The 53,314-nt window shown below is 41.7% G+C and overlaps 2 protein-coding genes across 7 annotated transcripts; both read left to right on the forward strand.

Annotated features, from left to right (window-relative positions):
* Positions 1–2,342: 2,342 nt before the first annotated feature.
* On the forward strand, positions 2,343–31,035 carry ptpn9a (protein tyrosine phosphatase non-receptor type 9a). Its single transcript, XM_031752829.2, has 13 exons — positions 2,343–2,943; positions 14,404–14,547; positions 20,125–20,214; positions 21,440–21,564; positions 21,956–22,061; positions 22,766–22,876; positions 23,572–23,888; positions 24,374–24,461; positions 24,741–24,810; positions 26,811–26,889; positions 26,984–27,134; positions 27,371–27,578; positions 28,617–31,035. Exons 1-13 carry the CDS (start codon positions 2,911–2,913, stop codon positions 28,805–28,807), a joined length of 1,713 nt encoding a protein of 570 aa, XP_031608689.1. The 5' UTR covers positions 2,343–2,910; the 3' UTR covers positions 28,808–31,035.
* Positions 31,036–32,949: 1,914 nt separating this feature from the next.
* sin3aa (SIN3 transcription regulator family member Aa) lies at positions 32,950–51,899 on the forward strand. 6 transcript variants are annotated; one of them, XM_031752809.2, is made up of 21 exons: positions 32,950–33,004; positions 38,777–38,993; positions 39,288–39,470; positions 39,874–39,980; positions 41,028–41,331; positions 41,446–41,694; positions 42,064–42,216; positions 42,403–42,558; positions 42,683–42,772; positions 43,655–43,773; positions 43,884–44,094; positions 44,659–44,775; positions 44,953–45,191; positions 45,500–45,683; positions 45,821–46,397; positions 47,057–47,226; positions 47,301–47,474; positions 48,675–48,767; positions 49,286–49,380; positions 49,558–49,750; positions 49,987–50,217. In XM_031752809.2, the coding sequence occupies exons 2-21, from the start codon at positions 38,808–38,810 to the stop codon at positions 50,215–50,217; spliced, it is 3,831 nt and encodes a 1,276-aa protein (XP_031608669.1). In that variant the 5' UTR covers positions 32,950–33,004; positions 38,777–38,807. The 6 variants fall into 6 exon arrangements, with proteins under 6 accessions (XP_031608669.1, XP_031608668.1, XP_039471099.1 ...); XM_031752808.2 differs by lacking the exon at positions 32,950–33,004 and adding an exon at positions 35,127–36,136; XM_039615165.1 differs by lacking the exon at positions 32,950–33,004 and adding an exon at positions 37,852–37,868.
* Positions 51,900–53,314: the final 1,415 nt, after the last annotated feature.

Below are 53,314 nucleotides of genomic sequence, written 5' to 3' on the forward strand. Positions count from 1 at the left end.
GAGGGTCAATATTTGGTATGGCCACCTTTATCCTCAACACAGCTTAAACTCTCTGAGGCAGCTTTCTTGTCATTTCTTTAAGTATCTTCAGGAATAGTTCTCCAGGCTCCTTGAAGGACATTCAAAGCTCTTCTTTGGATATTGGCCGTCTGTTGTTCTGCTTTCTGTTAAGATGATCACACACTGCTTCAATAATGTCGTGGTCGAGGCTCTGGGTAGGCCAATCCATGACTGATGGCGTTCCATTCTTTTGTGCGTTTGTTTTTTAATATCCAGATATGTTTTTATAGTGTGTTTGGGATCGTTTCCATGTTGAAAAATGAAGCTGATGCCAATCATATGGTTTCCAGATGGTAGTGCAATCTGACAGTACTATTCTGAGTTTATAATTCCATCAATTTTGACAAGATGTCCAACACCACTGGCTAAAATGCAGCCCCAAACTAAGACAGCGCCTCCACCGTGTTTCACAAATGTCTATAGAAAGTCACTGTTGTATCTCTACATGACCTGTTCTGTGCTTATTGATGACCATTTTTACCAAAATTTTCAAATCTGGAATCATCTCTTCATAAGACATGTTGCCACTGATTTTCAGTATTTACCTCAGAGTTTTCTTCACATTTTCTCTCCTTAAGAATGGCTTCTTGGCAGCCACCGCTCCACTGAGACCATTTCTGACAAGGTTTCGATGAACAGTGGATGGATCAACTACAGAGCCAAATGCATCTTTCAGATCCTGTCTCAGGTCTTTGCTGCTGTGGATAGGTTTTTTTGTTTGTTTGGGGTTTTGTTTAGTTTTTTTTGGGGGGGGGGGTGAACTATTTCTTCTTATGTCCTCTGTTTGTCCAATTTTCTTAGTATTTTTTTAGGAGACACTGCACACCGTGCAATGATATGCCAAGTGTTGGGCTCTTTGGGAATAACTTTATTTATGCAGAAAATCATTTTAATGCCTGTCAAACTGTGTTATTGTTGGCATTTTTCATAGATTTGACTAAGGAAATGTAAACAACTGGTATGGTTTTGCAACAGGGTGCTCGTAAAAAAGTGGCTTGAGAAAGAAATTAAAATTGGTTCTTTGCTAAGTTGTCTGTTACATGTATAAACAGCATGACTGGACTGAAAATGAATGAGAAACCAGCCAATGTCCAAAGAAAAACTTGGCAGTCTGGATAACTATTGCTCAATACTACTTAAAAAAATAACAACAACAACAACAAAAAGAAAATGTGCACCCTTGCATGAGCAGTGAGCAGTGCCTCTAGACTTTCAAATGATTGTTTTTTCTTACCTTAGAAGATGGGCTAACAAATCTCTAGCTTGTACGCTAAAATATGCTAAGCTAACACTTTAATTGCACTAGCCCTTACATAAAATAGCCATCAGTTTTAGTTAACTCCTCACACTCAACAAGGTGTGTTGCTAAGATTCTATTTTTAGTTAACATATTTAAAAATAGCCCAACATCCTCACCTGAAAATATAACTAGCATGAAAAGATATATTTTCAGTCAGCTAGTGCCTAGCTGCTAGACGTTTACACCTTTTGCTTCTTTGCTTACATTACCTTAGAAATATTAGAAAGTAAGTAAATACAGGGCCAGACTCGCTGATACCAAAACCGATACAGACACATTTAACCTATAAAGGCAGCTTATTTACGGGTTGTGATTACTTTCCACGATATTTAGTTAATACAACAAAACACACATTCAAGCTGTTCGTGTATGTTCATAACTGTGACAGAGACAGGTCTCTAATGCACTTTGGGTCAACTTATGTGGTTTAAATGTACCATAGTGCATGTTTGAGGTTTATTTTTTTCCATTTCCAAAAGAATAATTTACCAGTGGGCTGCATACCGAACTTAGAGGATAGAAAAAGTAACGCCAGCATTGCTATTGATACTATAAATATTCGGATTCATCCGCTCAACTCTAGAAAACATTAAATGTTCATTCAAAGTTGTTAGAATTAGTAGTAGTATTATAAAAATAGAAAGTTCCAGTTGCTTTAGGATAAATGCTGAAAAACTATAGATTTCACTTGAAATATAGCCTCCCTAGTCAAAACTACTCACTTAATTAGCTAAATTGAGATTAACTGAGGTCAAATTTTGTACTTACAGGAAACATAATATAATAATACATATCACTGAACGCACTCTTCACGTGTTCTTTTTCAAATAAAGCATCCATTTAGGTTTAACCATGTTAAGAGTGGCGTTTTTCCCTTGTTAGTTTTCTATTTTTATGAATGAAGGCGGAGGTCAGTGTGCTTTCGTCATGTTCTCGACCAGGGGGGGGCGCAGCGATACGCAGAGAGAAAAGCCTGCGGTCTCTCGCGGTGCTCAGGGTCGTGCGCGTGTCACCGTCTCACAGCATAAAGGCGAGGTTCACAGCCCCAAAACTTGCGATACATGGCATGGAGGAGGCAGCGGGCAGCCGCAGTCCGACGTATGCTAAGTTAGGCGGAGGAGCTGCACAACACGGTCTGAACCCGAGCTGAATGAAGCGAGTCCTCCTCTAAGCTGTTCCGAGCGCCGTGCTTTTTTTTTTTTTTCCTCCTTCCCTTTTCCATTTCTAATTTCCTTCTCGGTGAAATCTGACACATCAGCGGCTCGCTCGAGTTTGTAGACTGGTAGATTTATGCTAATTGGCCCGCGTGCTTCGCGATCGCAGGCGGTATCAGGAGCGAACACACTCGGCTAAAAACTGTGGCGTTTTTAGATGCCTTCAAGTTTGTGAGCGAGAGGGACAACCCCTCTCCTCCACCTCCTCCTCCAAACCCCGTTTTTTTCACACGAGGGACAGACACACCGACATCACCGCCATCCTCTGCTGTATGAAACGGAGCAGTGTCGGGAAGGAAACAAAAAAAAGAAGTGGTCAAAGATTTGACGGGAATCATGGCAGCTACTTTATCAGCGGAGGAAGAGCAGGTAGGCCCAGAGAGTCCGTGTCTTTTCCACTTCTTCGTTTCTGGGTTATGTTGGCTAAAAATAAATAAATAAAAATCTTTCAGTCTCGAGACTCTACCTGGAGGCTTTTTTTTTTTTGCCCTGTGTACTGAGAGTGCGCAAATGGTGGCTGTGCTCCGAAACGGTCCTGAATGCAGAGCGGAAATATTGTATCGATTTCTGGCGCATTACTGCTCTCGTTGCATCACTGTCAGCGGCTGAGCTGATGGGCTGCAGCACAGGCCGAGCTTGTCTTTATCGCCCCCCCAGAAAATGGAAGGGAAGGGGGGGCATGTTTGTTTCGTGTGTCGTAGTTAAACACGGTGATATTGACGGGAAACTGCTTGGCCGCGAGAGTCGGAAACGCTGGCCGGTCTTTGACAAAATGTACACAGTAGAAACTTGGCTCAGCGTAAAGAGTCCTGCATGCTCATGCCGTGCCATCCGAGCACATTTTAACGCACATATCGCCGCACTTCCTAAGTTAAGGATGGAGGAATTTCTCTCAAATATTTGAGTACTTTGTTGTTTGCTTTAAGTAAAAATAGGCGTGCAAACTCTGTCTCCACACTCTTAAACACCAGCTTTAAGTCATCATATCGTTTTCGATATTATTGGCCTGTTTTTCTACTTCGAGGCTTGGAAGTAGTGAGAAGTGAGAGAATTCTGAGAAAACTATTCCAAGAACAGGAATTGGCCTATTGGCTCATTCTAGGCTTCAAGAACTCTGAGCCCGAAGAACGGAGCGTTTATTCTAGGAATGATGAGACTCTTGATTATTGGAGCAGAAGGATTTGCTTGATAAATCCCTTAGATGATGGACAAATAAGCAGCCAGCCTTTGTTTTTGTTTGTTTATTGAGGTAATGTCTGAACAGGTCCTCAAGTGTGAAGATTTACTTGTTTGCTCTTTTTTGACTTGTGATTTTTGAGTTGAATATTCCTGTGATTTCAAGTATTTAATCATATGAGGATGGAAATCCTTTACAGACCTAGCTATAAAACAAAGTGTAGTAGTAGAATTATGCATGGATGGTAGAGGTGGGCAGATCGAAATATCGATGCCGATGCTGGTATCGGTATCTTACATTGGGGAGTTCAGACCCTTTTTAGGGGTGCTCAGGCATCCCTAAAGAAAACTGCCCAGTGTTGTTGGTGCCATGATGATTCAGTCTCTCACAGAGGCGTTGCTGCTTCAGCAGTGTGGTTTGTCATTAATACTCTAGATAAGACTTGACTAAGAATATGCAGAGGTAATTTCATGACACTAATCAGTGATGCAGATTGAAAAACTAAATGGTGTCAAAAACTTTAGCTAATGTAGCCTAAATCACCAGAGATTATTCACTAATTTTAGCTTTTCGAGCCACTAGTCTGCTGGCAACTAGTGATATACCAGCAAAAGAGCTGATGTACTTTATTTGTGCACTTTTTAGTTTGTTAAAGATTTCTATTCCGGTTCTGCGCTTCATTGTTTGTCTACAGTACAGCTCCAGATCCAGGTGAGAGCAAGTCGAAAGGAAGTTTACGTCCAGTAGCAGCCTGTAGTTAGTCTGAATATTGTTATAAATGAGGATCAGTTTATGCCTTTTATTGGTTTGTAAGTTCTGCTTCACTGTTACAATTTAACTTTTGGATAACAGCACAAAGTTGAAGAGAACAGAAGCGAGCACAATGAAGACAGCATAGAGGAAAACAAATGGGCAAGAGTGGACTTGTAGTCAAGGTCAACAAAATTATAAAGGGAGTGTTGCTTCTGTTTTGCCCATATTCTTTGATAATGATTTTTTTTCTGACTCAGTGTCTAGGTGGGTTCTCTCCAAGTACTCTGGCTTCCTCCCACAGTGTAAACACATGCAGTCAGTGGGGTTATGTTAAGTGGTGATTCTAAACTGCTCATAGGTCTGAATGGTTGTCTGTCTTTTAGTCATGTGACAGTCTGGCAACTCGTCCAGGGTGTAGCCCACCATTCGCCCTATGGCAGCTGGGATAGACTCCAGCCTCCCCACAACCCTAATAAGTATAAGTGAAAGAGAATGGATGGATGGATAATTTTACATGCATTTAATGGAAGCTTTGTGTGCATACTTAAAAATGTCAGTAGACGCTCTAAAGAACATATTTATTGATATGTATAGCAGCATTTGACAGGATTCATTTAGCTCTAAACATGGCTTGAACAGGATCAGAAGTGGGGTTTTCCCAGTTTTATTTATACAGCACGAAATCACAGCAGTCACCTCAGGGTGCTTTATATTGTAAGGTAGACCTTACAACTGTCATGACTCCCTATGAGCAAGCACTTTGGTGACAGTGGGAAGGAAGAAAGCTCCAGCAGAACCAGGCTCAGAGAAGGGAGGCTATCTGCCGTGACCGGCTGGGGTGAGGGGAGGAAGATGGGACAAAACACATGCTGTGGAAGAGAGCCAGAGATTAATAACAAGTAATGATTCAATGGAGAGAGGTCTGTTAACACATAGTGTGGGAGAAAAGTGACTGAAGAAGAAATACTCAATGCATCATGGGAATCCCCCAGCAGCCTACACCTATTGCAGCATAACAAAGGGAGGATTCAGGGTCACCTGATCCAGCCCTAACTATATGCTCTAGCATACAGAAAGGATTTTCCACTTTCTGTATTGAAAAATGCTACTTTAAGTGCCTGATGATTTGGTTGACTTCCTCTATGTGGTTAAGACACTGAACCAGTGTCGTGCATGTTTCTTCTTTCTCCTCACAAACTGTTATTTAACTTTTTTTTTTTTTGAAAAGTTTGCTTAACATGAGTGAGCCTCTGCCTCAGATTTGATAACTAAAGTGCCCGCCCTAAAACTGGTGTATTATATTAAAATCTGTGATTATCCATTCTGAATTATTCTTATTATCAGTTGTTTTATTTTTTGGAAATGGATGTCTGACCCTTTTGGTGTTGACTGTTACATCTATTTTATTTATACCGGGTCGCACAATTAAACAGAATTTGACCCAAAGTCCTTTAGAGACGGGCACATTTACAGTCCAGGACTCCAAAGACCCAGTTTCAAAATGCATGGAAAGGTGTGTTGTGTTGGCTAATTATCATGGAAAGTGATCACAGTAAATCAATGAATTTGAACACATTTTAATGACCACTGAGTTTTTCAAATTAAATGTGACTCATCTCATAAATCATGACGCATTGCTCTCCCCTATACAGTTTGCCTAAATATGCAGTATAGAGCAGCACTAATGCATAGGCATTTTCAGCCCTACTTAATATACAAAGCAACTGTACAATATGCCCTACATGACAGTTGTGCAGTTCAGTATGTGTTTGTGATGTGCTATTCAGTATTGGCTGTTTCCAGGAAAAAATAGCATGTGTAAAAATGTAAATAGAAATGTAATTGAAAATAGCACCGAGATGAATGATCAGATAAACTGAGACTGGGGCCACGAAAGACTGTAAAGTCTGTGTACTGCGGGGGGAGGAAGGGAGGAATCTGGCGGAACATCTCAGAAATAATTAGGTTAGTTTGTAATATGATTGGGTATAAAAAGAACATCCCTGTGAGGCTTTTCAGTCAGAAGTAAAGATGGGAAGAGGCTCAGTGCTCTGCAAAAGACCGCATGGGCAACAGTTTGAGAAACATCCTAGTTAAAGTTTAGGCTTTTCATTATCTGTGGTACATGGTATCATTAACAGATTCAGAGAATCCAGAGAAATCCCTGCACACGAGGCCAAAACCCAATATTTATTGGCCCTGATTTTTCTTTTTTGGGCCCTGGGGCAGCTCTGCATTTAAAAACAAATGCTCTTCTGAGTTAAAAAAAAAAAAAAAAAATTTCTGCGTGGGCTATGGGAGAGTTACAAAAACCAGTACCAAAAACTGCATTCACAAATGTGAGTTAAAACACAATGTGAGAGATCCAGAAATGCTATCAGCTTCTCAGGATCCCGGCTCATAAAAGATGGACTGAGGTCAAAGTGAAAAACTGTCGTGGATGAATGAAAATTTGGAATTTTGATTTGGAAGTCATGGATGCTGCAATGCTGCTATCTGGATAATTTGTCAACATACAGCCTGCAATGACCGCTGACATGGGTAACTTGGATATCTGTGAAGGCGACATGAATGTAATAAACAGGTTTTTAAACATTTACTGCCACACAGGTTTTCCCTTCTTTCTGGGACTGCTTTGTCTACTCAAGAACTGTAATGCCATTCACATTCTGCACATATTGCAGCTGTACGGTTGAGTAGTAAGACTGGTTGCTAAAGTGGCCTGCCTGCAGTCCAGATATTTCATGCATCATGAAATGCAAAGACCAAAAACTGTCTTTGTAAGCACAGAGTTTAAATGATTTGCAAACGAATGCATTCCACATTTCTTTACATTTAAAGATTAGTAGTTGTTTTTTGGGGGGGGTTTAAATATAAAGTTAGCATAGCCATCTGTTCTCAGAAATCAGTGTTTGATCCTCTATGGTTGTCGTACAGTTTCTGGTATTTTTCCACCTCATTGATGTCACTGATGATTAGGGCTGTTCGATATAACGATATATATCGGATGACGATATAAAAACGTCTATCGTTTCCTATTATGCTATCGTTTGTTTCGTGGTGTCGCAAAATAAACTGTTTACGGCAATATTTTTTTTCATCGTTTTGATGGTCACTGTAGTGGCTATTTTAATTTCTTAATTTCTCTCTCTCTTATATTTAATATAACCACACTACGGACGGACGAGCGCATGACAACGTTGTGGTTAGCAACAACGACGGTAACACCATCGCGTGTCCGCTTGTTTATGTTCCACATAAACCTTTCACAATAAAGCTCAAGATCCTGTTGAGACTTTTCAAAATAAACTCAATCACGTGAAAGAGCAGATTATTTACGGATGAGAAGCAAAAGAGCCGCCAGGTGCTAAAAAAATAATCCTTAGACTCAAACGTTAGAACAGGCTTTTCTTCGCAGCACGCCGTGTAATAAATACAAAGAAAACGGCGGCCGTTACCACTTATGTCTAAAAATGTATAGTGTCATGCATCTGTTAAAATACTCGACTCCAGCTACATGACGCGCAGCTGGAAACACTTCCCGCAAGTCGAGCTGCCCGAGATTCACATAATTTACAGAAAATGTTACATTTTTGTGATTTATATCGTTATCGGGACGATAGAATTCTTGAGATTTTGGTCATATCGCACAGCCCTACTGATGATACTCGAGATAGTAGAGGACATTTCTCAATATAATTCAGTTAAAAAAAAAAAAAAAAAAAAAAAAGCACCACAGACTGCTGCCTCTAAAAATAAATTCAAGTTGAATCAACACCAGTCTAACTCATTCATGAAGATGGGGGTTTATGTACGGCTGTTGTATTAGATTATGTAAGATTTCATCAGCTTCTGGTTTAAACATTACCAGTTGAAGTTATCTCGCTGTTAAGCGTACCCAGTTATTTCAAAATCCGGCGTCAGCAGAGCAGTGCAGTTACTGTGGTGGAATAACAATGAGTTTGCAGAAGCTCGATTTCTCATATATACTACTACTCGGTGCCAGTCATGCTCGTGCTTTCTCTTTCCACCAACTCCTCATCATCTGGCCAGCAGAAAGCTCCTTATCTGCCTACTCCATTTCCTGTGTGAGCCAGGGCCCCTGCTAGGGTACCGGACGCCCTCATTACATCTACAGCCTGGTGGGGGTGTGGGGTGTGTGTATTGTGTGGTTTGGTTGCTCTCTTGGGAGTATACACTGGTGTAGTGGTACTTCATTCTAAAGGCAGCTGTTAAAAGTATTTCCACTAGACTCGGGGGGACTTTGAGTTACAGAGTGTGTGTGTGTGTGTGTGTGTGTGTGTGTGTTGAGTAGAGTCTACTCCCCGGAAGCAGCAGAGTGAGGGAAAGTGGGAATAGGGAGATAGTGACGTTATTGACTTCCTGTTTTGGTATTGACTCGTGCCAAATGGGACTCAGTGAAGTGAATCGAAGCCGCTTGGCAACAGCAGTCCTACATTTGTAAATAGATTAGCATGGCATCTGTAATCAAATAGACGCTGGAAAAACCATGTGAAGGGCAGCCATGAATCCCGTGGGGGAGGGGGGGATATGAAGAAATGCATCATCCTTGTTCCTAGGATCAAAGTGTAACCATGACACTGCACACACCCCTGCAGCACTGTTTTCGGTAATCCTTCCATAAAATATAAGCTGACACACTGATACAGTCACCATGGATCCTTCTCGGATTATGAATACAGTGGACTGATTGTTGTCAGTACTGAGACATTCAGGACCAGTTCTTATAACCAAGCATTGTGGTACATGTGAAAATTCTAGTTTGCACATTAATCAGGTGCTTCATTATGTACCATTTAACTGCTGGTTAATGAGAGTTTCTAATCAGCCATATGGCAGCAACTCGGTGCATTTTAGGCATGAAGAACTGATCAGTAAGAACCTGTTGCAGTTGAAAGTGAGCATCAGTATGCGGAAGAGAAGTGGGGGGAGATGCCGAGAATGGTCTGAAAATACTAAGCTGATGGGAAGGCAACAGTGACTCAATAACCACTTGTTACAACAAGAGGTGTGCAGAAGAGCATGTCTGAAGCCACAACATATTGAACGTTGGAGCAGATGGCTACAGTGGCAGGGGACCACGTGGGCGTCACAACTGTCAGTTAAGAAAGGGGAAACTGAGGCTAATTGGACAACAGAAGAAATTTGAGGTGAGGGTGAGTTGGCTTGTCTGATAACCACTTGTTACATCCACGGTGTGCAGAAGAGCATCTCTGAACCCACAACATGTTTAAACATTGGTGAACAAGTATCATCTACTTCAAAGTTTAACGATAAAAAATTGGAAAAATTTTGCATAAAGAATATGAAAACATGGAGCCATCTCCCTTGTATTAGGCTGGTTGTATAATAGTGTGAGGGATATTTTCCTGACACACTTTAGACCTCTTAATGGCAACTGAGCATCCGTTATACACCTTAAGTTACCTAGATTTTGTTGCTGACCATGTCCTTCCCCCATCTCTTGATGGCTGCTTTCAGCAGGATAACAGAGCATGTGACAAAACTTGGATCTTGAATGTGACACTGTACTCCGGTGACCTCCACAATCACCAGATCTCAATCCAATTGAGCACCTTCACATAATGGTTGCGCAGTCGAGAAATCTGCACCAACTTTCTGATGCCATTATATCAATATGGAGCAAATATTATTGTTTACTGTAAGCTTATTTTAAGTAAACATGCACAGAAAGAATTGACTTGTTTTACTTATAACATGATGCGTTGGGCCTCAGACCCTCATCAGACAAAGTTTATGCAAACAGTGCTTTGTTTTTCTGTCCAGTTAAAAGTTTTTGATCCTAGTTTACTAAATACTGTTTTTCTACTGATGACTGGACAGAACAAGACCTTTGCACATGGATCTTAACTCAGACACAAGGAAGATGTGATGGAGATGTTTTATTCACAAAAATGAATAGAAAGTAATCACAATAACTGATTGGCAACATTGTTGCTCAAAATAGTCACCCGGGAGTTACCTTGACATAAAAAGTATAGCAATATTGGATGGTAATTGCAGCTTACCATGACGTTGTTCCTTGGAGACAAATTGCAAGATTATTTAGTCATTATTGATGAACTACTTTTCCAACATGCATGCTAGTAGCACGGTGGGGAGTTGTGGCAGGAGCCCTTAGTCTTAGAACAACATGGGTTGAAGCAGCATAGAATAAAGGTTGTCAATGAATGTAGGGGAATGTACCGTAATAATAATCGAGTGGCATGACATTTGGATCACACAGAAAATAGGAGTGTAGAGGAGGATGTATGTTAATCAACTTCAATTGTCAAAGTGGAAATGCTGACTAAATGAATGCAATGCTGCAGCATTATAAAGGTGTGATAGTGATATCATGGTTCATTACTGTCTTGAATCTGTTAACTCCTGACTGCTGCTGATTATAGCCCATTTCTCCCTATAGCAGCCATCTTCCTGTAGTGATTTCCTGTAGCAGTGACCCCTTTAGGGTGGGGTGTTGTAACATGTTTGTACAAGTGGATCTTTGCTTTTAGCGCTAATAATCAATCACAACTTCATCTGTTAACTCCCAACACAGCAGGTCGCAACCACAGCAAATCTGATCAATTAGTTATTGTCTGTCATCGTCCGCCACAACCAGCGAACAACACTCACAACAAAAACAGGATTATGTAACATCAGGCCAGAAAATGTTTCTCTCTGCAGTCAGGATGACTTGTGACCAGATACAAACTCATTCTGTGCTCACAGAAACCCCTCTGGCTATGGGAGGACACATAAGCTGGAATCAAGTGGTGTGTGGGTTTTTTTTTTTTTTTTTTTTTTTTTTTTTTTTTGTAATAATTGAACTTCAAGGAAAAAAGAAAATCTCCAGTTATTTCAGAAGTGGGGCAAGTCAGACAAATATTTATGCATCCTCCAGGAATTGAATAAGTCACTCCTCCGCAGTGAGTCTTCCACAGCAATCCGGTGCGCTATCATGAAAACAAACTGGTTCATCCTCAAATTCCACTCTTGGCGGATATGGCCCCTAGTACAGAAAAGCCAAACAAGACTGGCTTCTACGGGAACACAGGGTCACCACCTGGAGTTGGCAGGCTGTCCTTAAAAGGCTAAGAGCAGCTGTCAGACCGCTGAAGTTTTTGGAAACCTGAGTGTACCTGAAGGTAATCTGACAGGAAGTTGTCTTTGGCCAACAAAAGAGCGCAAACGCTTAGCATTGCAGCAACAACAAAGAGCACAAGGGCCATATTAAATACCTGTTGTACTTTTAGATTTGTAGACTAGAATTTTGTAATATTAGGAAATGGCTGTACTCGGAGCCAAAGGAAAGAAAACATCCAACGTTGAATGTCATGAAATGTGCTGGAGAGGTGGAGACCAGAGGAAGAAGCCAATAAATGTTATAAATCTGGATCATTTTCTTTAAACTTGCAACAAATGCGTTTGCTTTGACTGAGCACTACGCCCGTCAAGCCCACTTGCGCATCACGAGTATGCTAGATTGTATTTTTTCTTGTTCTCGCTGAGTAGATTTAAGGCAGTTTTCCCTGCAAATATTTCCAGTATATTTTAATGAAGGAGGTATATCTAACAAAACAAACTAGTCCAAAGTCCACTGCTTGTGTATCGCACAGATCTGTGAAGGGCGCTGGGTAAACTGGGCCCAGCTCCGTGGTCCAAAACAGGACCTTTTTGGTTTCGCTTGTTTTTCTGGTTGTTGGACCAATAATGGACAGATTTTTGTTGTTGTTTTGTTTGTTTGTTTTCCATCTCTCTAAACGCTAGACCCGGTTGTTTGGAATCTGGCACTGGATTCACAAGAGAAATCTGCAGACACGGTCGTCACTTTTCCATGGCAGGAATTCCAGGCAGGCATGTGGCGGGGCAAACATTTAAGGAATGGACCCTTAATGGCCCCTTTTTGTTTGCATCTCTGTGCGGGATACATTAATGAGTTTGCAGTAATTTTTCGTCAGCAGCTTTTCCTCAGCTGCTCAGAAGAAAATCCCGTGAAGTACATACATTCAAGTATTGCAGCAGGTTTATCTTAATGGCTCATTCAAGGATTTTTATTTTCCTTGCTGTTCTCTGTTGGCCATTCCCACATTTTATGATACATTGTATCTTCTCTACTTCTCTACAGTGAAAACCTCATACCCTCCCCCGCTTCCCTTCCACATTTTCTTTTTTCTTTTTTTTTTCTTTTTTTCTCCCATGAGAATCGGATGTCAACAGGCCTCAGCCCTGTCAGGTGCAATCATCCCTCATCCCTTGCATGCTAAGGGCTCTTGAACAGAGCAGAAGCTGCAGGCCCTCCTGCTTTTGAAAGCACCGGCTCTGGCGAGGGGAGACAGTGGCATCCTGTCTTCAGGCTCGGCGCTCATCAGGGATCGTTCTGTATTCCTGAAGAGCCGCGGATTCCCTGAACTTGACTTCCTGTCTCCCGAGCGTGCCCCACTGCTGCCGTGCCTGAGCAGAGAAGCGGAACCCTGTGTTTTCTGAAAGCGTGAGCTTTCATTGCCTCCTCCTGTCGCCTTTTTGAAGGATTCACTTGGTGCTGACTCGCTAACGCAGAGAGTGGGAGGTGGGGGGGTGCTGAGGGAGTGTATATAATAAGAGGGGAGAGGCAGGAAGCCCCTGAATGACTGCAGGCTAAATGCAGAAGTTACTTCCAAGATGAGTTGAAGGCCTCGAAGTTAAACACATTTTTCTAAATTACAAGTGCAGCATGAAGCCAGCAAGACATTAAAGGTATCACAATGCTGAAAGCACACAATTTAAAAGGGAGAGAACTTTGTTACTTAAGGAAGTTATAAAAACATATTTATAGGTATCACATGTGACTATCCCACAGAGGAGTGCCGTGAGTTTGCAGTTCCCTTCAGCTGTGCAGAGCTTTATGGAGTTGGAGCATGCAGCGTTCGCATTTTGGCTCATTTTCATCACTCATGGTGTCATTTTTGGCTGCAGCAGTTTTCAGCTGGTTGTACCTGCTCAGCACCATGTGGCACATAGACAAAGTTAACAAAAGGCTAATGAAAATATGGAGCGTTTGGGAGCTAAAGAGCCAGATGTTTCCCTTACTGTTAGCGGAGACCACAAAAGGAGCAAATATTGGGCATTAATGCCAGATAACCCCCAGTAATCATAACATCAGTTGTTGTTTTCACGCTTCTTGCCATTCTGTTTCGGTCCATTAGAGGTTCTTTCCTGTACTTGCAGCCAGATTTCCTAAGAAACCAATTATCATCTTCACCTCAGATGCAGAGTTTGATGGCCAATTAATCATCTTCTCTTGAAAGAATAATGCTGACACGCAGTTCCATTTCTTTGAAGAAGGCAAACGCACCTTTCAGTTCGAGCAAGCTCAGGACACACGGCTTTTTGGGGGGTTTTTGTTTTGTTTTGTTTTTTTTAAAGCTGGTGCTCCACAGCCAGACAAGTAACTTCACTGCCAAGTACTATTAAAAGTCTGTGCAGCCTTGTCATTAAAGAAGCTTCATGTCATAAACACCAGTTTGCAGGATTCGGTTATCTTCCCCCGCTCATGCTTCAGGCTGCGAGTTTTATTTCGAGCAACAAATGTCTCCCCGTAATGTACATGTGTCCATTTGCATGTGTCACTCCACCTTTGTGTTCATTTTGGTGTAAATGTTTACTGCATCTTCTTTCTGCTTGTCGCTACATTCTTTACTTCATTCTCAAGGATATACAGCAGCATGTCCCCCACTGCAGCAGGCCATAACATTGCATCAAATAATCTCTGGGGCCGTAGATAGCATTTCCTTTGAGGATGTATCAAGTTCAAACCCCCAGTTTCACTTCCTTCCTGCTTGACCCTCAGATTTTGGGACAGCAGAGTTTTCTGACAACATCTGTGTGTGTTTCAGGCTACCAGGCAGTTTCTGGAGGAAATCAACAAGTGGACCAGTCAGCATGGAGTGTCTCCGCTGTCCAGGGAATTGGCCGTCAAGTTCCTCATGGCTCGCAAGTTTGACGTCCTCCGAGCCATCGAGCTGTTCCACAGTTACAGGGTAAGGGCGTCGGGAGACGATGATGCTGCTGCAGCACTCTGGAACAAATGTTCAAGGTCAACAGCTCAGCGACCTAAAACCGCAGTTTTCCATCCTAGCGGGGCTTTTTTTTTTTTTTTTTTTCCCACGCTAACATGAAATGATTTATGTGAGCTTTTAATCAAGCTTCCACAACACCAGGGAAAATCTGCCATGTGCTAATATTACAATGATCATGCAAATGTGGAAGTATGCATATGATCTTTACATTTCTATTCTGCTTTCTAATTTTCCCAGAATACAAATGGAAATTGTGTGGGGTTTTTTTTTTTTTTTTCCCAACATTACAGAATTGGAATACAGTTTCATCGCCACAGAGCTATTGTTTAAAGTCTGTAACAGAAAGTGTCCCAGTGGAACACTTTTTTTTTTTTTTTTAAACTTAAATAATAAATAAAATAATAATGCTGACATAAGAATACAATGAAAAACTCACATCAGTCATTATCAGCCCTTTCCTCTGTCCTCACTCTGCTGCTGTGGATTCACCACCTTCAGTTAAAGAGGGGAGTCTACTGTAATTTCAGCCTACAGCTAAGTTTACAAGTCCCCATTAAATCTGAGGATACACTGAATATGAAGCTGGAAGTTTTTTTTTTTTTTTTTTTTTTTTTTTTTTTTTTTTTTGTTTGGTTTTTTTAGTACATAGTGTTTAAACAGGTCCTACATGCAATTCAGAACAGTTCAGTATCAACAGTGCTACGGTTGTGTAAAACATACCTGCCATGTATGTTTAAGCTTGTTAAACGGGTGCATTGATACAAGGCTGTTCTTGGCTTTGTCCTGGCAGGGTTTTGATTTCATTTACATAACCAAGCCCGGACGTCAAGTCTAGAACAATGTTATCTTTCATTTCACCTGGGTTTGCTGTGTCTCACACACATGGGAGTGGCTAGAGCTCAAAACACCTAAACTCAGTAGATAACATTCAGTATAAGTGGGGTTTTTTTTTTCCCTTTTTCTCTCCCTCCCAGCAATATTAAAAACAAAAAAAAAAAAACTTCCCCAGATCTCACCTGAAATTTTATAAATACATTTGAGATTCAGGTTTAGAACAAAATAGTTTTGAATTTAAGAGAAACTGAAAACACTGGGCAAACTAAACACAATTTAAGTGGTTGGCAAGTTAATTCTCACTTTGACTACTCAAAAATCTCAAAGTGAGGGTATATTTAAAAAAAATAAAGAAAAAATCCTGAAACTAATTTATCCCACATTTGAAAAGGGGGGGGGGGGGGAACACACATCCTTATGGTATAATGGTGAGATCAGCCAAAAGCAGAGATTAGATTAGTGTTGTCACTGTGGGCTGTGCAGATGGGTGCTGTTTTTATAAGGCTGCTCCTCTGCTTTGCTTAAGGTCATGAGCAGGTGAAAGAACACCTTAGTGACAGTGATGTCATATGTGACGCTGCGCCTCCGTCAGCCAGGGTCAACTGCAACCAAACAAGCCCCCTGCGTTAGGTTTAGCTCCTTTAAAGGAGGGAAAAAAATTGAAGCCCTGACTCATCTCAAGCTTATTGCAGTTGTTTTGGTGAAAAGATGGTTTCCAGTTATTAGCTGCTCTAAATTTAGATTTCTAACTGAGAGCAGCAGACTGTTATGAATCTGTAACACGTTGCTTCTGACGTATAACTACAGTTTACTGACTTGTTCCAAATAACATGTGCACTTAGTGCTATATTCTGGGTTTCTGTGTAGTTTTTATCAAATCTGCCGCAGTTAACAAGCGTCCTTCTCAGTCTATCAGCTGATCTGTCTGTGAACTCAAATGAAAACCCAAGATGAAATAAACAGGTTGACAAGTGTGGGGTGTCTTCACCGTGCCCAGAAATGGCAGCACAAGGCCCCTTTTCATTGAGCATATTTCCTAAGAGGCTGTTGCCAAGCAAGAGATCGCCTGAGCAGATGCATCAGAAACCTCGGGGCCTGACACATACACCAACTCACGCATTTATTTTATTTTTTAATTTTTTTTTAAATTTTACATCGGGGGATATTTCGAGAAGCGGTATTCAGGCTTTTCAAGCTTTCCAGAAAGCTTGTTGCGAATCAAAATAGGGGCTGGTTTGGTCAGCTGAGGTTATGAAGTCTGTCTAAAGGAGGAACATGAAGTTTCACATGTTGGGCGTACATGCTAAACCATGTTAACACAAAAATAGTGCTGGATGTAACTACTTTGTGTTAGAGGTCAAGTGAAATAGATGGCACGTGACTTTTTTAAAGTTTACTTTGTGGGGGTGGGGTGGGGGTGATCTTGTCTCTTGTATTTTGGAGCCTTTTTGAAGCATAAAAGGCAAATGACAGCTATTCATGTCAAATAGACATGGCTGATCTTCTCCTTTTTTGCTTCCTGTTTGCTTGTTGTGCTCTTAGCCACCTCCCTGGGGAGAAATGCAGTGAAAAAAGTTTAAAACATACTGTATATCTGTAGCATGCTGGCTGTATAATCTTCTGGTGCGGGTATATCGAGAGATCACCAGAGAGTGAGGCAAAATGAGAAAAGGATTAGGTGAGTGAGAATGTGAGGGCAAAGATGTCCGTTGACTACGTGTCACAGAAAGGACAGCTGGTGAAATTGCTATCAAGCCAGAAACTGATAAAGGTGAAACCTTCAGGGCTTCAGGTCCTACTGCAGGTCTTATCATTTACTTAATGATCTGAAAATGGCATCTGGAGAATGGCATAACCAGGACCTCCCCCTCTTAGCCAGTAATAACTACCAGTGGTTTTGTTTTGGGGTTGTTGTTTTTTTTTTTTACCCTCTAAATGTCAATACTACTCCAAATATGAACATGCAGAATGGCATTTATCAAATCGACAAACAAAAAGTTGCCAGGCAAGTTTCACACAAATTCTAACTTCTCCATGATTGTTGGCACCGTCCTTTTCTTGTAAAGTCATTTCAGTCATCAAGGTAGCTTTCACCAGTGAGTAGCTGGCTCGCTCATGACCGCCTTCGGTGTGACTTTAAGAAGGATTAGTCTCCCCTGCCACGCTGCAGCTCATTTAACACAGCTTAATGCTGCGTCAGCACCAGGACGAGGCTGGGGACAAGTCATTCGTTAGGAGAATGGGGGAAGGGAGGGGGCTTGGAGGGAAAGTTTCCAGTGCGCTGTTTGTTTGGAGGGTTAGAGAAATGAGAGGTCGGCTTTAAGTGTTGCCATAAAATGAAGAATCTAACCTGGTTTAGTGCCGCGAATGTGGCACATGATAAACCTCAAGGATCGATTTGCCACTTGTTCATTTCCCATTTTGCATTGAGATGCTACTGTGAGATTTTAAAACGTACAAAAACATGTTTTTCCCTGTGATGATGTTAAATAATAAACAAGAAATGCATTGCAGCATGCAGGTTATGAGCAGGGGGTTAAATATGGGGACACGACATACTTTTTGCTGTCAGGGCTGCTATCTATAAACTTTAATAGTTGTGGGTCATAGAAAATGTAGCATCTTGCAAGTATCCGCTTAAAAAAAAAAAAAAAAAAAAAAATTTCGCCTCGCAGATCACCCTGTGTTTACGGTCTGAGGCCACAGATTGTTATATGACCGAGTGCAAAATTGGTACGATATTCTCTTAAAGAAACATGCGTATCGATTTTTACTAAAAGCTATTTAACCACAAGTAGACCAACTTCAGATAAGCTAGCCAAGTGTTACATTAAGGAGGCTGGTGAGCATCAGTTTTGTCAAGACATGTGACGGGATTCATTCAGAATATCAGAGCATCTCAGATTACTCCACTTCCTTGATAAAACATGAAAAAATCGTGAAACCACAGAGAAGGCTCTCGTCCACACAGTCCTCATTGAAAAACCCTAACATTACGACTAACAGCTAGCCGAACAGCCAATTACTGCTAAAGAGACACAGTGAAAATAGACAGTATATACTTGGTTTTTTAACATAAAACTCATTGTCTTAGCCAGGAACAGAACAAAAGTGATCCCCCTTAGGCTGATTTTTAGTTTTAGTGTCATCATTTTCTTAATTCCGCCACTAGTTGGCTAACATTAGTTTATGTTAGCTAAGTCTATTAGACCCAACCAACCACATGACGTCACATTCCGTACTGACAGAAGATGGCGCTAAACATGTTTTTGAGACTTTACGCACTTATTTCTTAAATCCAGCTTTACAGTGTTGCTTCTATGTCAGTTTTTGAGAGCAAGGCTCGATGGTGCATATTAGCCATGTGTAGTGTTTCATGTCCCTTTTTAAATTATTGGAGCAGCTGTTACTTTATTTTGTAAGGACAAAGTCAGAAAGAAACATTGGCAGCTATAGTTATTGTATGTGGACGTGCGAGTATACTAGTATACTATACTGCCAGTTTTAAACGGGACTTCGCTTCACTTTAACTATTATAATTAATTTTATCAAGCTGTCCTAAAAAGCCTTCATTTGATCCAAAGTGCTGTAGTGGGAGTACTGACAGGGAGCAGAGACAGCATAATTCTCCCATATTGGCTTTTCTTCAATGGCGCATTGAAATTAAAAAAACAAAACAAACCTTCTCACATGCAAGGTTTTGAATAATCAGGCTCCATCTTATCTTAAAGACATAGCACCATATCACCCCAATAGAGCACTTCATTCTCACACTGCAGGCTTACTTGTGGTCCCTGGAATATTTAAAAGTAGACAGGGATGCAGAGCCTTCAGATTTCAGACCCATTTGGGGAAGAGACTCTCTCTACTTTTAAGATTGGGCTTTAAAACTTTCCCTTTTGATAAATTATATAGTTGGAGCTGGATAAGTCATGGCAGATGGCCGCCCCTCCCTGAGTCTGGCTCTGTTGGAGGTTTCTTCTGTTAAAAGGGAGTTTTTCCTTCCCACTGTTGCCAAGTGCTTGCTCATAGAGGTTTGTCTGATTGTTGGGATTTTCTCTGTATAATTAGTGTTTACCTTAAAGTATAAAGCCCATGAAGCAACTGTTTTTGTTGGTGCTATATAAATAATTATAAATAAATCTTCAATCATCTTTAGAGTGGCAAGTAAGCACTTCAGGAAAGCTGTACGGTTTAACCAAGAATGCTTTTTGTGGAAAGGGAGTGTTCTAATATGTAACTCTACAGTTTCCTTCTGACGTATTTCATGGAGTAATGGCAGTCTAGTGAAGTCTGAATCTGTACATCCGTTACCATTAAGACCCGAGTGCTTACAGTCTTAAAAGGAATAAAAGGGTTGCAGAGAAATCGGTGTGCTGCAGCAGTTCCCGTCAACTTGTAGAAAAGCTTCATTTAAAACTAAAGGAGGCTTTTTAATTTGGCCAGTTTCAAGAGCGGGAACTCAAAGTATCTCTAGTTTAACATTGTTCACAATAAGTCTGTAAGATCAACTAGAATTGAAATGACACGCCCAAGCTGAAGTTTAAGACTTTCCACAGAAAGTGGAAGGGGGAGAGGAATCCTCCCGGCAGGAAAGCCAGGCAGGTGATTCACTATTGTTCAGAAAGGAATTCACCTCAAAGTGACGGCCTGTTGGAGCTGCCCCACAGCTTGCCTTCACCTGCTGTGATCTGTTTTCTTCAGGAAACGCGTCTTAAAGAAGGAATTGTCAGACTTCAGCCTCAGGAGGAGCCTCTGCGGTCCGAGCTGCTCAGTGGAAAGTTCACTGTGTTGGTAAGTGCCTTCCTGAAATATCCTCCACATTTTTAGATTAATTCAAGGTGTAACGTGCCCACGTGGAAATGTTGTTTATTAATATTGTGCATGTATATGTTTAGTCAATTTCTATAACGTACCTCATCCCAGTGATTCCAGTGACGTTTAGTGTGTATGTGTGTGTCTTTTCATCAGGTTTCTAATGCTGCTGCGTTAACAACAATAACAATGACTTTACTTCATTCCTTAGATTGAACGTTCAAAAGCTAAGCCCTCATCCTGATGCGCTTTTTGGGGTGCGGGCTGTTTGTTGATGTTCCAAGTGCGTTTCCTGTGCGAGATAAATTTGGCCTTTCGTCAGCCATATTGTGACCGTTAAAGATGCCGACTTCCACCGCACACACATGCAATCACACGCGCGCGCGCACACATTCCCATTTCCCCGCATTTCCCTTTTTTCCTTCCCCGCTGACGTGCCACAGTGGCATTGATGCTGCACATCCTCTCGCCTGACGTCGGAGTTCTCCAGCCTCGGCAGCGGGCTTCACATCCTGTCTGGTGTATTTTTAGCCCTCGTGCCAGAGAATACAGGCTTATTTACTTACAAAGGAGCTTTTTCCGGAGGATCTCTGGTCACCAGCTCCACTCGAGTGAAGAGCCTCGGTTTTTCGGACACCCCCATTCACAGCACAGTTCAGCTTTGGCTCAGAAAATGCATTCTGTCTCTACCCCAGGACGAAAATGAAGAGATCCAAGACCTGCGGCATCAGTAATGACAACAATTGTTCATTCTGTTGAACTGTTGACAGCCCTTTCTCTGAGCTGGCAACCTGCCAGCAGCCAGCATGTGAACCTAAGTGCCCCCCCGTGGTCATTTTTCTTTTTCCATTCTTCATTTTTGCACTTCTGTTTGGGTGTTGTTGTCACACTTAGCTCTAGTAAACTCCTTCAGAAACCACACAGTTTCTAAGAATGGCATCATAATTCATGCATTTGAGAAACTTGAATGCTAGATATAAAGATGGCTAGAAAAAGGCTGGTATTTCTATGTGTGCATGTCCATCTTGCTTATTTTCCGCCGCCTTGCTTATAACTCCACAATAAACAATACAGAATGAACCCAGTACTAATAAACAATCCTCAATTCAGTACGGGGGGCAGCAGTTGCCTGGAAAATTGCGACAAACGGCTTTTGCTCTGCTGAATGATAACCTGCCAGTATTGTGTGCTTGTGTATTTTCAGAGTGTACGAGACCCTTCAGGGGCCTCCATCGCCTTGTACACAGCCAAACTGCATCACCCCAACAAGACGGGCAACCATGTTGTGCTTCAGGCCCTCTTCTACCTCCTGGATCGGGCTGTGGAAAGGTGAGGAACGTGGTTTTCAGTGAATGAAGCTGCAACAAAGCGGTCACATTTTGTTTTGAATTTTTGGTGAGAGTGTGTCTGGTAAAGTACTGGGCATTTGTTTTTCCTTGAAATACTGCATAGTCTGGCATTGTAGCCTTTAAACATCTTACCAAACACATCACTCGCTTTATTTCAGTGAAAGTTTCTTTTCTTTGAAGGAATCCTATGAATCAAATTTTGTACATGAAAAGACAGTCTTACTGGAACTTAAGTTTAAGTCTTTAAAATTCCCCAAAATGACATTTATCCATGTGGGGAATAAATTCCTCTTGACAGCACAGGGTAGTAGTTAAATGACCTAATTAAGATATCAAAAACCCGATTTTTCCTTTTTGTTTTTGTGTCACAGCTTCGAGACTCAGAGGAATGGCTTAGTGTTCATCTATGACATGGCAGGCTCCAACTACACAAACTTTGAGCTGGACCTCAGCAAGAAGATTCTCAACTTGCTCAAGGTTTGGGATTTCAGTGCAGTATAGTGAATAGGTGCTGTAAACATTAAGTTTCTCCAAAAATGAGATGCACATGCTCGGATTATTCACAGGACCAGGTGTAAACACTACTGTCATTGATCTAAAGGAGCTGAAAGTCTTCATTCCTTTCCAGGGCTAGAGTAACGGCTAACTGCACATTTATTTCCATCTTAGAAAGTAGTAATCTGATTTATTTATAAATGTTTTGTCTTCCAGGATTTAAGTAAATGTCCAAAAAAGCAAATGAGTGGCTCACTGTGTGAGTTGATAGCCTTTAAAGTATTACTTAATCCATATGCAGTGGCAGTGGTACTTATTTTTGCAGTTGCCTGCATTTAAGTGAGTTATACTGCTACATGTTTAAAGTGTGTCCACTGGAGTCAATAACGCAGACTATTATGTGGTCACCTCAGCAGCAGCGGGATGTATTCTGTGCCCACATATTGATCTCTCTGGAGCAGCTGTCGTCCTCAGTCACATACTGTACACATACTGTGTACTTAATACCTCGATGCACAAGTACCATAAGATAAACTTGGCACCATCTCCTGTGTTTACACTCTAAACACAAGAGATGTTGCCCCTTAATTTACAATATTTTAATAAATATAATAAGCATAAAGTTTAAAATGTGAGTTCTAAACAAAGAATTTGGTTTACTGTAATTTACTGTCTTTGTCCACCAGGGGGCGTTCCCTGCCAGGCTGAAGAAGGTGCTGATCGTAGGGGCCCCGGTGTGGTTTCGAGTGCCCTACAATCTGCTCAGCCTGCTTCTCAAGGAGAAACTGAGGGAGAGGGTAAATGTTTTGATTACTTCTCAAAGTAGCTCTTCAGCTTCATTTTTTTTTTTTAAATAATTTATTAAGAAAGGGAAGGGCAAAAACTTCTTTTTTTTTTTTTCTTTTTTTTTTCTCCTCAAATGGCAGGCAGTGAGTGATTCAGTGTACCAACTGAGCATGTGATTATGAGATTCTTTAACTGCTTCTCCTGCTGGCTCATACATGCCTGAGATGTTGAATCACTGGAGTCAGGATACCTCCTACATTATTACCAGTCATTATTTTATTAGCATTGATTTCTTAAGAGCCACTGTGCACAGGATTGATTTATTTATTCATTTATTTATTTATTTATTTTTATGCCAAGAGTAGGAGAAAAACTGATATTTAAGATAAAGCAGGCTTAAAACAAATGGTATCCTGTTGCATTTCGTTTTTTTATTGGTTCCATATCATGAAGTCAGTTTTACATAGGCAGGTTCCTGAGTGAGATGACACAAGTATTTGCATGCCAGCTGTAGAAAGACTGCAGCATTTTCGCATTTATGTAAACTGCACAAAACCCTACATGAGATCCAGTTATTGTAGACTGCTTTCAAGATACTGTAGTGCTAACAGGACAAACTCACGGGCAGAGGGACTTTGACCTTTTATGCCGTTTTCTTTGGGGGTAAAAACAAATCCATCTCAGTCCACGTTTTTTCTAACTCCAGGTTCAGATGGTAAAAATGGCCGAGCTGCGCCAGCACCTCCCCAGAGACTGTCTCCCTCAGCACCTTGGTGGCCTGCTGCCTCTGGACGCGTACAGCTGGAACCAGCAGCTACTGGCGGGCCAGAATGGCAGAATAGACCCTGTGGATGAATTGGTGGGCATCCCCTTTGAAGATGCCTCCATTCACGTCCCCGGACCAGAGTCCATGCGCCCGCAGGAGCTGCTGACGCACCTCGGCAGGCTACAGCGCTCGGGCATCCATCAGGAGTATGAGGAGCTACGCAAAGAAGCACCACCCGGAACCTTCCACTGTGCACAGTGAGTTTAGAGCAGCAGGTGCACATTCAGTGCTCACTTTAAAATCTGATTTTGTCTGGCTGAGCAGAGCTGCCAGAAAGATTAGTTTATTAATACCTGTAATCTTTTTATGCTGTAGGTGCAGCGTGCATTCTGGGAGGGACAAAAATTAGTAGCATTGTAATGTAATCTATTCCACAGCATTTCCTTTAACCCTGACGTCAATAGATGACCTTTCTAATAATTTCAGAATGTTTTGTTTTGTTCCTTATTGGCATTTATAAAGTGGAATGTATAGCTGTGCTTGGTGACTGCATCTTTTTCCTCATTTTGCATACTTGCCTCTAGTTTTCAAGTCTTCCATAAATTATAGACCTCACTTCAACGTCACATGTAACTAAGTAGCACATGACCAGAAAACCAAAACTTTAGTTCAGTGTGTGTCGACTGTTATTGTAATTGTAAGCCGCAAAAGGCGGCAGCAGTAACTTTTGTTTTGTCTACAGAGCAGCCTACAATCAGGAGAAGAATCGCTACGGCGACGTGTTGTGCCTTGATCAGACGAGAGTCCGTTTGAAACCCAGAAAGAATGAGGTAAATGCTGGTTTAAAAATTGTGCATTTCATTGGATCAGTTCCATTCATGGTCACTCTTCCATTCATGGTCACTCTTAGCTGTCAAGATTAAAACTTCTAACTGGCTACTGCACTCCCAGTACTCAGCTGGACACCTACCACCTAGCTTATGAAGCAAACTTGCAACCAAACTGTTGGATTTTCCCCTCTAAAGTCTCTAATGCTCCAACAATTGAACTGACATGATGTGTTTGGCATTCTGTTGACCTTTTGTGACCGAGTTTTGTTTCTCTCACAGAGATCAGACTACATCAATGCAAGTTTCATGGATGGCTACAAACAGAAGAATGCCTACATTGGTACTCAAGGTACGACAAGTTCATTTATTTAAAGGGACTGTTTTGCAGTGTTATGCCAGTGGCATAACATTGCAGTCCTTGTAATGAGCTAAACTGATATCATCAGTAATGTTAAGTGGAACCTACAGCCAAATAAGTGTGTGACTACAAGCGAACCTTTTTAAATGAGGGCATTTGGTCATCAGCCTAAATGGGCACTGTTACTACCACTGCTGTGTCATAAATAGCAATAAATGTAACTGAAGCATATAAGTGGACAATGGCAGTAAGCTGAGGTGGACAGTTTGTTGCCCAATAAAATACATATTATAATAACAGAAGTTAATACTTTCAAAAGTGTATTTCTAATTACTCTACAGTAAGAAAGTTACTGCAGATTTCTGATTAAATGTAGGTCTACCTAGAATGTGTCACTGTTGAATTTATGCAGAACTAATTTGGGTGTTTAGTGTTCATGTCATTTGATTTACATTGCAGCCATGCTAACACTGTAGATGATGTAAAGTTTAACTCAACATTGAACTATTCTGGAGTAAGGTTTTATATAAACACTTAAAAATACAAGGAGAAAAATGTTACTAGGAGGAGGTATGTGCACTGCTCAAAGCATTATGTCAGTGTCACTACTGGTAACATGAGGTGATACCTGAACCCTACAGAGGTTGCACAGGTAGTTGAGCTCCTCCAGGATTCCACATCAGTGTGTGTCATTGCCAGAAGCACAGTCTCGAGAGCATGGAGATGACTCCAGGAGACGGCTAGATATTCTAGGAGAGCTGGACAGGGCTGAAGAAGGCCTTAACCCATCAGCAGAACTGGTATCTGCCCCTCCGTGCTATAAAATGACCTCACACAGGCCACTGGTGTGAACATCTGACCAAACAATCAGAAACAGACATGAGGGCGATATAAGAGCCTGACAGGTGCCTAGCACCGTGGAACCCGATTGGCATTTACCACAGAATACCAGAATTGGCAGGTCCATCACACCCCGTGCTTTTTACAGATCGAGGCATGTTCACCCTGAACACATGTGACAAACATGAAAGGGTGTGGAGAAGACTGGGAGAATGTTGTGCTGCCTGTAATATCATCCACCGTGACTGGTTTGGTGGTGGGTCCCTGATGTCATCAGGCATGCATAGAATCACATGGAGGCCATACAAACTACTGAGTACTCTTTTGAGGTGCTGCAGTGAAACTTTTTCACTTTTTTTCCTTTGTTTTTTTTTTTTTTTTTTGTGTGTTTTTTTTTTTTTTTTTTGTTTTTTTCTTGTTTCCAGGGTTTCTTAGAATTCAGCCCTCTGTAGATTGATTATCATTTCCAGTCAATGATGTGGCATCCTTTCCTTCCTAACACAGTACAGAGTTTTTGTTTTTTCCACATTAAGATCTCATCTGTTTTCAGTGTGTTCCTTTAATTTCTTTTTAACACTGTAGTTCGGGTAGAATTGTATTGGAACAGCCGGGAGTGAGAATGATCACTCATGCACTGATACGACCACAGTTTCTGATGGTTTTGCAACATGTACCAAAACGCACTCACCACCCAACCTTGCACAAAACTTTACTTGCAGTGCAACATTTCTTCTCTCACTACAGGAATCCCTAGGCTTCTAGGAACATTTGTAAGATCAGTGGGAAGAACGGTAACACTAATGACCTGAAGACATCTGTGGTATTTTACTCAAGCTTGTGTCCATAAATAAATAAACAGATTAACCTTGGGCTGTTTATTTTCAGAAATGATCATGTCATCCTGATTTCTGATGACACGTCACTGCTGTAATTCAGTGATTCAGAAACAACTGCTAAGAACAAAATTATTTGGCAGTCGTACATAATGAGCTGAATGTTCATCTTTATTGTGGGTTAATGCATCTCATTAAGGAGCTACTCCATGCAGTTAAATGAGTATGACTCATTACGCCGGGATCAGATTTTAATTTTATTTAATTTTATTCACTGTAATTTTGATTTGCTTCGACTTTGGTGTTTGTATTGTGCAGGACCACTAGACAGGACCTACGGTGATTTCTGGAGGATGGTTTGGGAACAAAATGTCCTTGTTATTGTCATGACAACCAGGTAATGGAGTTGATGATCTACAAGTATCCGTTTTGATTTTTAGAAGTTGAATTGGTGTTAATTTTGTCAAATACGTTCTGACCCTCTGCCGCAGGACCGACGAAGGCAGTCGGAGAAAGTGTGGGCAGTACTGGCCTCTGGAGGAAGGTGGACAGGAGGTCTATGGCCACATAGCAGTAGTGAACCAGAGGGTGGACCGCCACACCCACTACAACCACACCACTCTTGAACTGCACAACACTGAGGTGAGAAAAAACATTTTGCTTAATGTTGCGGCCAAAAAATCTGGCATTGCCTGAAAAGGACCAGTAACTGAGTGGGATTGATATCCTCATATTCTTTGCATTCCCCAAAATGTTCAAAGTACTCCACTCCCTGGTTCAGTTGGACAGTTTTCAACAAGCAGAATGCATTTTCTGTCGTACATATTTTTTTTATCATAAAGCGTATAACCTGTAAAATTGTATTTGTGTGTATTCAGACATGTGAACAGAGACAAGTGAGTCATTTCCAGTACCTCAGCTGGCCCGACTATGGCGTCCCCACCTCAGCAGTGACTCTGATTGACTTCCTGGGAGCTGTGAAGAGACAACAGAGAAAAATGGTCAAGGCTCTGGGATCTCAGTGGACAGGCCATCCGCTGGGACCGCCAATGGTGGTCCACTGTAGTGCAGGGATTGGGAGAACAGGTGAGATGCAGGGATAAAAACCTTCTTCTAGGGCTTCGGGCCATTTTATACCCACCGTGCAGTGCCTCACAAACTGCACCCAACAGCAAAGTTGATGTCAAACTGACATGTTTGTTGTCGCTGCAGCTGGGTTGAACACAAGTGTTGTTCCTGTCAGTTTTTACCACTATTTTAATGATCTAGTCATACAAAAGCTCAGGTTCACAGATTATACAGAGCTAGATGGAGCAACAATCTCGCATTGTTTGAAAAGATGCAACTCTGGAGGGGGGGACCGTTTTGACAACTTCTCTTTCAGCACTCATGTGGTGGTGTGGCTTTAGTGGTGAGAATTCTGTAGCAGGCAGGTACCTGCGTCTTTATGGCTTGCATGAATAGCGCATGTAAAGTGACCAACACGATGGGTATACTTGTGCTTTAAGGCCTCAGTCACACAGTCTTACCAACCCACCGGCAACCACAGGTTACATAAACAAATTCTATATTCAAAGAGTGGTTGCTGGCTGTTAGTATGTGAACTAGCCACACAGTGAGTGCTGCACCAAAAATTCTGCTTACTTTGGTAACTAGCAGATTGTTGCGGTTGGTCCTAGATTGCATGGAAGATGCCTACCATTCTGCAAACACTCTTACAGAGAGGGTTTGTCTCCAAAATAAAAGTCCTGCCTTTTGAAAGGTGTTGACTCCAGTGCTAAGCCATAACTTTGATAACATAACTCTGATGGGAAACCTTCTGTTTCTAGTTTGCGTTGCATGGCTTCAAAATTTCTTGCCACTGAGCAAGCAGTTGCTAAGTATTTTCAGAGAAGTTTGCATGATGATGCAGACTATGGATCACTGCAGCAATCTGCTAGCAACCAAAAGAATCACAAGGTGGTTTTTTGTACAGCAACATCCTGCAAAGAATAACCTGAATATTCTTTTTTCCTGAATGAGTATGTTTATCAGACTGTATGAGGATAAGGCTTTTAACCAACACGACAGCGTTTCATTGTCTGTAATCTTAAAGAGTTGCCACTAACCCGCTGTTGTCGGCAGGTACCTTCTGTGCCCTGGACATCTGTCTGTCCCAGCTACAGGACGTAGGCTCACTTAACGTGTGCCAGACAGTGCGCCGCATGAGAACACAGAGGGCCTTCAGCATTCAAACCCCGGACCAGTACTACTTCTGCTACAATGCCATTTTGGAGCACGCCCAAAGACAGGGCCTCATCCCAGCCAATCAGTGAGCTTCAGCCATGACCTTCCAAACCAGTCCATGAGCCCTGTGATTCCTGCAGTCAAGTCTGTTAGCCCCAAGCCATGTTTTGTGACCAGTTAGCCCAGGAAAAGTAACTTCCTCACAGATGCTGTCTTTACAAAAGATAAAAATAAAAACTAGGCCATAGTTTATTGGCAGACCAAGACTGTGATGATAAAAGGCTTGATTGTTGACATAATGTCCTTAATGATGACATTTCTGGCAATGTGACGTTTTTGTTTATTTGCTGAACATGTCTCCAAAAATGCACGTCATTGTGGAGACACTGCTCAGCGCAGCACAGTGTTGCATGCGTGAGGTCGGGTCCAAGATCATCTTTTTTCTTTTCCTTTTTTTTCCTTCTTTTCCAAAAGTAGTTTATCCCATTGAACCTTTTAACATGGACACAGTCCAAAAAACTGCGCTTTCATTTTCCCTAACTGCTGCTGTAGTGTTTCATAAGTGTTTCTTTGCCATAATAAATGCCACCTCGGATGAGACGGAACTGTGGCTGCTATCTTGTTTCATGTGTTCTTGGACAAATTGTTCTCAGTGCGGTTGGGAAATGAGATCTTGACGTTGTTGTCATTTTTGGGGTAAAATTGCTTGAACCATTACCATGGCGGTTCACTTTGGACGCGTGTCTATGTTGAGTAACAGTGTGTCGTGATAAATGTTTGAGCTTTGGGAGAGTCAGTTTGGGATATTTTTCCACCACTGTCCTTTCTCAGGTGTAGACCTCAGAAGGGGGGGGGGGTGCTTATACCACTGGAACTGCGGTTTAGGCATGCAGAGCGTGCTTTAGGTAAATGCAGCGGGAAAACTGATTGTGCTTTTTCACTGACTTTCTAATTAGGAGCCAGCAGGCTGAAGACCGATTTGGCTGCGGACGTTGTAGGTGAAAACGGCAATGGATGGTACGAGCTACTTTTGCATAGTCTCAGGAGTGTCATACCAAACACCAAGTGAACCCACAGTCAGGATAGAAGCAGTTTCATTCCATCAATGTATTCTCCTCCAGCCCAAATAAGTAAAGCACATCCAAAATGAATCCTCTCAAATCCCAAATGGCATTATACATTTCAGTCCATGATTGTGCCCTTTTTTTTTTTTTTTTTTTTTTTTTTTCCCTTGATATTTAGCAGAAGGACCCTTTATGCTAAATATGGAGTCATGGCAGCTTCGCTTCTAGTGAGGTGTGCCATTGAGCTTTCGTTATTGTGGGAATGTATTCCTAAGCCCCCCACATGCATCCTCACACACTTGCTTAGAGCAGCCAATGCTGCAGTTACTATGCCATTTAAGCATGCATCTGTACATCACTTAAGACCTCATGAGTAGTGCAATACTTTTTTTTTTTTCTTTAAAAAAACAAAACAAAAAACAAAACAAAAACATGTCTTAGCACTTTGAAATAACTATTCCCAACATGCTCTGAGATTGGTCGTTATGGCAATGGGACTGGAGGAGGAAAAACTTAATTCTTTAGCTCTACACATGATGCTGGGATAACTTGATTGTTATTGTAACTTTAGTGATGCTTAAATATAAACCATTTACTGTAAAATGAATACAATTCTGCATAGTGCTTTACTGGGACAAACCGAGCTGATTTTTACTGGGAAAACCAGACGGCTACGGTAGAATAGTTGAACCAAGCACAAATCTGTGCCTACATCTTATGAAGTCCTTCTGGGCCATGTGAGCATCAGAAACTTAAGTATAATTTTCATTATTATTGCTTTCAGTTCTCCAGACTGTGGATGTAATCTGTGCTTTCATTTGGTCCCAGTATCTTGCCATTATTACGATTATTATTATGATTATAATTATTATTATTATTATTATTACCATTGAGTACATGTACAAAAACTGTTATATTTTGACATGTTGGGGGCAGGGTGGGGGAGGGGGGGAGTGTTCTTTGCTACAGAATTCATATTGAATTTGCTTGTAGTGAAGTTTCTGTTTTTTCTGTCTGCCATCCTTGTGTGTACTTTTTTTTTTTTTTTTTTTTTTTTTTTTTTTTGGTAGACTTTTCCTTTCAATGATGGACACAAATGTGCGCTATTTTATTTTTCTATTATTCAACAGCTGTTTTCATACGATTAGCTAGGATTATACAATTATCTACATTAATTTTATATTTGTTCTGTTATAACCTGTTTATCATTCGTATGACTAGTGATTAAAGTTATACTGTATTAAATAAAAAAACCTATGCCAACCTGTGTCTCTGTACAGGCGGTGTGTTTCTTGGCTTTCAAAGCTGCACTTTTACTGTTCTTCACTGAATATGGTATCATCGTGTCGACAAGCACAGCTTCACTCTTGTACTTAATGCAATGACATAAATGAAAACATGACAATTATTAAAGTAAAGCTAGGAATAAAAGATGTCTCTTACATCGTGCGCATGAATCAGTTTTTCTGCTTTAAGTAATGATTTGAAAGCTGCACAACAGAGCAGATTTAATGGTATGTGGCTGTTGTCAAACCCATAAGGCCTTGGTTCCTGTTCACTGCTCTTAGCTTCTTGAGGAAAAAAGCTCTTGCTGTACATTAACTGGAGCAAAGCCTGCAGGCTAGTTTAAGCAGAAAACTCAACCTGCATTGCATTGTGCACACCAGCATGCCTCACTCTCCTCAGTTCACGCCAAAAACCCTTCCAGTCTCTTGGTCTGCTCATGTTGTTTCAACCTCTTCACCATGCCTGCATCCACCTGTAGGCTCTGGGGACATTTTTTTTTTTTTTTTTCTTTTTTCATCACTACCCAACTTCTCTGGTTTCATATTTGTAGAGAGTGATGAGCCTCTAACCACCAGCTGCATTTTGCTGTAATAAATCAATCGTATAACCCTCTGATACCAAATGTATCATTTGACACAAGCGTTTTTGAGACCTCTACATTGTAAGCAACAAATCGCACAAGCTATAGCAAACTAATATTTAAGTTCAGTTGTAATTTATCAGAAGGTTCAATAAGCAGTCTTCATTTTTCTTTTTTTTAAAAAGCAAGTATCTGAATACATTATTGAAGTAGCTCAAAGTTACACTTTGCTAGTATGTATATGGAGATTCTGAACAAGTGTATCTAATAAATTGGCTTAAAGTCTATATGGAAAAATCATGTGAATTAAGCAGTCGCCAAATCTTTACCCAACTGAACAGGTTTTGGTTTTTTTGTTGTTTTTTTTACCCAAAAATAGCAACGATCCCTCAGAGTGACCCAGATTGTCTCCCTGTGCCTTTATTGGTAATAACTAATAGCAAACATAGCTTTAAAAAAGGAGCTTCTTGCCACAAATGCAATCGTAGACACGGTATCTCTTCATTTATATAGCATTAATACAGGGCTTACAAAGTGCAGAAATAATTAATGCAGGATTAGTTAGTTTTGAGTGTCACGTGACAAACAGTTCTCAAACCCAGGGTTATCAAACGTGAGGCCCAGGGGCCAGAATCGGCCCACTGAACAACTTTGGAAAATGTGAAGGAGGACATAAATTTGAGAGTTTTAACTGTATTTTCACAAGTGTTACAGCTTTTCTGTTGATAAAGGGCTCCCCCATAGCCAGTCACACAACACCAAAGTAAGTAGTAGGCTAACAGATTACTAGACTATTAAATATGAGGAGGGTTGCTGTTTTTCACTATATAGGCATTGTGATTGTAGACAGTATTAAAAACAAAACAAAAATAATTTTGTCCTTTATAATTACAGAACAGTCTGCGCAATGAGCATAATTACATAACTTTTCCTGTCATTTCACACATTTATTTCTTACAGTTTAAGCAGCATTTCTTTACCATACAGAAACCCAGAGGAGCATTGTTGACACTGCACTTCTTTCTCCTTCCTTCAAATATCTCCGGGATTAAGTCCAGTTCTTCACACTGACACAAAGGCGACTTTCACTGGTGGAGCTTCGTGTGGCCCGCGGTGTAAAATGAGTTCGACACCCCCAACGCCGCCCTCGGTAATCCTCCATCAGTATCGGAACTGCAGGTTTTGCGTGTGCTGGAGAGGAGGCTGTTTCCCTGCGATGCTGCCTCGGTTTTTAGCGGGTCATATTCAAACGCAGAGTGACGTATCTTCCAGTTTGCGCCAATGCCAGTGGAGAGGGGGCGTCTCCAACTATTTTGTTACAAACACGAATCCGGAGTAAGGAGTCTTTTTACTGGGTATGTAACGGCTGCTTAAACTAAATAATATCGAGTGTGTCGCTACGTTATGATGCGTGTGATTGTTGCGAAGGATCTGAGGGCGGTCTGGTGTCAGTGGTGGCTTTTTTTTAACATTCTTATTATTTTGTGCGCGTAAATGAATTGCGAGGCTCTTGTTTCGCGAGTAAACGGCAGCAGAATAGCCAGCTTCATAAGGTGTTGGCTGCTTAAATGTGCGGGATGGCATTATGTCGACCGGTAAACAGCCTCCCGGGGCTGTGTGGACACCATCTGAGGCATCCCCGCTGTCTGCGAGTCGAAGCATTTTTGTCTGCAGCGTTGTGTGAGCGTGTAATGGATCGGTAGGGGGGAGGAGGGGAGGGGGTGTAGTTGTTGTGGTGAGACAGGTTAGACATTTTTACTCCCGACTAGTGAAGTAAACAAAGAATGGGTTCTGCAAAACGTGCGGTGGTCCTGTCTGCGGGACCCGAGTGAGGGAGAGGGGGGGAAAGCGGAGAATGGCGTGGCTCCGGTATTGCCACACAGCTCCGCCGTAGTTCCCGTTTCGTTTGACTTTGGCATTGTTTAGTAAGGACGACCGGATCGGCTCTTTCTGTCCGTAAAAGCCGCCGTGCTGGCCGCCGAGGCCCCACTGAATCTCCCAGTCCGCCGGTACTCGGTAAAACAAACCGCGAGTGAGCGGTGAGTGTTTTAGTGCCGCGAACCCTTTTGTTTGTGGAGTCCGCAGCCAGCGTCGACCGAGTGCACGGTGCAGAGGGGCTGGCTGGTCCTGCTAGCTGTGCGCCTCGGTGCTGGGGGCTGTCTCCGCGTTTCATCCAGACGGAAATTTAAAGGGGAGCACTTTAATGTTACGCTTTTTGCTCGTGTGTGTTCGGTTTGGATGGGTGTAATTATAAAGGGGGGAGGAAACCAACTCGGGATAGTGAAGCTGTGCGTGTGTATGTGTGTGCTGCAGCTGAATCCTCTGCCTGAACTGGAGGGAGGAATCCCGGGCTGCTGTTGCAGCTCCGCCTGTCGTGGGCGAGGGTTTATTTCGGAAGTTCCACCTTTTTAGGGGATTTGTAATGCGGGATCCGTGCAACGATTGGCTGCAGTGCCTCCCCCCCATTTCCCCGTCCCCTTACTGTGGGAGGGACACAAGCCTTAATGGCATAGCCCGCCCACAAAAGTCACGTGCTGCAAAACTCCAGGAAGTAGTTAATTGTTTTTCGAGATCTATTGGTTGGGTAGATGGATAGATTACTTTATGAATGTTAATAGGGAAATGCAGTATTGCAAACAGCAGGGCAGACAAAAAAAATTAATACATACATGCAAAAACTAATTTAAAATAGAAACCAGAAAGACTGAAAATTCCAAATATTTATTTATGTTTATATTATGGTGGCTCCAACCATCACAGCATTTTTAAAAGCATAGTTGCTGGACAATGACAGCCACTGCAGCAGAAAAGTCCTAACATTTTATTTTTTGTAAAACAACTCCTTGAAACATTTTTTTGGGGAAGTTGCAAAATATTAAACTGTAAATCTACTCTTACACAGTACCGCCAAAGGAACCCTGCATCTAAACATTATATTTTACATTAAAATGCTGCAGACTATTTTGCATGTAGAAAAGCTGCAATGTGGTATGATGTGACGCTGATGCCTTGTGTGTGCTGTGAACTAAACCTCAATTAAACTTCATCTTGGAAGAGCCATACCATAGAGCCCCCAGTCATTCCGTGAATATATCCATTTAGTCAAAAAAAAAAACAAAGAAATATCAATAATCACACTTGTGCTTTATTTATTAAGTAGTTATTATTAATTGAACCTCCATCAATTGTACAGTAAACAACATCAAATATATGTGAACGTGTTGCTGTTATGAGGTTAAAAGAACAAGACTTACAATTTAAGCCAGTGGTGTCAATCACATTTTACACTGAAGACTACATACTATACACTTTGATCATAAGTGGGTGGGATGAGTGAATTTTTTTTTTTTTTTTTTTTTTACAAAAAAAAATACAGAAAGACAGGACAGTCTGGGCAATGAACTGCCAGAACGGCAGTTCATTGCCCAGACTGTCCTGTAATTATAAAATATGTTTTCATGAATTCACAGAAAATGTATTTGTACCCCCATGGACTCAATGTAACAGAATCCAAACAAACAAACAAAACAAAACACAGAACTGTTATAGTACATAGTGGAGAAACGGAAACCTTTCTGTAATATAACTGTTTATCTATTAGTTAATTACTTTAGCTACATAGTAATGGAACTGGGGGTGAGAGGTATAGTTGGAAAACCTGTAGAACTTGTGAAAATACAGTTAAAAGTTCAAAATCTATGCATTCCTTCTCAAAGCTGGCCAGTGGGCGGGATGGGAGTCTTGGCTGGTCCAATTCTGGCCTCTGGGTCTTATGTTTGACATCACCAGTGGAGCTACATTGCTATTTAAAACCCAGTAACTGCCGTTTGTGTGTCTCACTGGTAATATTAATGTTCCAATTCATCTTTAAAGAAAGAGAAAAAACTCTCAAAGGCTCTTCAAACTTTTCCCTGGTCAGTAGCATGCTTATTCCTCTTGATAAAACCCATGTGGCGCCTTATCTAACACCTCCGTGACCGTGTTATACTTTGATAATGAACGGGCTGTGCTTTCTAGGTTCGTCTCTAAACGTGGTGCTATTATGCTTTCCCCATTTATACTGCAGCTGAGCCTCTCCGCTCTGTGCTGGCATTATCGCGCTTCAAGTCAAAAGGGCGTGCTTGGTAACTGCTCGAGAAATCTTTGATTGACAGTTCAATTTCACAACCCAACTCGTCGCCCCGCCCTTGTCCGGGTTCTTCGAAAAGGCTGACCAATAGCTCCTAAAAGGAGGACCGCTTTTCACTCCAGGGGTGAAAACCCCGCCCACCCCAAGCTAACCGAACGGAGATTGTTTTCGTTTGTAGGGGAGATTCTCACTTTGTAGCTTGAATTGTTTATTTCAAGTAATACGCCATCGATTAGTTGCTTTTCGCAAATACATTGAGTTTCTGTGTTCTCCAGTCAGTGGTGTAGCCTTTCACCAAAAGCCAACGGATTACCGTACCATCATCACCGAACTTCTGCTTGCTATTTGGGAGAGAGGGGTGAGTTCATTCAGCAAGCTAGTGTTGGCAAGCTAACTCCCTCCGGTCAGAAGACGTTTTAACTAAATCACGTAGATGATCGATGCTTCTTTGTATGCTGTTCACTCATAAGTCCATCTAAAGCCATCAGTGTGGCAAATCGATAGCAAATATTCGCCGTTTAAGCGAGAGCCCACCAGATCGCTAATGGCTGCATGTGCTTCCCTCTCCTAGCCCCGGACAGCGATCGGTGTCAGGCTACTCATGTTGTTTACATTAGCTAGCTGCTAGCTGGCAGCAAACAACTCCCGTCGACAGAATAAGTTCCCAGCAAAGTTAATTAAAATAAACAGTATACATTTATTTTACCCTGGCCGTTCAGCAGGGTGCCTTGCGTACGACTTGCTCTTGGCTCTTACCTGCTGGAAAATGGAGTGTAAACGCACTGAACTCCTGCGCCACGCTCTAAATGGCGGGCGTGGGGAAAGCGTAACTCGAGGTCGCTGCTTGTAAAGGCCTGTAAACGGGACGGGAGAACCGCGGTTGTGGGGCTGTTAGCGTGTAATAGACACAACCGCGTTTTCATATTGGAGGACTGTAACGTTACTACACTGCGCTTCTGTCTGTAAATACCACAGGCTGGCTTTCTTTGGCCGTGCGGAACGACTCGTTTGCTGGCACGGTGGAGCTCAGCTGCTGGTGGGAGCAGTGAGGAAGCGTCAGAAGCAGCAGCAGCGCACGGGCACTCGAGTTTATCATTGTGTTACTTTTGCTCGACACACGCGTGTAGAATTTTATTAGCCGCCCGACTTTAGCGCTTTTATCTTTTTAAGTACGCCATTCCTTCGAGTGACCGAGAGTTGCCGTCGTCTTGAGGAAGTTGTGAATGGCAGACCGACTTCCACGTTCCCACAGCACCTGTTTGTCGGTGACGTAGGTTGTGTGGGTCTTATTGGCTGCTCGGAGCGCGAGTCGTACATTCAGTTCATGCTAACGTTGTCATCCATGTAGCATGTAGAGACACGGGACAGATAAGACAAGGCAGAGGGGACTTGTGACAAGCAAAAAGTTGCCGTAGAGATATTTTAACCAGTATTTTTGTTAGCGGCGTAGCCAGAAATAACAGAAAAATACACAATACACTTTGGCTCAACCAAACGTGTATCAGTAACGCCTGTGTGTAGCTAAGGGGGGAGGGGGCTATAATTAAATCATATTCATCGATTCATTAATGTGGCTATTACTTTAATGTAGGAGCTGATTTAATTGCCTGTATACTGCCGTATTATTATAGCTAACGCTACCTATGTATATTATGTATGCATTTGAAAACCTGCAAAATAATAAGAAACTAGAACTATGACGAAAATTAAAGTTTAGTATTTCCATCCAAAATACACTAAAGTAGAAGCTGATAGCAGCAAAACATACAAGTACTTGTGCAAGTACACTGAGCAGTATTAGAAAGTAGTGAATTACCATGATTAAACTATTATGGTACACACATTTTGTAGCTTCATCAGCTAACTTATTTGTGATTCAAGTCCTTTTTTGCCAGTTTTTTATGTGCTAAAGTGGTGAACACCTTTCTTTCATTTTTACCATACTCCTGTACAGTTGACCCCCCCCCCCATTTTTTCAACAGTCTGATAAAACCAAATCCAGATTTTTTTTACACTGTTGATATATGATTTCTTGCAGTTTGTCATCAAGTGGTTTTGAGAGGTTCAGATCTCAGGGATCTTCCAAGAAGGTGGATTGTTTTCTTCCCTTTGAAAAATACTGGCTAAAATGTGTTATGTTTTTAATCTAAATATGGACAGGAATATTTGTAAAACTAACTTAAGAAAAAAAAACTTCTATAATTTTATCAATCCAGAGGGAAATTCATACATCAGTAACCAGGCTTCTCCTACACATAATAAAATCAAAATAGAAAATTCACTAAATACAAAATATGTGCCCTGTCCTCACATGGGAACTTTTGCAGTAAACGTAACTTTGTGGCATTCTTGCTGCGGCGGGCAAGAGGGAGGGTACAGATAACACTGGTGCAGAAGTGCACAATGCAAAACAACAAAAAGACCCCCCAACCCCCAAGAAAAAGGAAAGAAAGAAAGAAGAATGGGGGACTCAACACTCCAAGGTGCTGTGTCCTGTGTGTGTTCACCTTTGCCTGCCAGCTTTTCTTGAATTCTCCAAACATGCACATGGCCGATCAGCTGTTCAAGAAGCTCCATATTCATGCATAAAAGTTGGATATAGTTTCTAATGAGAAAAAAATGCTGTCAAAGTAGTCAAATCACATGTTAACGAATCAATATGGTCACATTTTATTGACCTTGATAAACATAGAGGCTTCTTTTTGGTGCTGAAAGCATCAGACGTTTCAATAAATCTACGTACTGTGAAGACGGTTATGTAATCATTTTCTGCCACAGCCAAACAAGAAAAGTGGTTCACTGTGTGTGTGTGTGTGTGTGTGTGTGTGTGTGTGTGTGTGTGTGTGTGTGTGTTTGTCTATAAATTCACAGTACAAGCAAAATAATATATTCCCACAAATTCTTGAATGAAATTGTGAGTGTGATGTAATAGATTCTGATAACTTCTCAGAGGTCTGCCAGTTTGAAATGGGCTCCATATGTCGCTGTGTATTTACAGGTCTCGCAGCTCTCCCGAGTATGCGTACATAATGAAGCGGCGTGGGGAGGATCCGGAAACGGTTTTTGCGTCCCCGCAGCGGCGCCTCGGTGGCAACGCGGAGGCTTTCCAGCATCGTGTCCTGGCCCCTGCTCCAGCTCCGGCTGTGTACGAGGCCGTGTCTGACAACATGCAGCCCACAGCAGGCGTCCAGTACTCCGTCCCACAAGGATATCAGGTACACCGTGTTGGCCCGCTCAAGATTTATTTGATCGTTTTGTTTGAAGAGTTATAATTTAGTGAGAACATAGCAACTTTTCTTTACTAAGCACTCACAGCTCATGCTCCAGGCTTCCCCACCTGTCAGCTGTGCACATTCTGTCTATGTGTCTCACTTTATATCGCCTTGAGGGGACTGTTGTTGTGATTTGGTGTTATCTAAATAAGGCTCAATCTAATATTAGGGCACTATGTGGCACTTCCACATGGTACTATTTGCTGTACTTTTAATAAAACCTCTCTGATTTCCCAGGTTCCCACGGTGGCCCAGAACAGTGGCGGGCATGGGCACACTCCAAGCCCAGCTGTCCATGGGGGTTCCCACCACCACAGCCCGGCAGTGCAGTCCCACGGGCCCTCGGTGATGTCAGGGCACACCCATACAGTTGCTCCTCAGGCCTCTGCACAGGGCCAGCAGCAGTTTCAGAGACTCAAGGTCTGTAAATCTAATTTTACTTTTACAGTTAAAATGCTAAAGAGGTTTGGGGAAAGTAACAAAGCTACAATATTAGAACTTCTCTGGAAATTAGTTTATTTTTAAGCCATTTGCTTTTTAGTTTGTTGTTTTTTGGTAGTTTAAACACAGCTTTTATTTGAATTTGCGCAGTGATCGTAAAAACAAATAAGATCCATTCATAGTGATGGTTCATTATGCCTTAGATTGAAACATTTAAAATGTGTGGTAGTAGAGAAAATCTGCCCTTTTTAGGCAGATCACACATCAGTTGTGGAATTCAGTTCAGTTTATAGCTGATGCAGATACCAGTGTTTTGGGAAAAAAAACATGGCAGATAAAGCTGACTTTCCTCTCTCTCTCTCTCTCTCTCTCTCTCCCTAAGGTGGAAGACGCTTTGTCTTACTTGGATCAAGTGAAGCTGCAGTTTGGCAACCAGCCACAGGTCTACAACGACTTTTTAGACATAATGAAAGAGTTCAAATCCCAAAGGTGAGGGCAAGGTTTTGATTAAAGATTGATCCTTTAAAAGTTGACCGACTTTCTAGAGCAAATTTTTAATTTGATCGTGTTACCCACAGGAGCAGACGAATAAATAAATAATTAATGGCAGGAAAGTTATAATCCATGTTTTTCCTTTAATCGTATTAGCGTACAATTAAAGTGAGCTGTTAAATACAGTGGAAAAAAGTATTGGGGTTATTTATCTAATTTATTTACATTAGTTTTTTTCGGTTCATCGTGCATGGTAGCTGCTCCATACTGAAGCCAATAACCTCACGGACGGTTGCACTTGAGTGAAATTATGATATTATTTTTTTTAACGAGCTGAGGACGACGCCTTATATTAGCACAATTATAATAAAAAGCTTCGCGATACGTGTTAACCCACAGCAAAGACATTCTCGCTTCTAGCTTCTAAACTGCGTCTCTGAGCGAACAAACTGAGAGGGAAAGTGCCTGAGCGAGCTAGAATAAGCGTCTGCGTATCTTTTCAGTCATGTCACTTGAGTTTGGACACGGTTTGCAGTTAAGTAGAATAATAGCAACAAAACGTTTTGCAAACATACAAACAGAAGGTAATGGTATTTCAGGGGTGAAGTACCTCCAAGTCTGCTTCTTAGCTTAGCTTAGGATAGCTTAGTTTAGCTCGAGTTAGCTTGTTTCATGCTAGGCTAGGTTGGCACTTTCGCTAGCTGCTGCTGCTGCCGCCGCGTAGCAAAGTAAACAACAACAATGAAATGTTGTGTAGACGAAATGATTCGTGGCTCTGCCGTGGACCTAGACATTAAACGTTTTTGACCAGTCGTTCATTTTACTTTTTTCCCCCTTCTCCATAAAACGAGTTGGCATTTTTTTCACAAGCAACAAGTCTTTTACAGTTAGCACCTACAGAGATGCATTTATATGGTTTAATTTAAAGTCCTAAGAGTACACGCTGCTCTTGATGCCTCAGATGTTGCCAGGTTTTAAATGTACTCGAGATACCTCCCCAAGTATAACTGAATTTTCAAATTCTTTCTGCTTTTGCGTTTCCAGTATTGACACTCCCGGAGTGATCAGCAGAGTGTCACAACTCTTCAAAGGTCATCCTGACCTCATCATGGGCTTCAACACTTTCCTGCCTCCGGGCTACAAGATCGAGGTCCAGACCAACGACCTAGTCAATGTGACAACACCGGGTCAGATCCACCACATCACCCCACATGGCATTTCAGTCCAGAACATCCCCGTATCAGGAGCTGCTCCCGCTGCTCCCCCACCTCAGCCTCCGCTTCCCTCGTCTGCAACCACCACCGCTCCACCCCTTCTAACACAGCCCACGCCCGCCAAGACCAGCAAGGTGAGAATAAAATGTGGTGGAGTAGAAACGGAATATTGTGTGGGGTTTTTTTTGTTTTTGTTTTTTTACTGTGAAGCATGTGTTTCAGTACACTTAAAATCTTTCCTGTTTCAGCCTCCTCAGCCCCAGGCGTTAACACCAAGCAGCCAGAGCAATCCGTCCATCCCTGCCTACACCTCTCCCCGCTCCCCACCTATGCAGCTCCACCCACCACTCAGCGGGACCCCCACCGGACCACCCATGCAGAACAACCAGCCAGTGGAATTCAACCATGCCATCAACTACGTCAACAAGATCAAAAACCGCTTCCAGGGCCAGCCCGACATTTACAAAGCCTTCCTGGAGATCCTGCATACTTACCAGGCCAGTGTCTCAAAATGAAAGCCAAAGTGAAGCTCTAAAGCGTTTCTGAGCTTAAATTGTGAATTTACATTAAAATTAGTTAGTGGGTAGCTTTTAAAGAGGACCTTTTATGCTGATTTCCAGCTCTGTTGTAGCTATAGCTGTGTACTGTTACTGGGGGAGTGTCAAAATGTATGGAAAAGCTACTGCTGTTTGTTACTACAGAATACAAAGAAGCGGCCTCAATTCTGCCTGACAGAGAAAAATGAAACTTTGGACTTGTTTAATATCTACCAATGTAATGAGATATATGACAGGAAAAAAATATTTAAAAAAGCCCAATAGAGTGACTTTTAATCACTCAATTTGTTTGTGTTCTTCCACCCACAGAAGGAGCAGCGTAATGCCAAGGAGGCTGGAGGAAACTACACACCAGCTCTGACTGAACAGGAGGTTTATGCTCAGGTGGCCAGGCTCTTCAAGAATCAGGAGGATCTACTCTCTGAGTTTGGGCAGTTTCTCCCTGATGCCAACAGTTCAGTGGTGAGAAAATCCATATATTTAATATACCATATTCTACTCATGAGTTCAGATTTATTAGAGACACCTTAAAAACAAAGGTTAAGTTTATTCATTAAAATCAGTTTCTCAGAATAATGTCCCCCCGTAGTCTGTGATCTGTCATGTTGATGCGCTCTTGTCTTAATCAGTGTTTTGTATTCGTCGTAGCTATTAAATAAGACCACTGCTGAGAAGGCCGAGTCTGTACGAAACGACCACGGTGGCACTGCCAAAAAGCTTCAGCTCAACAACAAGCAGAGGCCCAATCAGAATGGCTGCCAGATCCGTCGCCATCCCACGCCAGGGGCCACACCCCCCGTCAAGGTACGTGCAGTCTCATACTGAGCCCAATTTGGTTTTATTTCCATGTTTTATGTGAAGTGTTTGAAAGTTTTTGTTTTTAAATTATTGTACCTGTGTCTTGAATGCCGTTTTGGGAACGCTGCAGAAGAAGCCGAAGTTACTGAACTTGAAAGATTCCTCAGTGGCAGAGGCCAGCAAGCATGGAGTCGGCACAGAATCTCTGTTCTTTGAGAAGGTGAGTTTGTATTTTGTTTTTTAGTTTAAATAAGAGGAAAGGGGAATTAAAAAGTGGATCGTCTTCCTCCATCCCACCCTGTCCCTAGCTTCCTCTTTTGTCACACGAACCCTCTGCATGTGCTCCTTCACTACATCCATGAATCTTCTCTATAGTCTTCCTCTTTTCTTCCTGCATGTTAGCTCCCAGGGCTCGCAAAATTTCAAAATCCCTGGTAGCCCTTCGGGCAGGCACTCTTCAGTTTTTGGTAGCCCAAAATAAATTTAAGTAGCCTGAATAAAATTTAAAAAAAAGAGGACAATTTTTTGATTGATGTTTTGTTTCCTTTACAATATTATACATTAAAGTATAATATTGTAAAGGAAACTCAAGCTATCAATCTAAAAATATTTAAAACACAAATTACAACAACAATTTCAACCATCAACTCAAATATTTGGTTCTAATTGAACAGAAATTTCTATGAACTTGCAAGAACTGTGTACAACATGAATCAGTCTGTGTCAGATCCTGAATTTGAAATTTCCATTGAAGTCACGGGTAAGAGGCAAGTGGAACCAAGATCTAGGACATTTGCTTTTTAAAGTTTGCAAAGACTGCTAAATTTTGCCAGTGGTAGTTCACTCTTTGCAAAAAATCGCTAGCCCCGGGACGTCGGGCTAGCGATTTTGCGAGCCCTGGCTCCATATTCTCCAGCCTTTGTTCCAATATATACACTATCCCTCTGCACTCCTCTGTCCAAACAATGTTCAACATAATCACAGAGCAACTTAACTTTATTTGCTAGTTTATCCGAAGAACACAGGGTTTGTGTTGGTGGTTCTTGTTGTTCTCAAAAACTTGACTTGTGCCACAAGACCAAAGCAGATTTTTATATTTTAGGTGCGCAAAGCCTTGCGAAGTGCAGAGGCCTACGACAACTTCTTGCGATGTCTGGTCATCTTTAACCAGGAGGTGATTTCCAGAGCTGAACTGGTGCAGCTGGTGCTGCCGTTTTTAGGGTGAGTAACTCGGCTCACATGAAATAAAACTTTTGCAATAAACTTGATAGATTTATTTATTTTATTTTTTGGTTGCTTTTTTATTTTTTATATATCTTTCTGCTAAACAGAAAATTCCCGGAGCTATTCAACTGGTTCAAAAACTTCCTGGGGTATCGTGAAATGTCCCACATTGAAACATACCCCAAGGAGCGGGCTACCGAGGGCATCGCCATGGAGATTGATTATGCTTCCTGTAAGAGACTAGGCTCCAGTTACAGAGCCCTGCCTAAAAGCTACCAGCAGCCCAAGTGTACAGGCAGAACTCCACTTTGTAAAGAGGTGAGAGAGGAGTGGACATCCAGGCGCTCATAAAGCTACTGTGTAGTTCTTTAACAGCAGTTTTCCTTTTTTCCTTTTTTTCTGCTTTGATTTAGATTTATCTTGTTTATCATTTCTGAAACTAGCTGTTGAAACTCGCTTATCATTTCTTCCTGGTTGATTGGTTCGCACTTGCAAACAGGATTTGTACAGTAGGTGGGAGGGGCTTCTGAGCTGTGTGCATTAGAGCCCTTATTTAGCTTCTCTGCTCTCATTGAGTTTAGCCTTTTGGCTCACATGAGCTTTTGCTGTACATGAGCTGAAAATTCTTGCCTTGGTTGACATAATGTATATGAATATAATATGCAGTGCTGTCAGAAAATAAGAAAAAATTCTTTTTAATACTTTAGAGTGATATTGGAAGATTGTATAGAAAAAATTGGATTTGCAAAAAAAAGTTAATTTCATCTTTTTGTATTTTGTTGGATTAATTTGTGCTTAATGCTAACAGTCAACCTCATCCTCATGAGTGTAGATTGAGTTGACGTCTGTATTAATTTTTGTGTTTTTTCCTGCTGTGTCCAGGTCTTAAACGACACTTGGGTCTCCTTCCCCTCTTGGTCTGAAGACTCCACTTTTGTCAGCTCCAAGAAGACTCAGTATGAGGAGCACATCTACAGGTGTGAAGATGAACGTTTTGAGGTGAGCTGGCATGTGTAACTTGTGTTAATGATGACAACAAAAGATGATATCCCTGAAGGGGGAAAAAACTTTGTGATAGATACTATTTTGCCTTTCCAGAAATTTTTCAATTTTGAAGTTAAATTGGGATAATGACTGACTGGCTATACTGAAAACATCTCTCCTGTCCTCAAACAGCTGGATGTTGTATTAGAGACCAATCTGGCTACCATCAGAGTCTTGGAGACGGTGCAGCGGAAGTTGTCCCGCATGTCTGCGGAGGAACAGGCCAAGTTCCGCTTGGACAACATGCTGGGTGGCTCCTCAGAGGTCATTCACCGCAAGGCCATCCAGAGGATATACGGAGACAAAGCGCCCGACATCATTGACGGCTTGAAGAAAAACCCTGCTGTTTCTGTCCCCATCGTTTTGAAAAGGTACAGCTTGAATCAAGGGCTGAATCATTTACTGTATGTCTTTAACTCTTCACAGTTGCTTGGTCTCTGTGGAGGTTAGAAGATTAAAATAACATGAATCCATTCTGTGAGTTGGTCCACAATTCATAAACGCAGTAATCCACCCAAGGAAGCGATAAATATCAAGTTGGAGTAGTTGATCCGAAAATGGATTCAGAGAAACAGAATGATCTGGCACCTCCCTCTGTGTCACGCGCTGAAAGATGCAGATTGTTGTTTAAATTGTCATTCAGATTTGGAGTTCTTACATTGCTTTTCTTTTCAAACAGGTTAAAGACAAAAGAGGAAGAGTGGCGGGAAGCCCAGCGAGGCTTCAACAAGATCTGGAGGGAGCAGAACGAGAAGTATTACCTTAAGTCTCTCGACCATCAAGGCATTAACTTCAAGCAAAATGACACCAAAGTGCTTCGATCAAAGTCCTTGCTCAATGAAATCGAAAGCATCTATGATGAGGTCATTTTCTTTCTTTCTGTGATCATTTTCAGCACTTGGCAAGTGTAAATGTTTACTATACACTGCTTTAGAAAAAAATTTTTTACTGAAGTTTTGTTTATGTGTTTTGTTTTTTGTTTTGTTTTTTTGCTCTGCAGCGTCAGGAGCAGGGCTCTGAGGAGACCACCACACCAGTCACAGGCCCCCACCTGACACTGTCCTACGAGGACAGCCAAATCCTTGAGGACGCAGCAGCCCTCATCATCCACCATGTGAAGCGGCAGACCAGCATTCAGAAGGAGGACAAATACAAAATCAAACAGATCATCTATCACTTTATCCCTGACATGCTGTTTTCTCAGCGGGGCGAGCTTTCAGATGTAGAGGAGGAGGAGGAGGAAGAGGAGATGGAACTGGAGGAAGGAGCTTCTAAAAAGCACAACGGTGTCCCGGGCAGCGGGAGCCCCTCAAAGTCCAAGCTGCTGTTCAGCAACACGGCAGCGCAGAAGCTGCGCGGCTGCGACGATGCCTACAACCTCTTCCTCGTCAACAACAACTGGTATGTCTTCCTGCGGCTGCACCAGACACTCTGCTCACGTCTGCTGCGGCTGTACGAGCAGGCGGAGCGGCAGATCGAAGAGGAGGTCAGGGAGCGGGACTGGGAGAGGGAAGTCCTGGGGCTCAAGAAGGAGAAAAATGACAATCCAGCCATCCAGCTAAGACTGAAGGAGCCCAGTGAGTAACAGTATACCCCATATTACTGATTTGTTATATTTGTTTGCTTTTCCTTTTCTGACTTTTGTGCCATGTCTGTTTGTAAAGGTCCTATCAATGCTATCTTGTAAAGTGCTTAAACGCAGCGCACACACGATAAAACCAGATTCAACAAAAACATAATAGTTCAAACACAAAGTAAAATCTGAGAACACTTGGCATAATGTTTTAAAATGAGAGACGCATGACAAGACCTAAGTGTAGTATCAACAATCAAACACAGTTTGACGTGAAGTCTTTAAAAGTGATTTGAGAGAACATCCTGACGAAACAAGTTGCCGTTTATCAGGCAAGTCAGACCACGACTGCAAACTCTCCGTCACCTTCTTTTAGCTTGAGGTGGAAACAGTCTGCAGGCTCCGCTCTGGTTGCAGGGACTGCATTTCCAGTATATCTCTAGGCTATAAAGAGCTTTAAAAATGACATGTAAAACGTTAAAATCAGTTCTTAAACAAATGTGCTGTGACTGTAGGAACAGTAAAATGTCAGTAACATGTAGATACATTGAGAAAAGGTCCAGTAGTTTTATCTTAGGTTTTTGTAAGAAAAAGTGGAAATGGTTTTCCCCTCATGCTGTTCCACTTAGTGATCTGTTTTTATTAAATATTTCTTCTCTCCAGTGGACATTGAGGTGGAAGATTACTACTCTGCTTTCTTGGAGATGGTTCGGAATTTGCTGGATGGCAACATGGAAGCATCTCAGTACGAGGACTCTCTGAGGGAAATGTTCACCATTCACGCTTACATCGCGTTCACAATGGACAAGCTCATCCAAAGCATCGTCCGGCAGGTATTAACCTGTTTTCTCAAGGAAAGAGCTGCTGTAGTTGTTTACCAGCCAGTCACTAATTCTTTTTCCTTCAGCTCCAGCACATTGTGAGTGATGAGATCTGCGTCCAGGTAACAGACCTCTATCTGGCAGAGAGCGCCAGCGGAGCCACTGGAGGAAGCTTGTCCACACAGTCCTCCAGGAGCTCCGCAGAGACGATCTATCAGCGGAAAGCTGAGCAGCTCATGTCTGACGAGAACTGCTTTAAGGTAAATAAAATAAAGTTGCCGCTCGCTCTCAAACCTACCCATGGCATGACGGCAGATTAAACCTTTTGCTAAAGCTTTGGAAATATGGAAATGAGTTCATTTATAGTTTAGAAGAGGTACTTAAAAGTAATTTTCCACAAGGCTGCAGAACTGGTTCCTGCACAGTTCAGATGTCAAACTTAATTTGTTGCTGTGAAGAACGTCCTACTTTTACTAACTGGAGAGTTCCCTTTTTTATGTATTTTGGGTGCGTTCACTGTCAATAGATGATCTCCACATTTTAAAACACAAGCAGTATCGTTCAGTCTTTCCCTTGGCAAAGACTGTGAGATTCACACAGCAGCCAGGTTTGTGACAGACACATGCAATCTGCCTTCTTACTAATTATCAGCATGATGTCTCTGTAGTAGGTATCAGTCGTTTGGGGTTTTTTCATTGAGAGTACATAAGAGGGTGAGAATCACCAACCAGTTCTTACCCTCTAAAATGGTTGCAGTAATGGGAGAAAGGATCACCATTTGCACTCACTTACTGCTTCCATTGACTAAAGCTGCTAAAGCCACCTGTCACCAGCGAGCAGACTTGCTTTTTGCCCTACTTTCAGCTTCGCTTTCATTAAAGCTTCACTTTAAATTAAATATTTATCCCATTTTGTAAAAAACAGAAATTACCCAACTGGTTTTATAGTTGAATACCTAAAACCCATTCATCCTGTTTACTTTGACTGCAATCTGACTTGTTACGAAAGAGAGATGGAAACTTCCACTGAACACGTCCATTTTCACTCTTTTTATAATGTATTCAAAAATCTGAAGCTCAGTAAATCTAAAAACTGGAATGAAAGAGTAAAATGTTACAGCATTTCTGGTAATCTGAGCCCTCAGGACATGTTTTTTTAATCTGACACATTAAGTTATTCCTTACTCTTGGATAGAGATTATCATAGATTTATGGTCTGTTGTCACTACACTGAGTCCAACTACTTGCCAGTTTTTAGCCGAAATCCAAATATCAGGTCAGCCCATCTCTTTCTGATTATGTTCTTTTCTGTCCTTACTTTCTCTTCGCTCCTTAGCCTTCTTGTTTCTCTCCATTGTCACAGAGTGCTGGCTTAAAGGGGATCGTTGGTGTTCCCTCTGTGCAGAGTCCTTATTTTTCATTGAAAAGTGTCTTAAACTGTCCGTCCTGTTGCTTTCTCAGGTGATGTTTTTGAGAAACCGAGGACAAGTGCAGCTCACGGTGGAGCTGCTCGACACAGAGGAAGAGAACTCAGACGAGCCCATGGAGGCCGAGGTAAGAAACACAACGGTAAATCTCAAGTGTCGAGGTCCATTAGCATCAGGAACTGTTTTTAAGCCAATAATCCATCTAATCTTTTGGGTTGTTGTTTTTTGTTTTTTTTGTTCACATAAAGGATTAAAAGAAAACAAAACAAAACATGGCTATTATATAAATGATGTGTGTATGTTTAATAGGTCACCTTTAAATAAACAGAGGCTCTGTGATGTCTAATAAACTGTAAAATGGCAACAATGCTGCACAGATGTTGTTTAAATACTCACACTGATAACAGTATTTGTATGGCAGTAGCAGCTCTTCTTTTATTCCCACACTGCTGAAATGTGGCAATTTATTACACACGGTTCAGTTCACTTAAACTAGTCATTTAAATGCCTGTAATCAAGATAACCAGTGTGTGGAAATACTAGTAAGAACCTGTTGCCAAACTTGTGGTAATACTGGCGCAGTGCTTGTGTTTTCACACTAATGTGTGTGTTAAACTTGGGTTTGTGCTTGTTTTGTGTTTGCAGCGTTGGTCTGATTATGTGGGACGCTACTTAAACCCAGATTCCACAACTCCTGAGCTGAGGGAGCACCTCGCTCAGAAGCCAGTTTTTCTTCCCAGGTGCGTTCTGACATCGTGTCACTTCACAGAATTTTTCCACATTTCGTTGCTCTTTCACAGGCCACACCCTATAAAATTCAAACAGGAGGCTTTTGATTACAACAACCCTAATTGACTTGTCCTGACATATTCCTGCTCAATGTCATGAGTCACTGTCATCACTTTTGTCTAAACCAGGAATCTGAGACGGATCAGGAAGTACCAGAAGGGCCGAGAGCAGCTGGACAAGGAGGCCTGCGAGGGTGGCAAGAAATCGCTGGATAAGGAGAAAATGGAGTGCATGTTCAAATTAAACTCGTACAAGATGGTCTACGTCTTTAAGTCTGAGGATTACATGTACCGACGCACTGCCCTGCTGCGAGCTCACCAGGTATTTACCAGCTAGTATTATTATTTAGCTGTTATGCCAGACATATTTCTTGGTTACAGTGTTCCTGTATTTATCATATAGGGAGGAAAGTGAGTGACCTTTGACCTCCCATTCATTCTGTTTCAACTATTGGCTCTAAGATGTCAGTGAGGGTGGAAGGCTTAGGCTTAGTTTGAGGTTTCTGTGTTCAGTGAGTAGAAAATCAGTTTCGTGACATCCGTCTTGTTTTTCCTCAGTCACACGAGAGGGTGAGCACGCGACTACACAAACGCTTCCAGGCCTGGGTGGAGGCGTGGGTCAAAGAGCACGTCACCCGCGACATGAGCGCCGAGACCAACAAGTGGCTGATGGGCGAGGGACGTGAAGGCCTATTGCCCTGCAGCACCACCCGTAACCCAGAGGTCCTTCACTTCATGAACATCAACAAGTACCGTGTGAAATACAGCACACCTAGCAAGGCACCGTAGCCAGCCAGACCCACGAGGACAAACGGAAGCAGACTGACTTTTGGGGGGTTTAGGTCTGATATCAAACAGGTCAGGAATAGAGGTAGGGACGAAGGGTTGTCGATGTGTTTTTAAAGCGGACATGGGAGCACAATTAAGCTAGCTGCCGTGTGTGTTGAAACCGGGGCGGCAGGATTACTGAAATCTTTTTTTTCTTTTTTCTTTTTTTAACCAGCGTTTTTAGCTGGGCCCTTTTTTTTTTTTAAATTTATTTTTCCCCAGGGCCTTCGGTGCCAAAACTTAGGAATGGTCATGTTCCAGTCGCAGACCTGAGCTCTCACCAGCACTCAGAGCCACGTCACAAACTTCCTTGAGCCTTTACGACAGAGCTTAGCGACATAAGAAAAGAGAGTGTGGTGCTTTTTTTACTTTATCACAGCTGAGGTTCAATTCAGCCTTAGACGGTGTGAAGCCATCCAAGTAATCGAGTTCCATCAAAATCAAATACACAGGGATTTATTTATGAAAGTGTTATTCTGTAGTATTCACTGAGAACAATATGATGGACAAGTGCACTTATTTTGAAAAAAGGGGGAAACGTTTCAGAAGTTTTGTTGCCCAGATTGAAGGTTTGGGGGGAGCTCGGTAAAGTCTGAGAGATCTGGTTCAGACATTCCTGTGTTACGGCCAAATCACAATCATGTCTCATCAAGCAGACGGAAAGAGGGTTACAGTTTCTTTTCCAAAACACATGGCAGCATTATTAGAAACGGTGCCTGAGCTCCAAACCGCGTTGTCGGGTTAACATAGAAAAAAGCACTGTTACATCTAATGTTTAAAAAAAGAAGGGGCCTCACAACACTGTTTGGTCTCAGACTGTAAAATTGTATAGCTCGTGAATGTCAGATACTGACATGTATTCCAGTGTATGTGTTGTGTATATATATTATATATAGTTCTATTAACACACACGATCCTCGCCGCCCTGGAAGTCAACCTTTTTAAGATGCCCTCCGCCAATACACCAGCTTTAACACACTCAAATACGAACACACACACAAACACACACACACACACACATGCACATCTTGCTCATGCCCTCATGTTGTAAATACACTGTGTATATAGTCTCAGACTTTTTTATGACAGATCTGTGTTGTTGTGCTAGTAATACTTTCCAAGCTTACTGTGGACTTTAGTGATAAATGGCTAAAGTTAGTATGTATATGAAAAAGATAAATGCAAGACCATTTATTACCGTTTTTACCAAAGGGAGTTGATTCTAAAATAGCCGTTTTTGCCCCCTTTGTGTGTTCCTTTATGTCTTTTGCTTTTTAATTTCTGTAGTTAAACATGGGGGGTGGGGGAGGTGAGTAGAAATGTATCCAGGCCTTTCCGTTTATAGACACAAAAACATCTTTTCTTTTCCGAGTGTGACATTTGGTTTCAATAAAATCACTGCCCCCAATTTCTGACAACCGACACCGTCCGTGGTGATGGTGGGACTCATTTTAAAGTTCAGTGGACTCCACCACAGTCTCACGTTGTGATGCACGCTTCCTTCCCTGGATAGATTTCTGCTGCAAACATCACCCCACACCATATTTTTGATAATGGAAGAAGTCACTTGAGCATGTCTTTAGTCCCTTTATTTAGACATTATTTAAAGTAATAATAAAAATGACATTTGTAGCCTACTGAGATCTTCATTGTGTTGAGTGATTTACTTTTTTCCACACTTTCATCTCATCTTTCAGTCTCAGGTTTGCAGTTTTATTGGTGAGAAATATTATGGAAGTTCATAAAATTCAGTACTTCTTTACAGCCCGCGCTCTATCACCTGTATTGCACTGTAAGAAGTAGGAAAAAAAAGAAGAATGATTTCTACAGCAAAAATTACAAACTCCCCCAGTTTGCCTTTGAGCTGGCTGAACAAATCAAGTCAGCCAGTTGCTCCTCGGTGCTCCGGAGTTGTTTATTTCTCTATAAACACTGCCAGGAATCAAAGCTCGCCTTAATCACATACAGCCCATCCGCATTAGTTTGCATGCGTATAAGATCTTTATGTTCACACACATTTGAACTGATGTTACTGACCTATGAGGGATGACCAGGGCAGCTCGGTGTTGGAGGAGGAGAATCTGTCACAGGTTTTGTACCTACACCGTGTAAATCAGGATTGTTGCAGCAGCTGACTGTGCTGCAGGAACTTTTCAGTCTATTTCAATGAAGCACTTTAAACACCACTAACTAAAGCAGGATCTTCCTATGTAAAATCAGCTGCCTCAGAATCAGCTGACCTTTTTTGTACAGCATCTTAAGAAGGTAGGAGGAGTTTTTCCTTTTAAGTTGCGTATTCCTGACCCGTTATAAAAGAGAATACACATGGACTGAAGAACGTAACGCTATCAGAGTGCATCTCAAACAGAAAAGTCTCTAAATATGTTCTTTCATCACACTGATATGTCCAAACTATTGTCCAGAATATGTAAACATAGTTGTTTCTCCATTAAGCAAAAAGCTAAATTCAAGTGTTAAAACCTGACCTGCATGTGATGAGCCTGATATGGAAGTTAGGTTGAGAAGTTCGACCTTTCGAATGCTGTGACTTTTTCTCACAGGGCACCTATCTTACATGGTATTAACATTTACACACAATGCACATTTTAAAGTTTTCTCCACTGAATTATCAGGAAACCGATCAAGCACCCAGAGTAGCAGTGCTCGTTTCTGTTACTCAGTGACCTTAAAATTTCAGCAATTTTGCTGCTTTTTTTTTTTAAGCTTAAATTTGGCTAAAGAAATGTTTTGTTTTGAGAGCAAGGTTTTGGTTTTAAATTGTGTCAACACTCATGTGGCTGTCTCCTGTACAAAAGTTCTGAGGGTTAAAAAATGCTGGAAAAACTACATGTATTAAATGTGGCAGGTTGTACAGTGAGCACTTAAAATGTTAAAATTGATGCTATGAAGAAAAAAGGAAAAATTGGCTTCCTTAAACTAAAGATGGGTTCAGCTCATTTGTAATGTACTTCTGAGTGGATCAGGTGGGAGGCTTGCTCTGATTCTTTCAAAGATCCAGCAGCTAAGAAGTTCACTGTCTCATAATAGGCAGTTGTAG

Source organism: Oreochromis aureus, linkage group 7 (genome assembly GCF_013358895.1).
Source record: "Oreochromis aureus strain Israel breed Guangdong linkage group 7, ZZ_aureus, whole genome shotgun sequence".
Taxonomy (NCBI): Eukaryota; Metazoa; Chordata; class Actinopteri; order Cichliformes; family Cichlidae; genus Oreochromis; species Oreochromis aureus.

Excerpts from the sequence above, each read along its gene's own strand:
- ptpn9a (XM_031752829.2), top strand. The coding sequence starts at position 2,911 with ATGGCAGCTACTTTATCAGCGGAGGAAGAGCAG. Across the intron at positions 20,215-21,439 it reads GTGGAAAGTTCACTGTGTTG|AGTGTACGAGACCCTTCAGG; the intron begins GTAAGTGCCTTC and ends GTGTATTTTCAG. Across the intron at positions 21,565-21,955 it reads CTGGATCGGGCTGTGGAAAG|CTTCGAGACTCAGAGGAATG; the intron begins GTGAGGAACGTG and ends TTTGTGTCACAG.
- sin3aa (XM_039615163.1), top strand. The coding sequence starts at position 38,182 with ATGCAAAACAACAAAAAGACCCCCCAACCCCCAAGAAAAAGGAAAGAA. Across the intron at positions 41,695-42,063 it reads AGATCCTGCATACTTACCAG|AAGGAGCAGCGTAATGCCAA; the intron begins GCCAGTGTCTCA and ends TTCCACCCACAG. Across the intron at positions 47,227-47,300 it reads TCCAAAGCATCGTCCGGCAG|CTCCAGCACATTGTGAGTGA; the intron begins GTATTAACCTGT and ends TTTTTCCTTCAG.